The following is a 72,089-nucleotide window of genomic DNA, read 5'->3' as shown; positions in this document are numbered from 1 at the left end:
CTTTGATTAAGCCAATGGACATTGTAGCACTACCCTTGTCCACCAAGAGTGGGCGTAAACCTTATCACTCTTTGATGACTTACTTTGAATTCTTTGACCATTCCGTTCAATGCGGAATCAGGTCTTTGTATAATCAACTTATCTCAAAATGAATGAATGTTTATTTTTAATTTTATTTTTATTTTCATTGTATATTTTTACTATAGGTTCAAGCATTTGGATCATTGCGTACAATTTCCAATGGTATAATATATAACAACTGTTTATTTAACATAACTCATGTTGCACAATCTGCAGGCCACGCTCGGCAATTCAGCTACAAGAGCTTCAATAGCTCCGTTCATACTCTTCTATCACTATAGCTTCCCCAGTAGCATTGTGTCACCATGGAGACATCCCCGCCCCAGGGTGGAGACCCGGGGGTGGGGCGCGAGGCGTATGTGCTCGGGCTTCCCATCTGGACCATGGCACCGTGCACCGTCTCCATGGCGACGCATAAAATAGGCTTCCAGCCTGCACGAGCATGCGTCCCGCGGCTCGCACAGCAGCAGCTGGATCACAACACAGACAAGAGGTGAGAGCTGGTGCTCCTGCATAAGCTTCTGAAATGTATTAGATTTAGAGAGTGACATGAGCTGAGTATTTGTGTGTTTCCCGGCAGGGGCAGCATTGCTTCATGCGTTCTTACACATATTCGAATATGAGAATTATACGTAATCAGGTAGGACGAGCCCAAGTACCAGGTTTAAATACGCATATATCACAGACTCCAATGCATTTGAACTAAAACAGACCTTTTGTTTTGTCTCTTTTCTCCGTTTTGGGACAAATCGATTGTTATAACAATGAATGGTATGTGCTGCATTATAGTTTGAACATTATATTATCTGTTATCCATGCTTGTTTTGTATATATTGTACATCACATCTAAACAATGATAGCCTTATTGAGCAAGATATTGCCCTTGTACAGGCCTGATGAAGGTTTTTTTTCCGAAATGCATTGGCAAATGTACATTCAAGGCAGACTGAGATGATCGCTCAACTTTAAATATTGAAAATAAGCGCTACTTTGAGAATACATAACAGGAATGTGAATAAAACATTTCTTGTTATACCTACATCGATTCAATATTTATTTAGAAAAATGTATTGCTGTAGAACATTTGTTTTGAGGTTTGTTTGAAGCTTTCAGACCCTTGCATTGGGGGCTAACTGAGAAGCGCCAGTTTTAATAAGGCAAAGTCACCTTATTTGTTTTGTGTTATAGTTTTGTGGTTCATGTGCTATGGGACCAGTTTGGACTGGCAGTTCCAGGTTAAAACATTAGACTAACTGTTGAAAATTCTGAACACCAATCACTAATGGATTAACAGTGTGGTGCCTACCACTCCTCCCCTTTTATTCTACGTTTATGAAGAGTTACCATACCATTCATTATGGTCTGGCCAGTGGAACTCTGAAAACCTGGAAAGTATGCAGATTGCCTGAAAAGCCTTGTAGTTTGCTCAGTATCTGTTCCCCTAATGATGTGTATGGGTGGGGCCAGGAATAGTCCACATCAATAATCCTTTGCAAACAATATTGTAATGTTGCTCTCCCCTTTTAGGGTAATGTTAGCCATGCTAACTAAAGTATGATGTGATGAGTATAAAATGTGCCTACCCAAATACTTGGAGGGCAAATTAATATGTATTTAATTTAATATGTGTTTATTGGACTTTTGTAATGGGCTAACTCACAGGAGTGCACCTTCAGAGTACCAGGTAGAAACAAAACAGGACAGCAAGTATGATGCAGAGTTTTGATATAGGTACAAAGAATAGGAAGCATGTGATGCGGTTACATGCCCAAGTAGTCTGCTTAGTTACAGTCTACACCTGAGAAATGAGCCGACAGTTAGCCCATAGTGTGGTGGACATTTTTGCTGAGACACAATGTTTAATTGGAATATTCTGCTGCTTGCAGGTTATTTACATTACAACAAACAACTAGACACAGGTACAAGTCGGGTAACACTTCATAGGTTCAAAGTAGACTGATTTGATGGTTATCAGGTAACCACTGAGTGCGAAAGATCTAGTATTAGAAAGTAAGCATGGTAGAGTCAAGTATTGGAGTCATGGGTGGGAGGAAGGTAATATGTTTAATGCATACGGGCGAGAGTTGAGTTAGACCCTCTGTTCAAGGAGCCAGATTTCACCAAAGTCACCCTTACATAGTGGGAAGTGGGCTACACCAGAATTATGGGACCATTTAGTATAATTTCTCTTTTTTCATAGAGCCAGCAAGTGCCAATAACTGTGGTGGCTGAGGCCTTATGAATACTTGAGGAGGGGAATTGTCTGTGTGCACTGCTAACATTCTTCTGAACAGCACCCATATGGAAGCTGGGAAAGCACACATGTGTACAGCTTAAAGGGAGTGTAGATGTGCAGTATTTGTTTTATGGACATTTAGGGGTACTGTAGTCATTTTAATATGTGGGTGTGGGTAAAAGAGAGGTAAGGGGTAAGATAAGCCATTTGAGGAAGATGTTTGAGGGTTGAAGGTAGGGTAACACCAAATGTACTAGGTATTTTCATTGCTCGTCAGGTATCATGCTTAGCTGCAACAAATAGCAGATTTATACCTGCCCATCCATTCTAAACAAATGTTTGTGTTTGGGAAGAGTCGGTATTGAAACATCAAGTGGCATGCTGTACATCATAACCCTGTACCTTGCAAATTCCCAATACTGCAGCCGCTCTCTGTGACAAAAGCTCACCTTAATGCAGATTCTAGATCTGGTGTGAGTAAGGGGTCCAGGCACTGAAGAATCAATATCTCTCTCTCTCTCTCTCTCTCTCTCTCTCTCTCTCTCTCTCCCCCACTCTCTCTATTGCTCTGTCTCTCTCTCTCTCTCTGCTTCTCTCTCTCTTTCTCTCTTCCTCTCTCTCTTCCTCTCTCTCCTCCCTCACCCTAATGTAGAGGAGCAGGTAGATTATTTCTCACTAGTTCTCGCCCCCTCACCACTGTCATACTGGAAAAGCAGGAGGAGAGCAAGAAATAGGACCCACTTTATTGTTCCTATACTACATTGAGTGTATGAGAGATGTTATGCACTCAGACAGCCATACAGAATGTACCCTTGCACTGAAAGTGTGGAAGGACGTTGCATGCAAGAATGTTAGAATGCACCTATGTATGTACATTAAGTAAAACCTGACAAGGGCAGAGTGATGTCATAAAGAAGATATATGAATCTATGCTGAAACTATATGAAACGATATGAAAATACTTAAGAGTACCATTGTAACTAAAGCACTAAGAGAAACATGTAGCTAAAGTGGAAATAAAGAAGATGAAGTAACTTACTGAACAATAACTGTAAATATGCAGTAACGCAACGTAGACAGGAAACATATAGAGGCTTGCTATAGAGGAATATTTAACAAGGCAAGGATAGCCATGACAGGAAAATGGACGCTGGTTCAAGTCGAATTCAACCGAGCTACCTCAGAGACAAAGCAAAGCTGCAGAATCAGGAGACATGGGAGAAAAGATCTGTGTGCAAAGCCAACGATGAGTCAAGGTTGGCCCAGAATTAAGGATGCTATTTTGAGGGATAAGTACAGAGAATAAACAGAGTTACATGGATAAGCTCTGAATGTTGGACATTCTTCATAAGAAGAAAATATCTGCAAGAGCCAAGCTGCTGGTCATTTAAAAGTATACAACATTAATCTGAGATAGAGTGTTAGGGAGAATTCCCCAGAATGGCTAATTTCCCTTACCTACTGAGTCCCTCAGCAGCTTTGCTGGATTTCTAGGATTTATTTTTTCACCTGGTAAGAGTGTGAGCCTTTTTTCCCACTCTTACATGTGTTTTGCACTGTGTGCTTAACATTTTCTTGTGTTCATAGACTGTGGAGCCTCACCTACTCCAAAGGCACCATCTTTTTACTGTGTGTTACACAGCACCTTCAGTGCAGTAACACAGGGTTGTCTTTTTGACTTCCCAACTCCGACTCCAATTTCTGGGACTGACTACTGTCTCCCAGAACATGTAAAGTTGCCATTGACTTTATAAGTCTCCCTTAAAACTCACAGACCCAGTATATACTATCTTATATAGAGTGCCTGAAAGGGTTAATACTTATCCCTTTTTGTCTGTTTCTTTTGGAGCATTGTTTTGCTCCCTTTTCATTAAGACTTGGCTGTTGGTAGTGGTAACTACCCTATTTTTTTCTACCGCGGTTATCTTAAAGAGCCTTGGTATTGTTTTAGGCTATTTTGGTAGTCTCAAACTTAAACCTGCTAGATCATATATGTTTTTATACAGTTCCGGCCGGGTTTATTCGCCATTTCTTTTTGTAAAAGTCTTTCTCGTGTTTTACTCTGCGCACCAAACCAGGATTCGTTCCTTTGTTCACCGTATTTTGCGGGCTTCTGCACAGAAGCCCTCGTTAGGCGCCTGTATGTCTGGAGGGACAGGATGTGAGAGAGGGGTTTAGGACTCTCTGCACAGGGTCTCCTTGGAGACCCATGTTGCACTCTGATCTGATTGGTCGTGGTGACTGTCCCGGCGGGAAAAACCCTGTTTTTCTATTATGAGGGGGGTTCCCCTCCAGACCCCCCTTACTATTGTAATCATACCCCAACCCCTACAAAACACCCCCCAAAATAAAAAATTGAAAAAACTGGGTTTTTGGAGATGAAAATTCTGACGATGAAAAGTCCCACGTTGAAAAATAGGTTGGCGAAATGCGTGTATACCAACGAGAGAACCGAAGAGGAGCTGACAGAAGAGGATCCCTACCATGACTGATCCTTCCGGTGAAGCCCTGCTGCAGGTCTGAATCTTCATACTCCAATGACAGGTAAGATCTGCAAGGAATCTTCTAACCTTGAGCTGGTGGGAACAACCAGTTTACCAAACTGCTCGTCAGGCCTCCCTTCTCTGGTCGAATTTACTGTAAAGAGCTACAGTGAACCTGATAGCCATGAGCAATGGACCCTGCTTGCGTTTTAAGGAATGCTCCTTTTATTTGATGCTTTGCTCTGCTGCTGGTTTCTTCCCTGGGCCGTGCAGGACCCTCCAGTCTTCCTACTTTGTGTCAGTCTGACAGTTGCTTCAGGAACTGTGAGCCTACAGGACCTGACAGGAACGTCCGCCTCAGCTACAGCCTTCTTCTCCATTTAAGGTACTGTTCAAATCCAGTTGTTCATTTCATCCAGCTGCGGTGAAGGTGTGTGAAACCTTTCACCAATACGAGGGCTTGCCCTTCTCCATTCTTTAAGCTAACCTTTCTGCCGACCAACTTAGTCCTGATCTCTCGGCAAAGACTTAACCGCGAACTACCCTGAACTGTGTGATCTTGAGCAAAGACTTTGGTCCATTGACTTTGGGCCAGGCCCCTTTAATTTGATTTCCTCATTGTAGTTCCTTGTTCTAGATTGCCCTGCTTACTCGCTTGTTGGTGCTGCTCAATTATTGTCTAACTTTGTCTTTCCCTCCCTTTTTAAATTGCTGGAGTGCCATTTTGCTCACACTTCATTTTGAGCCTAACTTGTCCAGAAACTATTGGGGGTGGTGCAGGGTATTAAGAGTGTGATTTTTCGACTGCTTTACTTTAGTGAAACGTTTTACAACTGATGTGTAAATAAATGTATTTGTATTTGTATTCATTTTATTTGTATAGCGCAACCAGGCCCCGAGGCAACCGGGCGCTTATCTTCAAAATGTAGTTACAGCAAGGGAAGTCATTACAGTAGCATTAAGTACAAGAACATTAAAGTACAGGAGCAGTGCAAGTAAGTCAGGCATACATAAAAGTCATGATATTTGACTGTTCAGGAAGACAATTGGTCATCTGAGGTGGCTAGCCAAAGTTTAGCTTTGTGTTTGAATAGGTTCAGAGATGATAGATTTCTAATGGTGAGAGGCAAAGTGTTCCAGAGTTTGGCCACCAGGACTGGGAAGCTAACCCCTCCGGCTGTTTGAAGCTTGTATCTTGGGATTGTGAGGCTCTGGCTATGTATATTCTTTTACTCAGAAACCTTGAGTCAGTGTTTGTTTGAATCATAGTATTTGCTGTCCTTTGTGTAACTATTGATACTGCTCACGTGCTCTTGAGATAAGTCTGGCTGCTCAGCCATTGCTACCACTTTATTGTGTAGTATAGGCTTGTACCAAAGGTGAATGTGTACTGTCACTTGTAGTCCTAATTGTGTGTGGTGTTCCCAAAGGGTACTGCATATAATTCTACCTAACATAGAGTGAGCAAGTCTCGAGAGGCCAAGAGGAGCAACAGCACTCTGCATAATTAAATCAAATAGCAGTAAATAGAAGGCTGAAATTGACACGTTTGTGGTCTCTTGACGCGTGATTCAGAAGTCAAAAACACGGGCTATTCTTCAGAGCCTAAGACTTAAGATAGTGCTGTGCTCAAAATCCCTTAAATGTTCCAGGACAGTGAGCAGGCAACAAGGTCAACTACAAACAGAAGACTTTGGGGTTTATTTGGAGTTGGGTGGTAAGGGATACCGGGCACCGGTAAGGAGACCGGTGCGGATAATCCCTTACCGCCCAATTCCGAGGTCCCTTAGCGGGAACCGGAAAGGACGTGTGGTCTGACCACACGTCCTTTACGGGTCCCGCTAAGGGACCAGGGTGCTAATAACAGGCCTGCTATTCGCAGGCTCGTTATTAGCGCCTTCCCCATTCCCATTGAGCCCTTTGGGGGCTCAAATGGGAATTGGGAATGGCTGGTTGAATGGGGATTTACCGGGTCCTCCAGGGTCGGAATGACCCAGTAAGTCCCCATTCAAGCAGACCGGACCCGGACCCAGTATGGGAGTCAGCCATGGTGCTAATAGCACCATGGCTACCGCCCAACTCGGAATGACCCCATTTGTCTTATGGCCTACCAATGAGATATGATGGACTAATTGGGAAACCAGGGAGTAGTCTGAAGGTATTCAAACACCTATGTTTCATTTCACGCACATGCTGTAAAAGAGCCAAAAGACCAAGGTTGGGATAGTATGCCAACCAATCAGTGGGGTTGGGGGACAACCTAACTTAACATATTGCATGACCAATCCACTGTTTTGTCCGCTATAATGAGTACTATATGTATTTAGAGGTAGTTCAAGGGTGTTCCCTACAAGAGAAGTGTAGCCAATGATGCACTAATCCTTACATGTTCTATAGGCAGGTATGTCCCCTTAACCAATCCCTTGCCTCATTAGGTATTGTGAGTGTGCATGCATCAGTCCAATGCCTGTGCGTTTTCCCTTCTGTATTATATGAGAATAAAGTAGTACTTTGTCATATTCCTTTCATCTGTCCAATTATTTGGTCTGAGATCATAATTCCGTCTAGCACAAAAGACACTTCAAGGTGCTAGAGCACAGTGTGATATCATAAGCAGCTTGTCATAAGAAAAAGAACTAGGTTATAGCAACGTTTCCACACCATATATGGTGGAGGCAATTGCTCACACCAGAAAACAGTGCTTTACATATTGCATTCATCAAACGCAAACTAAATATGCCTGCAGGAGCACAGTTCGTATTTTCAGCAAACCTATAGGGGTTGCTGGATATTTTAACTAAAAATACTTACGGAAACATCCGCAGGAGAACAGGGACTATTGTTTCAACTAGTACCAACATATCATGAAACCCGTGGAACCCCACTGACTGTCTTTCCACTGCTACCCGGGCAATTCAGTCCCATTTGCAACCCTGGAATATTTACTCTATGTTGTGGACATGGCTCTGCACCAAGGCAGATGTGCACGATCTTTTCGGTGGGTTCCAGAACATCCTTTCAGGTATATTCACCCAGGGGCCTGATTCATGACATGTTTACACCGGTGCAAAGTGGCGTTGCACTGCCAACAAGCACCCTGATTCACAGAGCGGTGCAAAGTGTATGTTTGGCACTGCAAAAATACTCTTTGCACCGTGAATCATGAGCATTTAGCACAGTGTTAAAGAGTACTTTGCACCGCTCTCTGAATCTAGGTGTGTGTTGGCAATTCCTAAGTCACTTTGCACCATTCTAAAAAGTAAATGATGCCCATCCCACGGTCCTTAGCTTGACGCACACGCCCTCCCAGCGAGATACCCATGTTAACATATGATGTGATGGTTCTCTTGGTGTCACATGAGGTGCTGGGATTACTGTTCATCTCGTGTGCATGGAGCATGTGTTGCCATTTGCATTCCCTGCACTGGGCTCTTCCTAACTTTAGAGCACCACTGAACTCATATGCAATTTAACTAAATTGAAATGAGGCAAAATGTTTTTGTATCCTCCTGTGACCTCCTAGATTGAGGGCACACTGAGTGTGCAATAATTTAATGGTGACATCGAGGTTCCATTTAGGAAGAATTGCACGGCCTTGCGTTCCAGTGCAATCCTGAATGCACATGACCTAGCTGCAGAGTAGTTGCTAGAGGAGGGTACAGGGGGCTATAGCCCTGCGTCTTTTGGTTGTATCCCTGGATAGAAGCTCAGGGGCTACAGCCAAAAGGCTACCTGGTCCCGAGTCCAGCCCGTCCCAACATTAGCTTAGCCCCTGATCTTTTCCAGACCTAGCAACACCCCTGCCTAGCTGCAAACAGCAGTACGGCTTGCCCGGGTGGTGGGGGAGGTGGTTCCTTACACAGTAATTATGGCTTTGCCGCTTTTCTGATGTGAGTTGTAGAATTGTTGTCTGTGCATATGGAATGATTGCGAGGAGTAAAACGTAGAGCTTTCATCCCTGCTGCATGCGTATGGCTGCTCTTCAAATCGGCAGTAACATCCTAGTTAATAGTCACTGGGCATCTCTGCGGCAGAAACTACAGAGGAATCGAAATGCAGCCCTTGAATAAGGGTGTATATTTTCACAGAGCAGCCGTTCCCTCCCTCGCTGCTTGCTGAACGGAGAACGCAATGATCCACGGCCAGTCAGCCTCTCCAGCGGGAACATTTATTTCGGGTGCACCTGGGATTAGAGATCATCTCTTCTGATGTATAGATTTTTGGGGCAGATGAAAGAAAGGCTCGGACGCAGTTTGGGATTTTCCACATTCTGTCGAACACAATAAAAGATAACATTTTCTGAAATGCGAGCACAACACAGTGCTTGGGGTAACTGAGAGTAGTAAGGCAATCCGCTCTCAAACGTGCTGATCCGCGAGCAAAGGCTCGGAGAAGAAACGGAAGATCCGGCCTGGCCGAGCCAGATGTTATCAGGAGAGGAGCGGGACGCCAGGCCAGCCTGCCGCCTCCCAGGCGCTGTAATAAGTGCTACTCCAACCGACCGTACAGTACTGTAGCATTGTTGAAGTCCCCCGGCCACAATGCCAGTGAAAAGGCCATTGTTGCACATTCATGCTATACATGCCGTGGCTTTATCACTAATAGGACTGGAATTAGGAGGGTTCCTTTGAGCCCAGACGGCGTGTGGAATTGTGACTCTGTGCCAGAGCGAGGAACGGCAAACATGATGCAATATTGTGATGTACAGATTAGAGGCTTCTGTAGATCAGTGGTCTGCAACCTTTCGCTCTCCAGATGTTTTGGACTACAACTCCCATCAACCATGGCCAGCATAGTGAATGGCGAGGGGTCATGGTAATCGTAGTTCAAAACATCTGTAGAGCCACAGGTTGGAGACCTCTGCTGTAGATGATAGCTTTGCTACAGGGCAGGTGCATTGTACATGACCAAAACCATGGGCATGATGATAAAAAGATGACTGCACTCTTTTTCTCACTGCACAGCGTAGATGAGGGGTCGACTGGTATACAATAAGATTGCCTGTGCTTAAAACATGTCTGGGGTAACTTGTATTCTGCAGAAGGGGTGTGACCTGGCCTTCGGGTTTGAATATTCCTTTTGGGGTGGGATGCATTTATCACTCTTGAATTCTTATAAGTTACCTCTCTGGTGTCCTGTTCACCACCCCCCCTCTAATGTTCACCCATCTGCCTGCTCACCAGTGCGGCTGACCCCCTCAACCCCCCTCTTTCTCTATGCACCCTCTATGGTGCTCTCTGTCTCACCTATGTTCTCTAAGTGCTTTTCTATTGACTAGCCTATCCTTCTCAGTAAGTTTGGTAGGAAAAAGTTCAAAAGGGACATCCTGGTCTCCAACCCAAGCCTCCATATCACTAATACATACACCAGCGCTTCCTCCAGACAGACCCTCACCAACATCCTCTTTGTCATTCCCTCTCCAGGCCTATGGACTCCCGATAGTCACTTTTCTCTCTCCTTTTTCCTCTTCTCCCATTAATGGTGGCACCTGGTGGGAGACCCTCCTGACCCCTTTCCACTCTTCCAAGACCATCATTCATGTCTACCTAAACAGCACCGTCTTGGTCCAAGACCCTCAGGCCAACCTCCCCCTTTTGATAGACGTTTCCGTGCCTTATCTTCCTTTCCTCTCCTGCTATCCCTTCTCTCCCCCCTCTGGCTCCTCTGCCACCTCCATCCTCTGCCATCCCCTCTGCTGCTTCTCTGGCCACACTGTTGCCTCTGCCACCCCTCTGGCACCCTCTTCCTCCTACCAGGCAACCTTTCCTTCTCCTGCTTCCTCCTCCTCACTTCCGTCCCTTGTGTCACAAGCTTTAACACTCTCCTTCCGGATAGCTACAAGATCCTTTCTGTACCCAGAACCAGCCGTCCCAGTGGGGGTGTAGCCTTGATCTTTCCGGAGTTGATCCCTGCTTCTATCATTCCTATGCAGGACAGCTCCTCCTTTGAATGCCTGGTCTGCAGGCTCTCCATCTCTCTTGGCCTCTCTCTCACTGTGTCCACTATCTACAGGCCCCCTGGCCAGGCCACCCTCTTCCTCTCTGAGTGGGCTGACCTCTCCTTCTCCCTTCTCGCCTCTACCCCTCAACTTCTCCTCCTCGGAGACCTGAACATCCACCTTGATGCTACTTGCCCTCCTTTGGCACTCTTCTGCAACCTTTGCGACTCTCTCTCTCTCTTTCTCTCTCTCTCTCTCTCTCTCTCTCTATTCTTCCCTCTGGCCCGACTTAGGGCACACACTGGATTTTCTGCTCTCCTTAGACCTCTCACTCTTTAACCCTCTCACCACTCCTCTGTGCTGGACTGATCAATTCCTCCTTTCCTCCCACCTCTCTGTCTCAAACCCCTCAGGCCAAGCCGACCCCAGCGCTGCCACCTACCTTCTCGGTCATCCGACCCATGAACCGTGTGTCAGTTGAGGCTTCCAGCACTACTTTCTCTCCTCTTTCTGGCTGGCTCACACCCTGACACAGCCATAGCTAACCTTCATCTTTTTATCTCTAACACTCTTGATGTTCTTGTCCCTGTCATGAGGAACCGCTTGAAGCCCAAATCCAAGTGCAACTCTTGGTATGACTCTGACCTTGTCACCCTTAAACGCAAGTGCAGGGTGGCTGAGAGGAATTGGAGGGCATCAGGTGCACCCTCTGACAAACATGACCAGGCGCCTTCTCCAAAGGCAATACAGACTCTCTGTCCTCACCAAGAAGAGTGCCCAAATCCAAGCCCACGTCTCTACAGAATCTAATAACTGGGCCAAACACTTTAAAATCTGCAAGGAGCTGGCCAACTCTGCTGAAGTCTCTACCTCTCCTGTTCCCTCCCAGGCCCTCTGCACAACCTTGGCTTCTCATTTCATCAGTAAAACTCAGCACAGCCTGTCATCTCTCACCCTCCCTTCTCTTCCTTTCCCTTGTTCACCCCTGATGATGTTTCTGGACAATTCCGATCTATGAAAGTCTTGTCAAAGCAGTTTCTCCCCTACTCATCCAGAACCATCAAGGACCACATTGACACCCTTGCTCCAGCCTTGGCCAATTTCTGAAATCACTGCTTTACTACTGGAACCTTCCCCACCTCTCTTAAGCACTCCCTTGTGCACCTCCTTTTTAAGAAGTCCTCTGCCGATCCTTCCTCTCCAGCTAACTATCACAAAATCTCCATCATTCCTTTCCCTGGCAAACTCCTGGAAAAGCTGGCCATCTCTGAGCCTAACTTTCACACTGAATCTGTTGGTTGTCTCCACGACCACCAGTCTGGCGTCAGAGCTGCCAGAAGCATGTATACTGCTATCCTGAACATGTGTGAAGACCTGCTCTCGAACCTTAACATGAACCTTCTATCTGTCCTCATTCTTCTTGATTTCTCATCTGCTCTTGACATGATCAACCATGCATTCTGCTCACTCGCCTCCGTGATAACCTGGGTATCACTGATCACGCCCTGGCCTGGCTGACATCCTTTCTCACTGATTGACCCTCTCAGGTACAACTGGGGTTTTTCCTCTCTTCTATCTCTCTCTCTCTAGTTGCGGTGTCCCTCAGGGGTTTGAACCTTTCTCCCTGGTTCTTCAACCAATACTTGGCTTCTCTTGCCCTCTGCATCACCACTTTCTGCTCCAACTTTCAGTGTCATGCGGATGACACCCAGCTCTCTTTCAGGCTCCGCTCAGCTGCTTCTTCTCCTTCCCTCATGCCAGACTGTCTGGCCGCAATTCAGGAATGGTGCACCACCAATGATCTCTGCCTTAATGCCAGTAAGGCTGAGGTCCTCCTCATTGGAATAGCAGCTTCCTCCTTTCCTCTTTCTCTCTGGCCGTCCTCTTTCTGCTCCTCTCTGTGAGGCTACGAGCATTGGGTTATTTTGAATCCACCCCCTCCTTCTCTAAGAAGTCAAACTATCAGCTGCACCCCCTCAGAGGTATTCTTTTTTTCCTCGCTTTCCCGCAGAAGCTCACTGTCTCCATAGCTCTGGTCCTCTTTAGGCTGGACTACTGCAACAGCCTCTTTCTAAATCTTCCTGCTTCTATTCTCCGACCTCTACAACTTATCCAGAACAGGACAGCAAGACTTGTCCTTGGCCTCAAGCCCAGTGATTGTATCTCTCAAGCTCTAGAATCTCTTCACTGGCTCCCTGTGGTGGCAGGCATCAAGTTCAAGACCATTTGCATCATCTACAAGGCTTTCTGGGGCCTGAGACTGCTATAACAACAACTCTCACTTCCTAAACATCTCCCTTCTTGAGCCCTTCACTCATCCACCTCCAACTCTCTGAGGGTCGGTCGCTTTTCCAAACAGGGAGTTGGGGGCAGATCTCTCTCTTCGGCTGGGGCTTCCCTCTGAAACAGCTTCCCTGCCTCTCTCAAACTTGAGCAGAACTACCTCCAGTTCCAGAAGCAATTCAAAACCTTTTTTTCGCTTCCGCTTTCTCTCTTCTTCTCCTCTGCTGATGCCTTGACTGTCCAACGCACTTGTCACCTGGCTACCCTCTGAAATTGGGTGGGCCCAGGCTCCTCTATGTCCAGTTGCCCTGCACACTGCCTCCTGTATCCTGCAGTACTTGTGGCCTATATCTGCAACCATACAGTCTGCTACGCACTTATAAGTCACCTGTTAGCTGCACTTACTGAGTTACCTGCACTTAGCCACTCAGTGGCTGCACTTGAACACCTGAATCCCCCCGTCTCGGCCCTTCTCCCCTTCCTCTTCCCTGTATTTGCGCAATCTGAATGACACAAGGCCTAGTAATATAATTGTTTATCCTCCCTCTGTTTTCCCCTCCTTGTCTTGTCGCGTCTAGAAACACTTGTGTACAGGTGCATTATAAATGCCATATAATATCATATCATAACCCTATTGGGATTGGTGTGCACAGTCTGAGCTTGCTGTGCCGAGATACACAAGCCATACTTCCCTCATGATATCCAAACAGGCTGATTCTTCTATGCGGTTGCTCATCTTTTGTGGAAGGGATATGACATATCTGTTTGAACTGGGCTGTCCATTTTGTGGCGACAGTCTGATGTTCATATGTTTTTCCCCCTGTTGTAATGGCATGACATGCTTTTGGTGGTGTAGAAATATGTCTTTTAGTAAAAAAATAAGTTCATAAATGTACAGGAGAAACAATGAAGGGGAATTTCTTTGCAGAAGGTATGGGGTTAACACTCATTTGAAGAGCAGACATATCTGCCCGTCTTAATGATATTCTGTAACGCTTATGTCCTTAGTTTACTTTTCTTGCAGCTGTTTATTAGGCTGCCCCTTCCCAGGTTTTATTGAAATCAATGCTTGTTCTGCCACTTACCGCAGGACGCATGCACAGAGGACGGAGACTGCAGGATTCACCCCCTCTGGGGTTACTGGAGCAAGGACACAGGCCTAAATGTAGTGGAACAAATTGGCATGAAATGGACTAAACAATGGACTGTTCAAGTAAGCATATTTTGTTATGGGGGTGAAGCATATATGCCTCTCAGCTGAGGAGGGGTGATTGGAAGTTCTCTTGTTGATAGAGGGATCCACCTCGCTCCACGTTACAATTGACCTAAGTACATCTTCATAAGTCGGTTCTATGTGATTACAGAGAATACATAACATAGAATGCTAAACCAATAATGTGCTTAAACCAACCTCATCCCCATTATCACCCATTTTACCCCTTTAACAACCCCCATATCTATTTGTTTAAATGTTCAATGTTTATTTCTCTGTTTTTGTTTCTCTGTTACATTATTCTCTGTAATTGGGCCTCATTACGAGTCCGGCGGTAACCGAGGTGGTAAAACCGCCTGGTTACCGCCGGACTTGTATTACCATTCCACCTCCGTGACTCCCGTAAATACCTAGGCATTACCACCCTGGTGTCCGGGAATTCCAGAGGCGGAATTTGGTAAATCCCCATTCCCATTGAGTCCCCTAGGACTCAATGGGAATGGGGAAGTTGAAACACCGGCACCATCTCGTGATGGTGCTGGTGTTTCCACGTCCGCCTGCAGGCGGGCGGTGTTAAACCCGCCAGGTCAGACCTGGCGGGAACATCACCTCCCGCCTGCAGGACTCGGGATCGGGCGGTCTGGAATTAACAGTGGCGGCTGGTTTACCGCCACTGTTAATTCCAGACCGCACGACCTGTAATAAGGCCCATTGTATTCGCTATAATAACTGGATACCCATAAGTCACTTCCATTCTTGAACATTGCAGATGGACACAAACTCTGAATGAATGGAGTAATTTCTTGGCAGGAGAGGAGATAAACATCCAGGAAGGCCTAGTAAGAGGTTCCTCAAACCTTACGTGGTCAGGTAACAAGTGTGTCGGCATCACAATCTAGTTCTATAGTAAGACGCTGCTTGGTAGGAGATGTGACTGTGAATGCCTCAGGTAATAGAATTTCCTGGATGTCCAAGAATTTGGTCGAGCTTGCAGCATACTTTGCCCGACTGGGGGAAATTGAATTTTGGCATATATGTAACATGACGTGTAGAGAGATAGGAATGGATAACTCGTCTCACGCTCAGATTTAACCCCCAGAAGACAATGTATGCAATCACTGACACGGCTAAAGTGTGTAAGCTTTTTGATTGCAAAATCACGGAAGAGAAAATAAATATTCGAAGAAAGGTCAGAAAAGTAATGTTCATTGGTGTGGAGGCTAGATTGAAATGGATTATAGTGAAGTAGATCAAGAACAAATATAATTGCATGAGAAGGTGAAGGTTTTTCCAAAAGAATGTAATCTGGCAAATCATGATAGGCACACTGCCCAAGGGAGATTCCAGGTCCATTTGGAGACGGTCAGCAACAGCAAAAAGTCCTAGAGCGAATAAGATTATCAATTCCAATGGTGAGATTATCTGGAATTATTTAATCTCAAGACAATTTAATGAAGTTATGGTAACTGACTAGGAGATCAGGTGTAGAGAGAACAATTTTTAAACTATTATGATTGCATATAATAAGGATAATATTCTCTCCCTCATAAAAAACTTAAAGGCATATAAAGCACCCGGGCCAAATGGGCTGGCAAATGTTACATTAAAATCAAATCCTGAAGGTTGGTCAACTCTTATTGAACTGCTTTAAAAAAATGTTTGCACAATATAAATCATTCCTGCATCCTGGAGAACCTCCATTTGTATTCCAGTGTCAAAGAGGGGTGACCGCTTATGTCCATCCAACAATATGCTGTTTTCTATGTTGGACGTGAATGGGAAATTATTTGCTGCAATTCTACTGAGAGAACCTGGGCCGTGGGTGGTAGAGAATTAGGTATTGGATGACTCACATATTGGTTTTAGGAGGGGTTAGTCAACAACCCGTTATGTGTTGGCGATTGAACATCTAGTTGGTAGAGCCAAGGTAAGAGGTAATCCTGTGCTATATGTTGCCTGTATTGAATTTCCGGAAGCCTTCGCCTTAGTGAATAGAGGGTGATTATGGCAACAAATGCAGAAATTGGGTTGCCCGATAGGTCTACTAGATCTGATACGTTTGCACCACTTAGACACTAGTGTACGGGTTAGATTGGACAGATGGGGGACCTGTACTGCTCCAATCAGCACCCGACATGGGGTTAAACAGGGGTGCATGATGGCCCCCTGCTCTTTAATTTGTATCTTACAGATCTGGGGGCCATTTTGAGAAAAGTGGTAAATTGCCCATCCCGTCTTAACCGGAAGCATATAGTTTATATATCTTATACCAATGATATTGTGATCTTTTATCATATGTGTGGTGGATTGGCACACTCCCTTGAAGCATTGGCAGCGTATGCTCAGGCCCTTGGTCTCAGTATTAACCCTAACAAATCTTAGGTGATGCAGTTTAGCAGGAAAATATTCCCACACCCCACTCTATTCTCCAACAAAAAGCCACAATACTATTAGCCTTAATTGGTCAATTTGCTAGCCAAATGGCTGGCTAGTCTCTGGAGGGAATCATTCATTTGTGTAAGCAAGTTATCTGTCCAGCTGTTCTCTATGGTCTCGAAGCAGTGGCTTAGGGTCTTGGAGGGCAAGTTTTGGCGTAGGATCCTTGGACTCACAACTAGTGTACCTATTGAGATATCATGCCTCGAATTGGGATTACAGTGAATGGAGGGGATGGCGATGCTGAAAAAGGGCACATGTTTTATTAAAGCTAGCCAAGAGCCAGTCTGTCCCGTATCACGTTTTCTGGGATCTCTTATTGTGAAGCCTGTGTATAGGAGAAGTGCCTTATCATTGTCCTCTGTGTGCTAGACTGTTCAATCTGGTGGGTTGGTCTCTGCCTCGAGACCTTGACCTAGGAGACGCCCTACAGATAAGGGATGTATCAGTCACTTTTACTCCTTACAAAAAGGCTAATACTGCCAAAAAATTAAAATAGGGAATAAACATACTCACAACAAAAAATAGAAAACAGATACGTAGGACCTTGGGGCCCTTCTTTCATTCACACAGCTCCATGGGTGTGCTCCGAACAGTAGTGCATGTCATACCACAGGAAGAAACTATTATTATTAGTGCTGGTCAATTTCAGTATATAATAATCAATTTTCCAGTTAAAACATATTTTACTCGCTTATAAAATGCTCCCATTGAGAATTGGACTTCATTTCTCCACTGGACATAACAAGGTGGACTACAATGTGTTTCAACATGAAGATTGTTTGTCTATACTCAAGCAAGCCTATAAATGGATTTTAATTCATGTAGACATAATTGTCTATATATCAACTGTGGAAAACTGGCTTGCTGTTGTCCTGATAAAGATTATTATCAGCTCCTCCCAGTCCCTGCTTTTGCGTTTGGGCTTGAGCGGAACTAGATATGACTATTCGTTGAAACTACTGAATAATTAGATATTGTGGTTATTATGTTTAATATATGCAAGATACTTGTAGTTGACAATGAGTACTGTACAATTAGTACTTCTTCCTATTTTGAGAGCAATCTCTCTGTTTTATAGGTGATATTTTGTACCTCCTCTTATGAAATTTATATAATTGCAATGTTATCTAATGAACACAAATATAATGACTAGCCCTAATGCATTTCAGATGATATAAATTAGAATCCGAGACTAGCTCACCATTTCTGCACCTTAGCACCTTAGCACTTATTTCTATATGGTGATGTTTAAGGCTATTTGTGTTTGTCAATAGATGATATATTGCTGTCTTAGATAGGACTCGATTTGGATATTTTATATGCATTTTCAGATTTTTTTATACATTTTATGTGTAATAGTGCTTATTATATTAATAAAATATGACTAGATACATTTTCCTGACCAAGCTTATCCCCTCTTTTCATACATGTGAGTCTATTGAATTGAGTTTAAATTTAAAAAAATGTTTCTCGTGTGACCACTTTGTCTGGTTGTTGACCTTTAATGCTGCCCAGCTCCACGATGAAGGGGATACCCATCCTTTTCTTTCAACATGTTGGTCGTATTGCATGAACACTTCATGCAGAGCATTGCACATTGTACTTTTTAGAGTTTGGAAATATGTGAGCATGAAACTAGGAGTAATTATTTCCGACCTATACATTTTGATTGTCTGAATTGATGATTTTGTAAGTGTTGGATTTAATTTCTAGTGATGTTTTCAGTATGGATGTTAATGCTATTTTCTTCTTTCTCTATTTTCTGTGTATTTATTGTATCATTGTTATGATGTTATTAGGGATGTGTTTAAAGTGTGAAGGAACTACAGCATAATAAATATAAATACATTTATGAAACCACTTGTGTTTGTTTTTTTTTCCTTTCTCCTTCCATTCCCTTTCCTCCATTCCGTCTCAAAAGAAAAAAAAGAAACCCGCTGTGAAAACCCCCGTGATTGTTTTTTTTAAAAATCCCACTACCTTAACGTTGTTACCGCCACCCCTCAAAAAATGAAACCTATTGTGATGTTTATTTTTTTTAATTCCTATCACTTAAACCTTCCTCCTTCCACCCCAGAAATAGAAACAAAAAATGCTGTAAAACTCCTTCCAGAAATCATTATGAAAACCTTTCTTATACTGCCCCCATCCCCACAATTTGTAAGACAAAAGGAAAAGGAACAAGTAGGTTTCTTTGTCATCATTTAATCTTCACAAGGGGAAGAGGTGCTGGACTTTGGGGGATGTCACTCTGCTATGTGATGTGTACTTTAGAGCTTTAGTGTGTGCTTCTCGCTCAGATTTCTATCTGCTGCGTGGCCCCTTTCACTGCTGCCCTGGACTGAAGAACCATCGATCAGCACTTTCCATCACTCCTTTTCTTGGCCCGCCCCCCCTGGACATGCAGGAGCAGTCATGTGAGGGTCATTTGACCCCTATTTCAGTTGTTATTTTTATTATTATTATGTTGTTCATTATGTTGTTCATTGAGCGCCAATCTATCTTCGAGAAGCAACGTAGCACTTTACAGAGGTATACACCAATACAGGTACATAACAGAGTGCTTTACAGAGGGGTACAGTATTACAGATGCATAACAGAGCACTTTTCAGTGGTAAAAACAGAACAGATCTACAGCAGGGGTAGGATACAGAGGGGGACAGAGGAAGGGTACAGCTGTACTGGGGAAGAGAGGGGCGGGTGGCATCTAGCGAGTCAGGTGGTTCGATGGTTGACGTAATGGCCTAGGTGTTGAGGCGGAGATACTCCTTGAAGAGGTGGGTCTTGAGTTCTTTTCTGAGTTGTAGGAACATGGGTCCAGCCTGATGCTGACGAAGAAGAGGTTCCATAGTCTTGGGTCATAGGCAATGAAGGCTTATTTTCTGGTCCTTTCCTTTTTGCAGTTGCTGATTTTAAGTTTGCACATGTCCTAGCTTCCGGTGGTGCGCTGTCTGCCAGATATGAGTTTTCTTGGCGAGGTAGCTGGGTGACTTGTGGGCGACTGCTTCTAGATGATGTAGCAAGACTTGAAGGTGATTTGTGCGTGCAGTGAAAGCCAGTGAAGGTCGATGAGGGCAGGGCTGCATAGACCCTTGATGAGGCATGCGTCTGTGTGTAGGACACTTCTACGGGACAAAAGAGAGGACAATGAGAGGCCTTCGAGGAGTACATTGCCTCCATCCGGTGGGATAGGACCAGCACTTGAACAATGGATCTATAGATGTTTGCAGGGAGGAAGGGCTTGACTTTCTGCAGGAGAGCTCATGCCAAGCTGTCTGAGTTTTCGTAGCTATGTGTGTCTTGAAGGAGAGCTGTTTCTCAATGTGGAACCCGAGTGACATGGGCACAAGAAGTGAGCTCCGGTGTGAAGCCCTCAGAGTTCATGGTTGATAGACAGGTCTATATGTCTGGGTGTTTGGTGTTGTTGGTGAGGAGCAAAAATTTGGTCTTGGAGGCAATGAGCCTCAAGTATGCACTGATCATCCAACACTGGATCAGCGAGAGGCAGGTTTTGAGCCTATGGATTTCCTTGATGGCACAGATCTTGAGGTACAGATGTGTTTTATCTGCGTATTAGTGGATGTGGATGTTGTGCGTGGCTAGGAGGTATCCCAGAGTCTCCAAGTATAGATTGAAGATTACTGGGGAGACTTCACAGGTGACAGATAGCATTGACAGTTTGGAGGAGTCCATCAAACAGCCTGCAGTTGGGGAGGTAGGAGTTTAACCAGCGTAGCACACATCTGATCCCCATGCACCGATGTAGGGTGTCACAAAGCACTTGGTGGTCTATTGTGTCAAAAGCAGCAGAGAGGTAGAGTAGAACCAGAAGGCAGGGATGGCCATCATCACAGATGTTGAGGGCGTCGTCGACCACCTGTATGGTTGCTATCGCCATGCTACATCTGAGTCTGAATCCGGATTGGCCGATTTGGAGGAGATTGTTGGTGTTGATGTGTTGCTGCAGTTGTAAGGCTACAGTTTTTTTCAATGATCTTACTGAGCATGGAAGATGAGTGATGGGGCAATAGTTACGTAGGTTGTCTAGTAAAGGGAGTATCTGTCTTGTTTAAGTGTCAATGGGAAGGGGCCTTGAGTTAGGGAGCTGTTGATTATTTCCGGGAAAGGAAGGAGAACTTCTGCATGGAGGGTCTTGAGAATGGATGCTGGGAGGATGTCATCTGTATAAAATGTAGCTTTGAGGGTGGCCTGGGTTCGAACCAGGTCCTCTGTCGAGAGTGTCTTGAATGGGTTCCATGGTGTGGAGATTTTGAGAAGAGGGACGTGAGGTGGGTCTGTGGATGAGGAACTGGTGTCTATGTGCTGGTGAATCTTGCTGATTTTGTCAATGAAGAAGGTGTTGATGGCAGTGGATTTTTGATGGACTGTGTTATGGCAGGTTTGGGTATCGGGTTGATGCACTGCTTGACCACTTTGAAGAGTGCTCTGCTTTTATTGTCAGCTTCTGCTATGGTATTCTGATAGTAGGAGGCCATGGCTGTGCTGATTCGGTGTCGGTGGGTTGCTCAGAGCTCCTTGAGGAGCGCAAGGTCAGATTCAGTCCTGGAGCGGTGCCAGGATTTTTTTTGTTTCCTGATAACTCTTTTGCTGAGGTTGAGTTCTTGCGTATGCCATGGTGCTGACAGTTTTGAGTTGTAGTGTTGTTTTAGAGGCACGTGTCGGTGGATGGAGGCTGAAAGGGGGGAGGTGTTGAGTGCTTCCAGTATAGATTAACAGTTCGGTTGGGGGTGTTCAGTCCATGTAAGGTGTCGGTTGGCAAGCTCTTCTGTGAGGGCTTCCACTGGGAAGTTTTTGAAGGACCTGAAGGTTTGTCTGCTGGGTTTCTGCTGGGAGTGCTTGACTGGGTTGTTGTGCAGAATGTTGAAAGGCTAGGTGGTGAGACCAGTCATGCAGGAGAGGAGAGCTGTAGTGGAGAGATGACAGTGCATTGATGATAAGGTTGAGGAATGTTACCATTCTCTGTTGTTTGGTTTTTCATGTGTTGTGTGAGGCATCCTAAAACCTGGACATCGCAATCAAAGGGCATCTTTCTAAAGGCTTTGTTCATTCTTGTTTTCCCTGTTCGCCTATGCGAGTCTTGGATGTTTCCACTGACTCTGTGGCTTCTTGATCTTAGACATTGGTCATGGCTTGATCCTTGCCTGTGCTTGGCATATTCTTCATTTGTTTTCTCCAAACTGATATGCCCCGAAGCATACCCGTTCATTACTCTGCTCATTCTACTATTTCCCACTCTTCGGGCATTCGTGATCCCACTAATTTTCCCTATCGTTCCCTATCTTTTAGCAATTCTTTTTTCCTCTCTATTGGACTTTGGAACGTTCACTTTGCTTGCCAAAAGTCATGCTCTATGCTCAATATTTTCTTCGCTCTAATTACCAATTTGTATGTCTTACTGAGACATGGATTACCATGGTCAACACTGTTACTCCTGCTTCCTTCCATACTTCCTCTACTAAGATTTGTCACTCCACCCTTATTCATGGCAAGGGAGATGGTAACAGCATTCTTTTTCACTCTTCTTGGTCCCTTGCTTCACCAATTATACTCCCATCATTTCTTTGTTTGAGTATCACTCACTCAATTTCATTGCTTATTCTCTATCGTCCTCTCAGTCCTCTACCCTTGTCCCACTTTCCTCTCCATGTATACTTCTTGGCGACTTTAATCTTCATCTTCCTTCTACTCATGCATCTTTGCCCTTGCTTCCTCTTCTTACCTCATTCCATCTAACTCCTCCTTCCCATTTTTCCAGCTTTTCACTCTATTTAATCTTTACCTCTCTCTCACCGGACAATGTTGTGGCCGACCAGCCTACTCAATCATCTGATCACATTTTGCTCTCATTTTACCCTTTTTTGCCTGACACTACACTTATTCTAATTCTCCTCCTTCTATATCCCTCTCATGTAGTGACCTTCGTTCTTTTAACTCATCTATTTGATCCTCCTCCATTTCTTCTAAGCTCTCTTCTCTTGATCAATTTTCTTCTCTCTTTGCTGATTCTGCTACTACTTATTTTAGCTTTATCCTCAATTCTTGATCTTTTACGTCAATATTTTCTCTGTTCACTCCTTCTAAAAGATCTTGTAGTTTGAGTGTCTACTCTCCAGTATACCACCAAGGTCACAGATGGCACTCAGTGAAGCAGCCCTACTGACCATAACCGGATGACATCACTGAAGTAGTCATGGCTGAACACACACACACAAAGCTACACAGACACTAAGCCCAAAGTGCTCTTCGAGACAAAGAACATGCTCACAATCACTGAGATAGAGATCACATTCACCCTATCTCTCTTATGCGTAAGTGCCCACCACCCAAAGAATATATATAACTGCTTGCTGCCGCTTAAACGCAACTAATATGAACAGTGATGAAAACAAAGATGGAAACCACAACCGCATTGGAATAATACGCTGGAGGGGATCGAGAACACAGAGAGAGACCTGGCATGCTGACTTTGCAGAGATGCACAGAGCAGGCTGTCATTGCAGCTATTGGGCACAGTCTTGCCAAGGACACTGAGAGAGGGAACATTTCAAGTTAACAGAAGAGATAGGACACCTGCCTGTGTAAAAGTTGAACATTCTCATACATGGGAGTAGGAAAATGATGTCTGTTGTCCCTGCACATGTGATCTGAACCTGAAAGACAAAGCCCATTAATTTGAGCCAGGCAGAGATCGTTGTTCCCACCAAACTAAAGACATGATACAAAAGTAATACAGCATGAAATTGAGAGCTAGAATGTCCTTACTTGCGGCCAGGGGAGTAGGAGGGTGGACAAATTATTGGGACAAGCTGCAACCTTGGGGTCCTTCTCCCTACCCCCATTGTACTCATGTGCTGATTGCTTTTCTACGCTGTAAAGGCCTACAACAGCCAATCCCTACCCACCATCCATGCCGTTTCACACTTTTTTGCAAGAGCCAATAGAAATGTGCCAGCCTGGCATGCCTGTAACATTTAAGAGGTGGTCGCAGGTGGAGCCACCAGGTAAAGTATATCCAATTAGACCAATGCCCCTGTATGGATGCTGTATGTAGTTTGCCCCACTAACCAATCCAATCCCATCTTAGGTTTGGGAAATGTATCAATTGTTTGTGACCTCACTGTGCCTTAAAAACTCCATGACATGCCTGTTACCAGTGAGAGAGCATTGTAAACCCTGTGATATCCACTTCTTGATCCCTGTATTGAAAAGCTTTTTAATAAACAGAGAGAGATTTGTCACATTTTTGGACTCTTCCATCTTTCAGTGGGTGGGATTACCACTGGACAATTTCCTCTTGCTTGCATCTGGAGAAATGAATAGACCTCGTGTTTTACTTAAATTCAACCTTCTCAACCTTAGTTTTCCTCTGCTCTTCTTTCCCTTTGCTCAACCCTGAGTAAGGCTGAACGTTGGTGGAAGAAATATTGTACTCCTGCTGACCTTCTCACTTTAATGTTACTCACTAGGGCAACCGTACCTCCCATATCCCAGACAGGTACACCAAGACATAGAGACCATTTTGGCTGAAGATGGCAAACACAGTCAAACTAACATTGTAGAAGTAAACAAGTGCATGCAATAGAGATGAAGCACATGCACTCCACATGAAGAGCATGCACAATAGGTATTATATGCATTTATGCATGACGAACATTAACATAACATCCACAGACATAAAGAACTTGTACATAACTAATGCATACGTTGAATACAACATGAACAATACGTGAATATAGCTCACTAATATAAAGACAAAGTATAGATAGGCAGCCATTTTCTTAAAAATGGAACCTGCAGCGTGTGTTTAAATAAACAAATGCCTCAAGACTTTGAGAGAACTCAAAAGGTTGTATCCACAAGAAATACAAATCTGTGCAGAGCTCAGACAGTAGCTGGTAATTTGTTCCAATGTTAGAATGAAATAGAGCATACAGACACAGCGGAACAAAGGCATGATATAGCAGTTCCCAAGATGCAGCAGGATACTCCCAAATGAATTAAAGTTTCTAAAAATACAACCAACCGTTGACCTAAAATCTCAATAAATATGATGTAATACCATTTCATACATGGTCTTGCAGCATGTGACCCATAATTGGAGAAAACGGATAATTCATTAGAATCCAACATAGATAATCCACCTGCAGCAGTCCCTACACGCACACATAGAGATGAGGAACCACACAAGGGCAAATACAAAGAGATTGCCCGGTCCCATGGCCTGAGAACGAGGGATGATAACTTCTTTAATTGAACAAAGGACTGTCCACGGGCCTCTCTCTCCCTACTACTTCACATCTCCAACGTCGCTAAGAAGTCACACTACCAGCTGCACCTCCTCAGAGGTATTCTTCCTTTCCTCTCCTTCCACCAGAACCTCTCTGTCTCCAGAGCACTGGTTCTCTCTAGGCTTGAGTTTTGCAACAGCCTCTTTCTAAATCTGCCTGCTTCTACTCTCAGCCCTCTGCAATTCATCCAGAACTAGACTGCAAGACTTGTCCTTGGTCTCAAGCCCAGGGATCGTATCTCTCCAGGGCTGAAATCTCTGCAATGGGTCCACAAGGCCTCCTGGGACCTGCGGACTCAATACCTTCAACTCTCGCTTCCTAAATATCTTCCTTCTCAAGCTCTTCGCTCATCCGCCTCCAACTCCCTCAGGGTCAGTCGCTTCTCCAAACAACAAGTTGGTGGTAGATCTCTTTCTTCGGCTGAGGCCTCCCTCTGGAACAGCCTCCCTGCCCCCCTGAAACTTGAGGAAAATCATCCATGGTTCCAGAAGCACCTCAAAACCTTTCTCTTTGCTTCTGCTTTTGCTCCTCCTCTCCTCTGCTGACTCCCCTGGCTGAAACTGAAACTGCACTGGTTACCTGGCCACCCTCTGATCTCGGGCCCAGGTCCCCTCACCCGCCAGTCGCACACCTGCACTGCCTTCCTGGCAACCCCCGCACTTGTGGATTGGTTTCTGTATCCCTACAGTTCCACTACCAGCACTTGTCACCTGACACCTGCACTTACCCTTTACCCTTGCACTTGCCACCTGCTGGCCGTACTATGCTTATTGTTACTTATTGTTATTTATTATTTTATCCCATGAACTGCACTGTCCCCTTCCCCCCGCACTTTCCCACTTCCACCCTTCCGTTGCACTTGAGTGATCTGAATGACACCTGGCCTAGTAAGATTGTTGTCTGTCTTCCCTCTGTTCCCCCTCCCTTGCCTCATCGTGCCTTGAAACACTTGTTTACAGGCACATTATAAATGCCATATCATATCATATCATACCTGTCTGGCTCATATCTTGACAACCTGTCAAGTGTCCAAGGTTGGCAAGCAATGTGCCAACCTATCAGAAACCTTAATGTAATACCACCCATCAAGTAATATCCAATTGGTGCCAACCAATCCCTTGTCGTGAAGATAATGTAGTTTAACCTTTATTTATATAGGGGTGGTTATTTGGGACCATAACTATTGTGAAAGGTGCCATACAAACGACAAAAATGAATGACAAATGAATGCATTTTCCAGGTGGAGCCATCAGATATGTCTAACCCAATCAAATGTTCAACTCCTATAGCAGCAATGTGTATCCAAGCTCACTAACCTATCCCCAGTCACTGTAGGATTTTGTAAACTGAGATTATGCTATGATGTCATTGATGACGAGTTTTCAGTACTTAAATAATTGTTTTTGATAAGTATGTTGAGAGTCAAATGATTTGAATGCTTCTATGTTGGCCTTACTTTATTTGGATGATAATAGCGCTGGGGTTCACCGCACACTTTGCCTACTTCTTCATTTGATGATGGTTTGGATTGGCTTCAGTTCCTCTGGGCTGGTTTGGGACTTGTTGGGCTGTCTTAACAGTTTCTCTGTCACTCTCTTCTTTTACCATTATGTCTGATTCTGACACTGGCTTATTCTTGGTGATGGCTCATCCTACTGTATGTCCACTGGATCCTATTCCTTCTGCCATGATTTATTCTATTTACCCTCATTTAATTCTCTATTTTACTGTATTGATTGACTTGTCACTTGTCTCTGCAACCTTTCCATCTTCCTATAAGCATGATGTTATTATTCCTATTCTTAAAAACAACCACAATTAATTCTTCGCTTTCTTCCAATTTCAGTCCTATTTCCTTGCTTCCTTTCCTATCTAAACATCTTGAATTTGTGATATATGCTCAAGTATATTCCTTTTTACATCTACATTCTCTTCTCCTTCCATTACAATCTGGTTTTTGTCCTGCCCAATCCACTGCATCTGCTCAATTACCTGTTTCTAACACTTTAGTTTCTGGTAGTCATAACAAATTGTTTTCAATGCTGATTATGCTTGGCCTAGCTGATGTGTTGGATACTGTTGATCACACAATCCTATTATCTTCTCTATCCACACAGGACTTATCTGTCTCTGTGTTTAAAAGATTTAAATCTTATCTTTCTGACTGTAACTATTCTATGTCCTGGGCTGGTCAGTCTTCTTCTTCCTATCCACTTGTTCATGGGGTTCCCCATGGTTCGGTTCAAGGTTCTCTCTTATTTTCTTTTCACACTATTTTGTTTTCTGATCTCATTTCCTCTTTTGGTCTGTCCTGCCACTTCTATGCTGACAATTCTCAAAGTGTCTTCCCTTTTCCTACATTTTCTTCCTCTTTACATGATACTGTTTCTTCCTCTCTACTTGTCTTAGATGGCTTCCTGATTTCTTCACTTGAATCCCTCTAAAACAGAGGTACTGTTTTTCCCCTCTTCCTCTGCTTCTCCTGTTCCTCCTCCACCTGGTCTTCTTTTTACTCCTTCTTGTCTGTCTTTTTTTCCTCTACACATAATCTTGGAGTTGTCTTCAACAATTTCTCTCTTTCTCCTTGTATATTTTGAACACTGCTCAGATTCAGCATTTTCACCTCTGTAATCTTCAGCATGCTTGGTCATTTCTTGTGTTTCAGGCTTCTAAAGTGCAATTCTTTTTCTTGTCTTTTTCCCTATTTTGATTATTGTTCCATTCTCTTTTTTGGTCTTCCTATGTCTCACCTTACTCAGCTATGCTCACCATTCAATTCTGCAATTAGTCTTTGTTTTTATTACCTTCTCGGTCTCCTTTGACTCTGTCTCTTCACTCTGCCTCTATGTTTCTTTTGATCTCTATCTTATGTTTAATTTTCTTTGTTTTGTCTATAAAGCCTTGCACGGTCTGGCTCCTTCATATCTTTGCTCTCTTTTGTCCTTTTATCCTCCATCCTGTTCTCTCTGTTCTGAATAAGTTTTTCTTCTCTCTTTCCAAAGCCACTGTCTTATCCCATTTCTGTTCTTTTTCATTTCTCGCATCTGAATTACTAGAATACAGTTTCTCTATTTGTATCTCCTCTACTTATAATATCTTCCATTCTTAACTCAAAGCTCACCTTTTTCTCTTTTTATCGTCCGCATAGTTGACTGCAAACCTTTACCATTACGTATTTTATTGTAATGTGTGGTACTCCCTTTGTAAAGTGCTTTGGCGAAGGTGCTCAGTAAATAAAATAATGTATACATACAAATACATATGGTTTTTGATCCACAGCCTTTTGTGAAGGAGGCTGCTGCTTCATTCAAGGACATAGATGTGGAAGCCTTGGATAATAATAAATATGGGAACGAGCCAAAGCAAGACAGTAACAGTAGAAGGAATATGCAGAATGTAGCGGCACAGAACAGAAACATGAAATCTTTGGCAGTGGTCCATCAAGTGAAGTGGGAAGTTGAGTAGACAAGTAAGCCTGCAGGACAAGAAAAGGGGGAGTTAGTGGGCAGGAAGTGGAACACAATGTGACAGTGATGGAGGGTGAGCAGGAGGTTAAACTTGATGATAGAGAGATGGATGGGTAAGATGAGGCAGAATAAGAGTAGGTGAATGTGGGCAGGAAGCAGAGGAATCAAAGGAGACAGATGCATTGCAAGAGGAGAAACATGAGGAGGCTGGTTAGATGCAGAAATATAAGTGGGAATGGGGGATGCAACATACAGTGGATGCAGGGCAGGATATGGATGTGGGTATAGAGCAGGGGGAAGAGCAGTAGGAGTGGCTGCCCAAAAGAGGGAGTTGAGGAGGAGAAGAGGAACACGTCAGTTTCTAGTGACCTCTGCGTGGTGCAGTTGAAAATTGGGCTGAAGGTCAAGACAAATTAAAAAGTACTGCCCTAACACTTTTTTTTTTTATAACAGGACCCCCTTCGATGGTGGTAGTACTTTCGTCAAACTGAGGCAAGGAGTGGAATGTTCAGTTATATGCAAGCTCTGTAAAAAGAACATTTGCTGGGCAAGACATGTGAGTATTATACATGACTGCAATTTGTAAGCACTTTTGTCAGTTGCATAAAGTAATCTGTTACACACGTGTGCCCTCTTCCATTTGTGTGGATGAAGCATATGCAAAAACCTCTTTGATGCAGGTCATTCCCCAGGAACACATAGAGCAAGGGCAACATTTGAATGTGGCTGAAACACAAGAAGTGGTACAGGCTGCAGATATCAGGCTTGTTGTGATCAGTTGGCTCTACTTCCCTGTTATGAAAAGCATGAGAGTGCATCTAAATGGGAACATCTGCTAAGATTGTCAGGCACAATTTCCAGCATTTATGGTGGTCATCAGCCACTGAGAGGTGGAGCAAAAAGCAGTGGAAGATGTCCTGAAATCTCACTTGAGTGCAAACCAACATTCCACTCTAAATTCATCAAGGAGGGGAAAGGGTGACAATGGTTTTATGATTAAATGTGCAGGAATATGCTGTCATGTAGTCATATATTTGTGAAGTGTTCTATTTTTGCACCATGGATTAGCCCCCTTTCACCTAGCTTCCCCCATCACGTTTCTACTTGAACCCTCTCTCTGAAATCATTCTATCCCTCACCCAGCCTATGTTTCCTCTTGCTTTTGTTATTTCCCCTTCCTTCCCCAAACACTAGATCTCCTTGTATCCTAACATTAGAGACACCACCAACATTTATGAATTAATCTCCCATTCTTGAAAGTGGTTACCCCACTTTCCGAACACAATCTTGCCCCCATCACCCTCATCCACCCGACTGTCCTATAAGTATGACATTTTTTATACAATGTTTGTCTTCGATTTGTCATTTGATCATGTCAAACACTTCACCAACGAACACCAGGGATGCACTGGGGAAAATACTTTGTCTGCATCCCTCCTGTCTAGCTGGACAAATTCCTGTGTTGGAAGCTCTCAGCTAGAATTCAAAACCTGAAACCTTTTCATGTATGTTGTAGCAGTGAGAAACCAAAAATGATCATGTAGCATCTCTTAGGTAGCAAGGAGAACCCAAACAATGTTCATGTTGGTGGGTCTCAGGTAGTGTGGAAAACTAAAATAATTTGGTGCTCATGCGCGTTGTGTATGGCTATGTGTCATACAATATGCTTTCTTAATTTGTACTGATACATTTTGATAAATGTTAATTGTTAAATCTCGGGCACTGAAAATCTTCTCCTTCAGCCAGATAAAAGAGGCCTAGAAGCACTGAAGAATGTACCCTAGCAATGGGGTAGGAGCTGAAAAGACTGACTGCTTAGTGAACCAGTACCGTGGTGATCCGATCCCCAACTATGTGAGATGAATCAAGTAAATACATTCCACTTATAGGAATAAGAAGTGAACAAAGGTCTAGTGGGATCTGGATAGAAGCACATTACTGGTTATGGTCAGGCCACATGTCTTCTAAGACTATGCTGAGATGCTCCTTGATTGGATTCAATGCAGGCCTTCAAAGCTTGTAAACAGTATAGATTTACTTCAGGCGTTCAGTCATGTCACCAGGCCTTGCCTTTAAAGAATCTACTTCAAATAAACCCATAAACTCTCTTTATGTATCTGACCCACAGTGCTATGGCCCTCAAACTCCCCCACAGTCCACCTGCCACTGGTAGCGGCCCTCTGCACAGTGCCTGGGCACTCCCGGGGACCGGTATCAACACTAGGCACAGCTGGAATTGCCATTTTGTGTCTCTGTTCTGTGGACCCTGTGGAAAACTGATGGGTTCTTAGAAGTGCAAATCTATCATGATATCAGCAGCACAGTTGTTAAACGGGGTGCATAATTGGACCACTTCCGTATTTGTGCAGCATAAATGAGGGCAGGAGGATTAAAAGCAAAACGATTTCCACCATATGTGTCAAACTAGCTCCCTGGTGATTCCCTCTTGGGCTGACTTTTACTTTTTCTTTTTTTGGCTTGCTCTTTCTTTTTGTTTTCTAGCCTTTGGCACATGGGGGAGGACAGCATATGGTGGTGACCCAAAGTACATGCTGTAGCATTCCCAAAGAATGACGTGCGCTGCCAACATCTTGTCAAAAGACCAGGGACCCATGACAGATGGCACAATTGGGCGCTCTGCCGAAAAGGCACACCACTGACCAACAGGAGCTCTGGCCCAGGAGCACAACCTGGGAGTCCACCAAAAGTCTGGGGGTTGATCCTAATAAGGGAGGAAGTGAGAAATAAAATGTATTTGTTCCTCAATGAGTAGAGAGGAGAAATACCTGATGTGTTTATGGTTTTGGGTGCACCCATTGAAGGGTCTATCCATATATGGGATGGCACTACTATGGGCAGGTACATTATCACAGAAATAAAAAGATAGACCACCAAAGAGTGTGTGCGGCTAGTGGCTATGCTTGTACGGGACTATGATCATCCAGCCAGAAGAGCTTATTCACATTAGAATCTGTACATTAAGGAAATTGGGATTAAGGCCTGAAAAGTCCAGTAGGACACTGTCTGCTCCCGTGTTTTGGCATCTGTCTGCTGGTAGGCTGCCTGGTGAGTTTGTTGTGCTTACTGCAGTTCTCTGTCTCTCGCCACTCTTTCCATCTTTTCCTCTCTCCCTTCATCCATGGTGCTCTCCATCTCACATATTTACTGAAACTGCTACTCTATCACCTATCCTACCTCCCTCTTGAAACCTGGAAGGAACATGTTCCAAAAAGATTTCCTGGTCTCCAATCCAGGCCTGCCCATGGCCGACACCTACATCAATGCTTCATACAGGCAGACTGTCACTGACATCCTCTTTGTCACTCGCGTCCCGGACCTATGGACTCCACCTATGGTGTCTGACCTCTCTCCTTTCTCCTCGTCTCCCATTAATGGAGGCACCAGATGGGAAGTACTCTTGGCAGGATTCTCATCCTCTAGGTGCATCATTAACGCCTATCATAATGGAATTGTCATAGCCAAGGGCTCTTGGCCCAACCTTCTTCTTGATGGGCGTCTTCCATCTCTCATCAACTTCCTCCATTCTTCTGCCACTCCGCCAGTGGCCAAACTCATTGCCCCTTCTCCACCACTGATGGGCATACCACATCCCTGTACCCCTCCTTGGAAGACCTTCAAAGGTGGTAACCAGGTCCACCTTGCTACACTCAACTCTCGCTATGCAATCAAACATGCTCCAGAAATCTGTCTCCTTCTTGTAGACTTTGACCTTGATGTTCTTGCCCTCACTGAGACGTGGTTCACTGCCAGTTCTGCCACTGCCTTTGATACACTCCTGCCTGAGGGTTACAAGATCCTCTTCAAGTTCAGGCCTAACTGGTTTGGAGGCAAAGTGGCCTTGCTCTTTCCTGAATGGACCCCTGCGTCTATCATTCCCATTGAATCCTACTCCTCCTTTGATTGCCTCGTCTGCAGGCTTAACATCTCCCCAACCCTTTCGCTGACTCTTGTCACCATCTAGAGGACCCATGGTCTGGTTGCCCGCTTCCTCTCTTAATGATGCTGTCATGAGGATCGGATGAAGCCTGCCTCCAAGTGCAATACCATGCATGACTCTGACCTAGCCTCTCTGAAACACAAGTGGAGAGTAGCTATGCAGAAGTGGCAGGCATCAGACACATCCTCTGACAAACTAGCCTGTTGCCTGCTACAAATGCAATACAGACTTTTAATTTTCTCGAAGTAGAGAGCTCACATCCAAGCCTGCATTTCTGGGGCCACTAACAACTCTGGAGAACTGCTTACAATCTGTAAGGAACTCATCAATCCTTCTGAGTCTCTACATCTGCCCTGCCATCCCTGACCATCTGTACCTCTCTTGCCTCCCACATTTCCAAAACCCAGGACATTCTGTACTCCCTCTCTTCTTCCTGCCTCTTCCCCCCTCCCGAGCTGTCATTCCTCCCTTGACTCCCCTCTGCCCTTCCCTAATTCTCTCCTCCTTCTCTCCCATAGCATAGGATGAGGTGCTCCTCCAGAACTTCCAAGTACAAGATTGCCTTCCTTGTTTTGCTGGCTGAATTTTTTCCTTTGCCATCAGCTCCTTCCTGCTTCCCCTCAAGAACTCCCTTATGTACCCCCTCCTTAAAATACCCTCTTCTGACCCCTCCTGCCCTGCTAACCATCATTCTATGCCCATCACCCCCATTCCTGGGCAAACTCCAGGAGAAGCTGGCCATCTAACAACTGACCCAACACTCAGAACCTTTCGGCTGCCTCCAAGACCACTAGTCTGGCTTCAGAGAGCTGCCAGAGGCACATAAACTGCTCTACTGAACACCCATGATGATGTGCTCTCTAATCCTGACTCTAGCTCTCTAGCCTGATATTGGACTGGTTGATCTCCTTCCTCTCCAAATGATCTTCCCAGGTTCAACTTGGCCCTTTTCTCTCCCCTATCACTCTCTCCATATGTGGTATCCATCAAGGCTCTATCCACTCACAGTGGCTTTTCAACATCTATCTTTCCCCTTTGGCCCACTTGATCTCTTCCGTCTCTCCTCACTTCCAGTGCAGATGACACGGAGCTCTCCTTCAAGCTTCCCATGTCTTATCCCGGACTATCTGAATGCTATTCAGTCATGGTGTGCTGTCAATAATCTATGTCTTAATGCCAGTAAGACTGAGATCCTTTTCATTGGGACCCCAGCTCCCACTTTCCCTCCCTCTGACCGCCCTCTATGGGTCGCCTCACCTCACCCTCTTGTGATGCAAAAAAACCTAGGTGTCATCTTTGATTCCTCTCTCTCCTTCTCTCCTCACATTGTGGACCTTGCCAAGAAGGCCCACTATCAGCTGCACTCCTGAGTGTTATTTTCCCTTTCCTCACCTTCCCCAGAAACTAAATGTCTCCAGAGCTCTGCTCCTCTCTAGGCTTGACTACGATAACAGTCTCCTCCTCAATCTTCCTTCTTCCTCGTTTTGTCCCCTTTAACTAATCCATAATAAGACTGCAAGAATTATTCCTGTCCTCAAGCGAAGGGACTGCATATCTCCAACCCTAATTTCTCTCCATTGTGTTGTGGTTGCTGCTAGGATCAAATTCAAGACCACCTGCATCACCCACAAGTCTTTCTGGGGCCTGGGACCCTGCTACATCCAACTCTCTCTCCCTAGATACCTCCCTCCTAGAGCTCTTTAGTCTACTAGTTCTAACTCTCTGCGAATCAGGGGCTTCTCTAAGCAAAGAGTGGGGGTAAATGTGTCTCCTCCGCATGAGTCTCCCTCTGGAATGGTCTCCCTGCCCCTTTCAGGCTTGAGCAGGATCTCCTAAAGTTCCAGAAGCTCCTCAAGACCCTCCTTTTCCCCTCTTCCTTCACTCTCCCCCTCCCCTACTAACACATTCTTCTGTCTCATTACTGGCTTCCTGGTGCCCTCTGAGTACCAGATGGATCTAGGCCCCCCACCCAACCCCCCCCTTCCATGCACTTACCTGCATTCCCAGGTGGCCTCCCCTTAGCACTTCCACCTCCCCTCTTCACCCTTGTTCCTTCCCATCTTAGCACTTGGTTTTGCGCAGACCAGTACTCCTCCCTTACACTTCTTGTTCTGCACTTGCACGTTCCGAATGTCACATTACCTAGTAGGATCGTTATTGCATCTTTCACCCTTGGCTCCCATTTTTTTTTCTTGTGGCACCTTGAAACATTATGTGTTGTATAGGCACCTTATAAACATCCGATCAATAAATAAATACAGAAATAAACCAAAACCATTAGCCTATGAAAGATTAACAGGCAGGGTCACTGGCCTTTAGATGCACAGCACTAGTAATCATTGTTGGTGAGGTTAAAGGTCCTTGAAAGTATGCACAACTAAAGAAAAAATACTTTGGATAGGATAGAATGATGAGGGAATACTTAGGTGAGTATTGTCTCTGCTCTCTTGTGGGGAGCTGATAAAATTGCACATCAAAGAAATGCGAATGCATTTACATGAAAAAAATGGCACCATAAATGAAATACAAACACAACATTTAGCAGTGTATCCCAACAAAAGATCCAATTTGCCCCATATGTGGAAAGTTCATAGATAAAAGTACGCTCTCTAGGAATCCTGAAACAGAATTATATGTTGTCATTTTGGAAATGACCTAAAAATGGTGAAAACATGTAAAATCATCAATAATTGTCTGAATTTCATCCTAAAACTTATCAAAATGCTTGCCTCAGTATGCAGGAACTCAAAATATACATTTTGTCAGGATAACTTAGATAAATCAGAAATTAGTGCATGAAAGCAAAATTGGCGTCTCTTCAGAAACTGTAAACTCCCTCCCACCCTTTTAAAAAATAAACCACTCCTCTATCACAAACCAGGGGTGGGATTAAACGGAAATATGATGGGATGCCATGAGGGGAGAAGAATGTAATAGGGACTATGCGGTGCAGATGAGACAGGAGGGGAACCAACTGGAGTTTGCAGAGCAAGATAAACAACTCTTAGTAGATTAGATTTTGGACCAGTCCATGAGACCTGTCTATTGAGAGAAAGACAAAAGAAAAGTGTCTAACTCTAAAGACACTCCTGTCCCCTGCACACCATTCAAGCTGAAAAAATCAGTCAAAGGAATATAGATACATTCAACAGTATATATTTATAATTCTGCATAGAAAGATAATAACATCAAAAAGGTTTGACAATGAATAATAAACATTATGTTCAAAGAAAAAGAAAATGGCCACCCTGAAAAATAGCAAATTAAAGTATGATGAGGCAAAATTCCAAGCTCAACGCATTTCGGAGTGCCAACCTCTTCTTCAGGAGCAAAGTAATCTGCAATAACATATATACAGAGAAGTCCATCAACATATGTATTATGACGGAATCATTCTCAAATTACTCAAAAAGGACATGTGTATTCTACAACTCTCAAAGAATCACATGTTCTACAAAAACCCTGTTCTTCTATATTTACATTCGCTCCACCATATCCATATTCTAGAATATGTAAATTCTCATAGTGTGGCTCAGAAAATGAAAGTGCAAGTGTAACAAGGGTAACAGACAGAGTATACCTGTACTACAATACATCAAGTAAAGAGAACACATCGGCTGGAAATTGCCGAGGATCCACACTCATGTGTAAACCAGAGATTCTCACGGAGGAACACGGATCAAACTGTCGAATAGTAATTGCAGAAGATGTTGGTGGCATTCAACTAATTCAGTGCATAGTATACAAATATAGCGATGAAGGGTAAGATAGCTGTTTCCAAAGACATCCTCATTAACATGCGGATTCATGGAATTTGTGCGCCGAAAAACGGGGATTTGTACGCCATTCTGCCCGCAAATCCCTGTTTAACAAATGGGGATTTGCGGGCAGAATGGCACACAAATCCCTGTTTTTCGGCACACAAATTCCATGAATCAGCCCTTAAATGTCAGAAAATTAAGTGGATTGTGCTTACCTAATGCCCATTGTGGCAAGAGATAGTCCAGACCACGAGTGTAATGCCTATTCAGTGAAGTAATACAACACTTCCACATCCATAGGAAGGCAAATATTAAGTTGTAACCATTCGTGTGTATTGTAGTCAGGGAAAAGGAACGACTCAATGTCAACATTCAATAACTGAGGTACAAGGATTCAAAACCTGCAAATATGTATGCACGCCTCTTATGTGCAAAGTATTGTCAGTACAGAGCACAGACCATGGGGTGCTGAAAGAGTAAGAAGAGTTTACATTTAAGTTTAAATTGAAGTAGGTGGCGACTGCAAAGCATAGTTATATGATATGTGGAACAACATGAAAGGCGAGTGTTATCTTGTCTTGATGCACGAGTCATAACAATTTCAATTAAAGCGAGAATCATCCAAAGTCAGTTCCCAGAGCCAAAAGGTAAGCGTGGTAGAAAGAAGATCTATCAAGGCTCTCTCTATCGAGAAATCTGGTCACGTGATACAGTCATGTGCTACCAACGTTAAGTATAGCGTGTCCAGTGAATAACATAGCGTATGCTTGTAGACCTCTACTCTGTGTTATTCACGTACACATATTGTGTCACAGGGGAGTGTGACTCATTACTAAGGCAACCAAATGCCGAAATCCTCTGTTTAAAAAAAGAGAGAACATTACGGACCAATAAACAGTAAATCTATGTATATGACGACAAATTTATCATGCAGCCAAGTGCCAAAATATTGATCTTCCGAAAATATGATATTGTGGAAACAAACTGAAAAAATATATAACTATATGCACCAAAAGTAAGTCATATATCCTTACTGTATGTGGCAACATGACTAAACAGAAAATACAGATAAAAAGGAATAGACGAAATTAATAGACGGGCACCAGAGAATAGAATCTGATAGTGTAAAAAAAATATGAATAATATTATTATTAGGTGACTAGTGAAGTGGACACGGACACCAAAAAATATCGACTCATAATCAGAAATAAAGTTAAGGAAATACCACACACAATGTATAAATGGGATGGAAACAAACTGAAACAGACAATGCGAGTGGTAACCAGAAGTGATGTATAAAGAAGTGTCAGAGAGATTACTGGTTCTACCACATATACTCTGGTATCAATTGTTGAAAGAAAAACAATCTTGTGCAGCACAGTAACCTAAAAACTAAAATAAACAATTAAGGGAGAAATCCTCATTCAGGCCTTTGGGATGGACCATGTCGAGACAATCTATCCAAAACATCTCTCTTTGTGAGAGTAACCTATTGTAGTTGCCCCATCTAGCGGGTCTCTTGATTACTTCCAAGATGTTGAATCTAATTTGTGCTATAGTATGTCGAGATACAACAAATTGGCCCTCATTACGAGCATGGCAGTCTGGGAAGTACGGTACCGGTAAGCCTGCCGGTACCGTACTTTCCGGACTGCCATACTACGGTCTCAGCTCGCGGGAACCATTTCACCCACCAGGTTTTTCCTGGCAGGTGTAATGGCACCTGCGAACAGAGCATGTCGGATGCACCAGCACATGCAGAGTTGTGTCGTAGCATCCGACGTCCCCATCCTCATTCAGCCCCATATGGAACAATGGAGATGAGGAGGCCCTTAATTCTGGCACCCGAAAATGGCCAAGTACCGGGTCCGCCTAACTCGGCATTACCCGCTTCTTGCCTATACACGGGTGCCGGAAAAAAAGCAACTCCAGTGGCAGCCGTGCTGTTTTTAACGGCACGGCTACCACCAGAGTTGTAATGAGGGCAATGTCTAGCAACAGGGGATTTCTCATTCTTGCAGTGAATATTTGATTTGTGTTTGGTCCACCTCTCACGTGCCGACTGAGCTGTTTGACCAATGTATAGGCCACAGGGGCATTTAATACTGTTAATGACACCAATGGACTGACAGTTACACAAAGTCTTTCAATTGAAATTTTTTACCTGTATGTGGGTGAACAATATAGTCACCTTTAACAATATTGTTACAGTGGCTTTAAGTTAGACAGTGGAATGTGCCCTTTATCTTGGTAGCTAGAATTGATTGTTCCTGTCTAGGTCCCCTTTCAGCTTTCACTAGCTTATCTCTGAGGTTAATGCCTCGCTTATAAACCATCATTGGAGGTTGTGGAAAAAGATCCTACAAAGTAGGGTCATGGTATAGGATAGACCAATGTTTTTGAAAAATCCTTTTAATGTGAAAGCTCTCTCTGGAGTATTTCGATATGTGCAAGAATTGTTTCTTTCTTAGATTTGTCAGTAGTTGTCTCGTGATTGGTGCAGCCCTAATGTGGGCTTCTTCAACAATTTCTTTGGATACCACCGGGTAGTGAACTTGTTAGATAATGCAGTACATTCAGTCACCAAGTCCTCTGCATCTGTGATTATTCTTTTCAGACGTAAAATCTGACTGTATGGTAAAATAGCTATCATGGGTTTAGGATGGAAGCTAGAAAATGTAGTAGGTTGTTAACGTCATTTGGTTTGTGGTACAAAGCTGTTTTGATCTGATTATTGATAATCTTCAATTGTAAATCAAGAAAATGCAATGTAGGTTCGCCAATGTCCAGAGTAAACTTGATACGTGGATGAACACTATTTAGACATACATTTTCTCAAACCAATACATAAAGATTTTAGCATAGGCAGGGGCCATCACTGACCCCATGGATGTTCCGGAAACTTGTGCATAGAATTTCTGCTGATGCCTAAAAAAGGTATTGAACAGAATAATCGTGATGAATTCTATAATCATATATATATACTGCTTTCCTGGTCTGAGGAGCTGCAGCGACTTTTCTGAGAAATTCGGTCCTGCCCCTTTAACTTCTTTACAAAACCCAAAACTCTTGTGCGGAGCGTGGCGCGGAATCAAGGTGAAGAGTCTTAGTCTGCCCCAGTTGCTTTCCTGCTTTCCTGGTGTGAGGAGCTGCAGCAAATTGTCTGAGAAATTCAGTACTGCCCCTTTAACGTCTCTACAAAACCCAAACACTCACGTGGAGCGCTGCGCGGAGTCAAGGTTCAGAGTCTCAGTCTGCCTCAGTCTACCACGGGATGCTCCAGGAGAATGACAGACAATGCCGGTCCCAGCCCAGTGACTAGGCGGAAAACACTGCAACAACGTCGGATGTTGAATCCATGGACTGCTGCAAAGGTTGCAAACGTGGGCCACGGTAAGGTAGGCAAACATTTGGTCTCCCCGCTGCTACACGCAAAAGTTCTTGATCTAACAACCGACCCAACAATTGTCCAAACTCCACCCCCATGCGTTGTGTAAACTGTGGGAACTGTGGAAACCGCATGTGTATATGGGATCATGGATGGGGGGTTGGGAGCGGTCATTCCGGCTAAAACTAACGCTTTGCTATCACTGCTTACCTTAGAGCCAGTAGTCTTAGCAAGCGTCAGATTAGAGTCATTAGCCAGCGCTGAAGTATCAGATGTCTATTTTTCGCCTTTTGATGTCACTGATACAGAACGTATGGGAGTATCAAACGGCAAAGTCTCTATCCGTGCCCTTAACGCCAGCGTAATAATTCCCATTGAACTCAATGGTCTGCCAGTACTAGCAGGCGTGTCAGCAGGTGAGTCAACACCAGCATGTGACGATGAAGGAGACCGAGACGACGGTGCCTTAAAAAGCACAGGTTGTTTGTCGGTCAAACCCTTGGTATTCAATTGTGATACTGACGAAAATGCAATCATCACTGATATAGACGATGAAAATCAAATAATTCACACGTCATTGATTCACAAAGCCCCAACATGTTAAAAACAATCAATGACGAAAGCAATGAAAAAAACAACCATGAAGCAAATTGACTTAAGTCATGACTTTATTGTTCTAGACCAAATTCAAACAAAAAGTGATCAAAATATGTCTCTAGTCCTTGCAGCTGGTGACACTCGCTTAATGCAGCGATTAAAGGCAGATTTTTTGTGGACCGACCAGAAGCTGAGGGCAAGCTATTTGACAATGTCGGCCAATATGGAACGAGACAAACATGATATTTGTGCCGAAATTATAGAGCTCAATGAAAGTAACAAGGAAGGATCACTTCACGATGCTTTAATGTCAAAAAGCATGGTTGAAGAGTCCAGACTGTCTACCCATTCCAAATTTGAGGTTCTAAAGAAAAAATTGGCAAAGAAGGACCTTAGTACAACTCATGCCCCGAACTCATCCCCCCTTAAATGCTTGGAGTTCTTGAAGGAAAATGCCAGCACCCCACGCTGGAAGGCTAAAAAATCACCAGCTGACAGGAACACAAATGAATGGAGTACAGGTCACGCCAGGGAACCAAAACGTCGACACAACAAATGGACTGTTGGTTGGGTCTGAACGCCCAACTGTCGTGATGTCAAAATCCAGTCTTTCTGCAGCAGCATTAACCCAAATACACAACAACGTGCCGGGTGCCTCATCTTTGGCTCTGATTTCCTTTGTAAAGTTATATGAATCTCTTCACAAAGCAATCAGAGATCAGGCGGCCATTTTGAAGAATTGAATGCAGAAAATGGACAAAATTGATTCTTTCAATGACTTTCTTCAAAAGCAGATTGAAAGAGAAGCAGACCTGACAGTTTGCTGGCAGGATCATCTCAGCGATTTGACTGCTAGACACCATTGTCAAAATGACATCTTTCTGAAGGTCTGCTCGACGCTGTGAAATGGATGAGGAACAATGTCAGATCTTCAGTCATTCCTAATATGTGTTCCCACGAGGCACATAAAGTGAATATCGATTGCAATGATGGGCCACATCAAGTACAATCAAGTCAAACAGCTCAAAATCTTCCTGAATAAAAATGTGACGCAATTACTGCAACTAAAATAACAAATTAAAAGAATGTTGTAGTTCAAGTGGGAAACTAACAACATCTGCTCGAATAACCGCTGTTCCAAAGGATGTGGCCTTATGTGGGAAAGCGCCCTCTCCTGGAGTCACCCATAATCAAGCAGAGGGTGAAAGTGGCCCAGTCCTTGGGTCGACGACAGGACGAGAAAAGACTACAAAGCAAAATTGCAATAAGGACATCCCACAATGTGGCAGTGCACCACATGCCTCGTTTGGCATATTTACAGGCACTGCAAAAGTGGGTTTGGTAAATCTGAAGGATACTTTCATAGAAATCGGCATTGAATCAGCAGCTAAAGACTCGCATTCTCTGAAGTTGACGAAAACAAACAAGAAGTACCAAGGGTGACCAAATTTAAAGAGATTCATTAGAAACTTGTCCTCTCCCCCAAAATTTGGTCTGTTTAATCACCTTGGTGTACAGACTACTTTGAACCCAAATTCGGCTCTCAAAAAGGATTCAACCATCTCTGATCAGGTGGTAACAAGGAAACCACCTAATAAACAGATGAGAATGGCTTCTGATGTATTTTGTCCTCAGCTTCTTCTGCCACAATCAACCTGTGCGATCTTTCCCCCTATTCGCTTAAAGAGGACTTGCATGGTGACGACATGGTATGTAGTGACGACATGCAACAACCAGAAGTCTCGCAAAATCTGCCAACACAGCTGTTGAGCCATCTCTGGCCTCATGTTAAAATGGTTAGTGGTGGCATTGTCCCTGCCACTTCAGGAGAGTTGGATGTCAGAGATCAACAGCAAATACAACCAATAAATGTAATCAGCGTGTTCATTACATCTCCAAGCTCCACCTAAAAAACAGCTTTGAATCGACAAGCCGAATCTGGAAATTAAGACTTCAAAACATTCAGACAGATGAGATTGAAGTAAACTTAAATTGCATGAACGTGTTGAAGTTATTTAAATGCGTTCACTCACTGTAAACCATTCATTCTGATGATATCAGGAACGTGGAATACCCTACTGAGAAGACGTCTGACCAAGTTCTATTGCATATTGCATCTGTTGCTGTACACAATATGATCCTGAAAGCAATCGACGAACTAGTCGCCTTTGGCTTTGATTTGATGCTTGAACCTGATCAAGACTCTAGAAGGGCCTCGGCACAAAAATCAAAATCAGTCGATAATAGGACCTCTGAAGTTAGAGTCACAGTGTTGCGAAAATCCCTGACTTGCTCACACCCCATGAAACAAAAAGGAGCGCCTCTGGATGAAAAACAAGGCAGTCAGCCCGCAAATCATGGGCAACGACAATATTATCGCAAGCCATGATTGGAGGCACATGAGCGCACGTGGTAATCCTGTCCTGGAACACACAAGGTTTTGTCCATCTATTTAATGACTTTGATGCGTCTCTGGCTAATGTACTTGTAATTTGTTTACAAGAAACATGGCTGCGTGAGATACCAATGAGAAACGGCTTTAGTATCTTTTTAAATCCGGCTGAGAAAAATGTAAAAGGTTGTCCGTATTCAGGACTAATAACTTTGATAAAAATAAATCATTGGTGGTCCATCTCAGAGTCCCTCAACCTAAATCCATTTGTGCAAGACACAATCATCCTGACAAAAGATCTGGAAAAGTCGAATCGCAAATATCTTTTGCTAATAAATGGATACTGGAATCTGGCAAAGATAAGTACTAAGAACTTTGTAAACTTGATTATTCATTTTATGGACAATGCAATCCTAGTATATAATAATCTGTCAATTATATGCTGTGGTGAACTAAATTGTACCTGGTTTGAATGGGGTATGGGAACCCAAACAAACGAGCGACTCCCAGACTCTAGCAGTATCCACTAGAGGACAATTTGGCTAGCAACAATGACAAACAGAAATTGTACCATGTTGAATGGCAACGTGAAAGGGGATCAGCCCCCCAAATTCACCTGGCAATGTGCCCAGAGACAAGAAATACGGGATTACATATGGGCATCACGTAACGTGGTCGAAAAAGTTATCGACATGCAAGTTATTCCAATGAAAAACAGTGACCACGACCTTCTGTTTCTCCGTTGTTTAATGAAATGGGTGCAGTTTCCCCAAAGTCATGAAGCGCAAGTCACTGTAAATACCAGCGGCAATTGATTATGCATCAATGGATCTCAAATACAGAAATACACAGAGTGATACATTTTCCAATGCTCAATACTAGCAGGTCGTGGATTACACCCCATTGTTGACAGATTTCACAACTTCCTTGGTAGCCTCAAGGTCATTTGGGCATACCCATAAGCGCTTGTTTAGCAATGCTATTCAAAGTGCAAAGAAACCTCTAAGGCATGATCTGAGACAGCTGAAAAAAACTCTGCCCACTGAAGATGTGATTGCTGCTGTCAAATGTAGACGACAACAGTATAGAAATTGGACAAAATCGAATGCCACAATAACTGACCAAAACCGAGCAGAATTAATGAAGGAGTTATTGGTGAAGAAAAACACCAGAGCTATTTGGGCCATTCTTAATGCAGGTCACTCAAGATGCCCTTCCATCATTTCTAATGAAATTACGGGCGTCGTATGGGAAAACATTGGTCCTACTTTTGAAATGAAGATTGCATTGGATGACATCGAAACTGTAATTAACAGACTAAAAAACTCACATGCAGGTGTGCCTGATCTAATCACAAATGTGATACTGAAAAAGCATATAACACAGTGGGCACAATTTATTGAAGTACTGTTTACTCGACTAGCAACTTCTAAGCAGATTCCAGAATCATGGATAACAGCTGTCTTAGTTCCGATATATAAGAAGGGCAATCAGGACGATTCTGTGAATTATCGCCAGATTGCCCTTCTTGGCACCATTGGTAAAATCTTCATATCTTTTCTGCGGCAGAAATTGTCTGTCTGAGCACAAATTGCCAAGATCGAAGACATTCACTAAACTGGCTTTGCAGAGAGGGTTGGAGTGGATGTACATCTTAAAACTAGAAGTGCTCAAGGCAAGGAATAAATTATATTAGGCTTTTATTGACATGAGACAGGCGTTCGATAGTATCAATCGTGGAAAGCTATAGTTGAAATTATCGCATTGGAAGTGCCCTGCCGAATTGTTAGATCCAATAATGGCCTTACACACGAACACTTCCATATGAGTAAGGGCCTCATCACGACTTGGGCGGTAACGCCGGCACTATTAGCGCCGGCGCTATCTGCCCTACTGCCGAACTCCCTGGTGCTAATAGCGCCGGATCACGAGTTTGGCAGTAATTTTAATCCCCATTCCCCATTGAGCCCATTCGGGAATGCCCATTCCCCATTGGGCTCAATGGGGAAATTTTGCGCTAATACCATTTTCCGCGGGCGGTATGAGCGCAAATTTTCGGCAGATTTCCCCCGACTCAGAGCTGGGCCGAAATCCGCCTAAGTCCTGATTTGGCAGACCCTTAAATCCAGCAGTAATAGCGCTACCGCCAGATTTATGGGTTACCGCCAAAGTCGTGATGAGGCCTTAAGACTGAACAACTAGGGCGACCTGTCGGATACCATAAAAACCAAAAAAAAACGTAAAGCATTGCTGTTCACTAGCCGCAGAACTATCCAAGCTGTTCATATCAGATCTGCCAATTCAGCTTGCTCAGGTACAGTGCTTTGCTCCAAAGAAAAACAACGTCCCGATATCATGTATAACCTACGCAGATGACCTGGTCCTGGTGGATTGGACCCAGATTGGCTTACAACGCTTGCTAACCAAATTGTACAAGTACCTGGGAGTGAATGATTTAGAAATAAATACAACAAAAACAAAGATCATGACCATTGGCCCGCCAGGCAACATGAAAGATAAGCCGTTCCGATGGAAGATCGCCAGCGAAACGCTGAGTAAAGTGACCTCAATACGATATGTAGGAATTCTGTATACAACTGAATCTGTGAACATCCCTGGATCCAAGACTTAACAAATCGGATGATGACGTTTGGCTTACAAGGTGCCAAAATATAAGGACTTTGGAAAATTTACCATAGCTCCAGTATTGTCTTTTTATTGGCAAAAGGTCGTTCCAGCTATTGCTTTCGGCGCAGAATCCGGTTGGAATATCCCAAAAAACACCTGGCATGTGCTAGAATGCTGTTTTTGGTGTTGTGTCTTAAAATTGCCTCAATCCACCTCAATGACAGCAACAAGATATGAGCTGTCTTGTAACTCTCTGTTTACCAGGGTAATGTGGAAAACGATAGCCATAATGCGAAAAATGCATTTGGACCCACCAACTCCGGCATATCAGATATTTACAACTCAAAATGAAGATGCGCAGACCGGATTGTTAAAATCGTGGACATCTCAGTTGGATGAAATTTTGGCAGCTGCAGACATAAAGAAATCTGGCCTGCTAAAACGACAACAAATTGCAAAAAATAAATTTGAATCCTGGTGCTGGATAGTAAATTTAGAAAAACGAGCAAAACTCTACACAACCATGTATTTTGGACCATGGGGTTACAAATTAAATGTGCCACCTATATACCTGCTACATTATCCATCAAGACATCATTGCAAACAATATTTAGGACTCAGATTGAACGTCTTAAAAACAAAAGAAATGTTGTGGCTAAGACGCGATAAAGATGTGACAGGCAATCAATGACGCTTCTGCAGGTCCACAATTGGAGCTTTGAAACATCTACTAATTGCCTGCACCTAGGAAGATTTGCTCCCATTAATGGCGATATGGAAGCATGGTGGCTGCAGGCAATTTTGGGTAACAACATAAAACTGTCCTGTGCATTAGTCGACTACATGAATATGATCCTGGCAAATGAAAAACACGAAAATTGCTAAGAGCCAGAAAAAAAAAAAACAAGAACGTAAGATGGACACACGTCTGAATGACATTGTTGAGGCAAAGGTAATCTTTGGCTCGCATCTCTGTTTTTTTCCATTCTTCACTTTTGTCTGCTTCTGGATTTACTGTTTATGAGAGCTGGGCTCCAATGGAAGAACGTTTGTAACAAAAGTTTAATTTTTTTTGGTATTGAACTTTAGTTTTACAATAAAAAGAAAATAATAATACATATGTTGATGGACTTCTTTGTATATATGTTATTGCAGATTACTTTGCTCCTGAAGAAGGTGGTGGCACCCCAAAACGCGTTGAGCTTAGATTTTTGCCTCATCATACTTTAATTTGCTATTTTTCAGGATGGCTATTTTGTTTAAGATACTTTGTCTTTTTCTTTTAACATAATGTTTATTATTCATTGTCAAACCTTTTTGGTGGTATTATCTTCATATGCAGAATTATAAATATAATACTGTTGAATGTATCTATATTCCTTTGACTGATTTTTTCAGCTTGAATGGTGTGCAGGGGACGGGAGTGTCTTTAGAGTTAGACACTTTTCTTTTTTCATGTATCTTTCGGGCTCCATGTCAAGGCCTGTATTCCTCCACAGCACCCGAAGTGGTTGATTTACATAGATATTACCACTTAACTTTATTTAGCATGTATTAGGTGTGTTCCTAATTAGAGACATTCTATTGAGAGAAAGAAGCCAGAGCAGCCCATAGAGGGATGACCAGATGGCAGTTGGTGATTGATTCCAAAAAGGCCACCAGATTTGAGGGTTTTCTGACAGAATGATGTGTGGATAACTGATTTTTCCCAGATCTGAAGTTACTGCTAACAAGTGAAATCAACCCCAATACCCACTTTGAAAAATGGGTAAAATTTGGGAAGACAAAAGGACTTTGAATGCAAATAGGGTGCACTTTAAAAAGCAGAACACTGGAGTTGATAAATGTGTGCCCTTTGTTCATATATATGTGAAGACGGCAAAAAACCTATAGGCGTGGAAGAACTTCAACCTCAATCAAGGGATATTGTTACTACTTCAGAATCAGAAGATACCAACAGTGAAAGTGAGGAGCCTGCTATAAAATATTTTCTTTTAGAGGAGATGAGACTATTATGTCTAGATGGAAGAACCAAAAAAATAAACAAAGGAAGAAGATGAGGCAGGAGACTTAACATGGGAGAAGAAGAAAACAAGAAGACGACAAAGGTGCCACAAAGGCAACAACAAGCACATCTGAGAGATCAACATGCTCTGCGAAGTGGACTGGCACGAAATAAAAGTAAAAAGTGAAATGAATATCATTAACTTGTCTTCCTATTGACCAAAGAACAGGAAGGAATTCTAGATTTGAGCCTGCATTTATGCCTCGCTGCACATTATGACTATGTTCAGACACAAATCGACCTCGACAAAGTTCACCTGAAAAGGTTCTTCAATATCAATCCTCAAACGAAACCTCACACAACCCCTCTTGGAGGAAATACTGACAAAGCTAGACATGATATTGAAACACTAACTTATTTAGGGCATCTCGAGAAAGATTTGGACATTGGTGATACAGATCAAGACATAGGGCCTCATTAGAAGTGTAAAAACAAAAGTTTCCAGAAACACTGCGCCACAAAAAGTCCACAATTTGAAGTTGCATTCTTGCATTTAATTCAACAAAGGAAGGTCAGCCTGACACATGTTTCGAGCTATCCAGCTCTTCTTCCGAGGCTGCTATGTCAAAGTTTACAATCAGTTGACAGATCTGGACAGAAATAATCAAAATAACAAATCAAAAAGAGAGTTCCTCAAACCAGTGGGATACATTGGTGTGGTTATGTCACATAATGTATTACAATTCATCACAAAAGTCAGGTTTGCAAAATCACAAATTTGCATAAATGGCAAAAGAATACATACATGGTTTACAGAGATGACTGCAAACAAATGATGCATGGTGCAGGCAAAAATAACAAACAGGGAGGCAAAAGCGGACAGGTATCCACATATTTTCTCATTAGTGTTAGGCTCCAATTGAGTGCAGCACGACCAGACGGTCGAACCTATCAATTCAAGACATATTCAAAAAGTGTGTTGCACTGTACCTTATGCTGATAGCACGGGTCTCAATGTTACTCTTAAGCTTGAGGGAAATTGGCCAAACCAAAGTAGTAATTACTAAAAATGCAATCAGAAAATGAAATGCATTAAAGGTGTTACCATCATTAAATTTCTTGCCGCCAAACAATTAGTTGCTTAGCAGAAAATGCATGCCAAAATGCCAGATTGTCGAGCATTTTAATTGCAAGTAACTTACAAATGTACAGAATTCTACCTCTTACGCTTCGTATATGCAGATAATTCTAAATGTACAAAGAGAAAAATGTCCATTAGACTCCCAAAAGATAATGCCAATCAGGCAATACTCTTCATTATATACCAGTATACACCATTGAACTCCATATACATTCCAATTGGGAATCAAATTAGTTAATAAGACTCAGTAGCTTAATGCCTATACAACGCAATAATTGACGGTTGAACTTCTATCCAAGGATTAAAGCCAAAATATCAATACGGTACACCTAAGAGTTCGCTCTTCTGTGTATAAGCCTTGTCAGCGCTGAATTGATATTTTCGACCGTCTGGTCGTGCTGCACTCAATTGGAGCCTAACACTAATGAAAAAATATGTGGATACCTCGGAAGAAGAGCTGGATAGCTCGAAACACGTGTCAGGCTGACCTTCCTTTGTTGAATTAAATGCAAAATTGCAACTTCAAATTATGGATTTTTTGTGGTGCAGTGTTTCTGGAAACTTTTGTTTGTGGCCTTTCTATACTGTGGCGTATGTAAGCAGTATACCCACTTTTCCAGCTAACCTACAGCCTGTAGTCCCCCCTGAAAGTTTTGTGTGCAAGAGCTGGGTACCACTTCTGGCTTTTCTGCCGCTTGTCTCTTCTACTCATTACAAGTGTGGCGGTATGGTAACAAGAGAAATTCAACTGCATTATCAAGCCTTCAGACAAGGGAACCAACATAATCATAATGAACAGAACAGATTATATCTCAGAAGTCAAAAGTCAACTAATGGATCGAACATGTTATGAGAAGTTGCTAATTGACCCTACAGAAGCTAGGAATCTACGATAAAGGACTTCCTTCTCAAGTGGCAGCAAAAGGGGATCCTAGATGAGGAGGAATGTACATTTTTACAAACAAAAAATCCAATCAATCTGAAAAGGGCTGGTGGCAACAGCTTCCCTGTTCAGGCTGCCCAATACTGGAATGCCCTCCCCATTCGTCTGCGAACTGACCAAACCTTCCAAAGTTTCAGGATAAACACAAAAAAGTGGCTTGTTATGAATGACATCTAACCTTACTGTGCTTTATATCACCTTGATGCCATACTTGCTGCGTCCTTGCAATGCACTTGTTTCCACCTGGCCGGACATGTTCTTTTCATGCCTTGACTTTGTAATGTATTTGTAAACGTTTTACACACTGGACATGAGGACATTGCATCGTTCTTCACCTGCTATGCATAATCTTTATGTAACTTCAATCATCAAAGCTTCCTGTAATGCGCCCAGATACTCCTGAGTGAGGTGCACTCAATAAATCAATAAAACAAACAAACAAACCATTCCCACTAGTTACTTCCTCCCAAAAATTCACAAGAACACCAAATAATCTCCCTGGAGACCAATAGTTACACTAATGGGGACACTGCTGAAAACATGTCTAAATATGTGGACAAAGGGCCTCATTACGAGGCTGGCGGTAAGGGATTAACGGCACCAGTAAGGATGCCGGTGCTGTTAAACCCTTTACCACCGCATTCCGAGGTCCATTAGTGGGTCCCAATAAGGCCGGATGGTTTTACCAGCCGCCCTTAGCGGGAGCCGCTAAGGGACCAAGGAGCTAATAACCGGGCCGCTTTATTTTCAAATTTTTAAAAAAATATGCAATGAACTTTGGAGTCTCAACACAAGAGGTAGCTGATTCCAATGTTTTAGGGCTAAAAAGTGTAAAGCTCCTTTCTCAGCCTTTGATGTTCTACTCCTACGGATTTTAAGAAGATTCTGCCCCGAGGATCTCAGTTCTCTGCCCACAGTTTTTTCATTAATGACATTCTGCAGATAAGGTGGCATACTGCCCTGTCTGCATTTGAAGGTGATTGTTCGAATTCTATATTTGAAGCGTATTGGAGCCAATGTAGTGAGCGCCTTGCCTCTGTTACATGGTCTCTTCGAGACAGCCCCAAACCACTCTGACCACCCTGTTCTGCATTGTCTGTAGTCTTTGGATGTCTCCTTTTTTTATACCTAGTAACAGACTGCCATAGTAGTCAATTTTTGCCCCTATGATGGCTCTGGCAGTAGTTCCTGAGTTTGCCTGTGTGATGAGCGGTCTAAGGTGATGAAGCAGCTAGATGTAATATGCTGATGCTGAGATTACACTAGAGCCATGCAGGCCAATTCATGGAACAAACGTGCGCCAAAAATCCCAGCTCAAGCAGGCGCAAGGTGGCGCAAGCGTGAGAAAGCAAGCGCACGCGTCCGATTCAAGTAAGGCGCTGCACGTGTTTTCCACTGGTTGTGCGCCAAATCCGTGCATGGCGCATGCAGGCGCACATGTCATCAAACGGCTTGCGCTACGCGCACAGAGAAAGCGCACATGGCGCGGTGCACACAATAAAAGTGGGCGGAACAGTGGGCGTAACACGTGGAATGGGGAACAACGCGTGAAAAAGAAGGCGTAACTGGGGAAGTACTGCAGGGAACTACACGGAATGCCCACACGCACACGAACAACCCGTATTCATGGATTTGAATACGGGAAAGCCGTGCACGGCAAAAGACGTGCATAGGCGTCAACGCGTCCGCCACACAAAGGCAGGCGGAAGCGTCCCCGCGCACAGTATAAAAGTGCGTGCAAACAACAAACACGTATATACAGCTACGATGAATGCCCCATTTGTCACAGCACTGATCGTGGGACACCGCAGGAGGAGGAGAATAGCCAGGGCACGCATTTTTTTCACCCCAGACAAGCCTTTTTGGGATGCCTGACGACCAGGTATAGGTTTCCACCTCGTATTATCCTAGACCTGGTCAGGGAGTGGGAAGATGACCTTACATGCCCCACCCTCTGCTCCCAAGCATTGAGCCCCTTGGAGAAGGGGCTCAATGTCCTGCAATTTTTGGCCACTGGGTCATTTCAGCGGACTACTGCCATAGTGGGGGGGGTCTCAAAGGCCACTCAGTCATGCTGCCTACACCAGGTCTTGGCAATCATGACAGCGCGCCCCTCAGTCCGCAGGCACATATGCATGCCCAAAACACCCGCAAAAAGGCAGGCCGTTGTCCAGGACTTTTACAGGGTGGCACACTTCCCCAAAGTGCTCGGTGCCATAGATTGCACCCATGTGGCCCTGCATCCACCTAGGGACACTGAGCACATCTACCGAAACCGCAAGCACTGGCATTCCATCAACGTGCAGGTGGTATGCAATGCAAAGGGAATCATCACCTCTGTCTATGCAAACTACCCTGGCTCCACCTGTGACAGTTTCATATACAGAATGTTTGCACTGAGCCGGGCCCTGGATGCTGGGCAGCATGGTGATACATGGCTCCTAGGTGAGTACAAATGCCTGTGCACATGCATGCATGTCACACAGACACACAAATACACAAACCCCAATAATCACAACCATCATCACCTCTCCAGGGGACAGTGCCTACCCTCTGAGCAATCACATGATGACGCCAATCCGGAACCCCACCACACCACCCCAGGTAAGATACAACGCGGCCCATATTGCAACCAGGGCCATAGTGGAGCGCACATTCGGAGTGCTCAAGTCATGCTTCCGCTCCCTTGACCGCTCTGGCGGGCAGTTACTCTATGCACCCCCAGTAGTGTGCAGGATCATTGTGGCAGCATGTGTCCTGCCCAATGTTGCATCACGGCAGGGCGTACCGGTGGACATGGTGGTGCCCCCACATCCCCAACCACAGGCAAAGGCACTGCCCATGGGAGGGGACAGGGCACGTGGCGAGGAAGCCCGGACCCAGCTTGTGGCCACATTTTTCACCTAAACTCCCACCCCTGCGGAGTGCACACAGGCCTGGCACACACCAGGTGACAATCGATGATGACAAAGAGACAGTCAACTGTCACAACCTTACCACCCTGAGAATGTTGCCATGGAAGTGCCACATTGTGTGCATCCCTAGCTGCTTAAACATAAGCAATCCTGTGTGACCAAAAGTCACACATGCAAGGTGTGAATCACACAGACCTGCAAAACAGGCCATGACTATCACTGGTTTGTCACCCAAACCCTCCCAAACCACAACATGACATGGCAAGCAATAGCTATACACTAACACCGTACCAATAAGGTGACATGTGAAAAATGTAAAGTGGCATCAGACAATGATGCCTGCCATGAAATCAGATGAAATGACTGACCAACAACCTCCCACCCAAAAGAAGTCATACCCAAATGCATTCCAACAGTTGTAGTTGTAACATAACAATGAATGCCTGTCTACATGCACATTGTGCATTGCAAAATCAACACTGCAGCTTCTGTGTGCCGTGTGCACCTCCTGCAACACACTGCTCAGCGCACAGCATAGTGAACATTGACCATTGTGTGTGACGCACACCGTGAGCATCACATCTAAGCGACAAACTACATCAAAAAGCAAATTATGCATGTACACGATCCACAATTGGTCATAGATCATGTGCTGCAGGGACACAGTGGGCACCAGAAGGCAAACAGAGTGTACATGTGGACATGGAAGGGTGGTTCTACATGTAGTGGATCATAGTGCGAGTGTGTGGGTCAGTAGGGACATGCACTCAATATATGCATGTGCAATCAAGTGACCATCAGTTTCCTCTACACATCACATGTGAACATTCACCATGTGTACACCACAGCATGTCAAGCCACAACTGTTCCCTCACACCTGAAAGGTAAACACAACACATGAACAGGCATTGATCAGCAGAATACATCATGTACATAGGATACCGCAATTACAATGTCAGGGTGCGCATCACACTGTAGGGCAAGGCAACTGTCAACAACAAAACACCCCCCCTCCCTCACAAATCACCATGACCCACTGAACAACTGCACGTGGGTTATGTAGCCTTCATCCTTGAATTTCACCTGGCCACAGGATCACCCTTCCCCTTTGTCACCATCTCCCTCCTTGTGTAGAAAAAGCGTCCAGCACCCTCAGAGGCCACCTTGACTTCCAAAAACACCACATCAAAGAGAACTCAAAGCAGGCCAACACAGAAGCCAAGCAAAAAGCCTGCAGGCAGCAAAACAAACCAGAACAGCCTCCAGTAGATGACTTGAAGTAGCAGTACGTCACAAAGCCCAAGTACTACCACAATGACGTAACAACCAAGGTAGCACAGTAAAACAATGTCACAACAGGATGTGTATGATGTGTGGTACATAACACAGAATGATGCACCACAAACTGATGTGTACTGTCACAGCTCCCGTGTACAGGCGCAGGAATGGCACAAACCAACCACCCACACCGTGGACTGGGTGCCTGCAAGGTCAAACTCACACAGGCCTCTGAGACCCTGGTGGGGAAGGAGGGTCAGGGATATGCAGTCGGGACAGGCATTGCTATACTGGATAACCGGAATGCGGGGCAGGAGAGGGGAGTAGGATTGACACGGGAAAGTAGGAAATGCACAAAACTGTACAACTCACATTAACACATACATAAGTACACCAAACTTGATCATCATGCACATAGTAACAAATTGCTAAAATGGAAGACAAAGAGAAACTTATCTCTGGGGTGAGTACTGGCCTCTGTGCATGCCCATAACACGCAAACACACCACAATATATGCCCCAAACTAACAAACTACTCTACAACCAATCTGGTGTGGATGCTTCGTACCCATACGTAACATTACCCCTGTGATGGTTCATACACAGTCAATGCAGTAAGTCAGGCGCCGGTGGGTGGGTGGCAAATGGAAGACCAATGTGTCATGATCCCCTCAACATGCAATGTTCCCTGGGTAAGCAGCCAGACGCATACAGCAAGGTATGACTTCAGAACAAGTCGAGTTCCACCATGACCGAAATAAAGTAGGTAGTGCATGTGTCAAATTCTACATGGAAATGAAATGCACTGCACACAAGTCTGTCCCTTGCTGTCTGTCCCTGTGAGCTACTTCTTTCCATGTCTCGGAATGCTACATGGCTAATACAAGTGCCTCAATGGACCATGCTGGACGGGAGGGTATGTGCCACTGCCCCTGCAGGTGCCCCAGACAACTTTCCCATCAACTAGCCATTAGTCCACCAACACATCTCAGCTGTATTGTGCGCTTCAACACCAATATTTGTCCAAGCTCACCGTCAGTGCTGCTACTAAGCATGCATGTGCAACTGGCCTGGTGGAAGGTTTGCTGTGTTGTGGCCCTCCTGTGCTGCTCACCTTGCCTGGAGTCCCTTGAAACACGTCAGCTGTTTTCGGATGTCTAAGCGCAATCCCTGTGCCTCTGCTTGCGCACACATGCGCATGTTGGCACCACCAAATGTGTCCAGCTTCCAGACGTCCAATGGCCCATGTCTGCTTGCAAAGGTGGTCTGGAGGCTCATCCCCCTGCAGAAAGGGCATGAAACACATGATTAATGCTTTAAATTCATCTGTGTGTGTCTCTTCAGGTATTTCATGACTGGATCATGTCAGAGACGTACATCAGAAATCACACCATCTGTCCATCTTTCACAGGCAAAGTGTGGAACACACTATCTACAGCATGAATTGCAACAAGCACATGTACAGTAAAGATAAGAAACATACTACACAATGCATAGCAATGAATGTACACATGAATCATGAAACCCCCCATCTAGCGAAAGAAAAACAGTGGTCAATAACACCCCTATCATCACCGCTAGGGGTGTTAACACAAGTTGGCCAGCAGCAGACATGCCACAGATATAACAGGCAAAGCCCTTGTGTAATAGGCTGTTACATCGAACCATCCTTGCGAGCCCATGGATAAGGGAAGCAGGAGTGGCATATGTGAGTCAAGGACCCCAAGCTACAAACACATACACAAGACAAGCTTGAAGGGCCCAGCTGGAACAGACAGTGGTTGCTTTCAAAAGCCACAAAGCACCACACCGTCACATGAAAGCACAATAGACAAGCAATTTTAAACTATATTAACTAATTACACTAACTATGTAAAACCTACATTACCTAATTAAACTAACTATCAAATGGAAACTTAACTATCTAAACTAAAAGAAAAATCAAAAATGGCCACATACAACCCGGGGGGGGGCACCCAGGAGGGGGGAGGTACAGGGTGGTGCTCAACACCCACATGCGATGATGTTGAGGAAAAAAAAAACTCCATGGGGTCAACGCCTGCACAGCCCGACCTATGTGGGAGATCGATTGTCGTCTGAGTCTGGCTCTTCCTGGAAAGGAGGACGTGCCACAGGAGCCTGACCACGCCTAGCTGCAGCTTGCCCCTCATCGGCAGCAAGTCTGCGGGACGGGTGAGCTTGGTTCTGTGCGGTGATCACACGTATGTCTGCATGCAGGACCTCACGTGATATGCGTGCTTCCTCTTGCAAGGTAACACGTGTAACACAGAGTTCCTCCTGCAAGGCCTGGCTGGACATCTGTTGCACCTCCCAGCAAGCATGTAGCTCAGCCGAGATGGTACGCTCAAGCTGCGCAAACCTCCACTCTGCCCGCTCCCTCTGGCACATCATAAGGACACCCAGAGTGGATCTGAGGGAAGCATACTCCTCCCTCAGAGCCTCCATGTGTGCCTCTGCGTGAGCAGAAATTGCTCGACGCAAAAAGACACCATCTCAGCCTGGAGTGTCCTGTCTGAGGCCGCCATGCCCAGCCTGAGCGAGCAGGCCGTGGACCGTGCCGCCTGCTGCTGGAGAACCACCTGCCTAGCAGGGGGGAGCACAGATTGGGCCACACGCTCCATGCTCACAGCAATGTTCTCCATTGCTGCCCCCTGGCGTTCAGAATTGGCAGTCAGGTCTTGGTCCCACTCAGTATACAGCGGTTGCGCACGGTGACTGCGTTGCTGGGCTTAACCCCTGTGGGACCCAAGGACTGGGTGTCCTCGTTGTGTTGGCAACACCCGCGGCTGCACGACTACATGCCCCCGTCGACGTGATGGCCCAGGCACATCAGTGACTGGTGTGGAGGGTGACCCTGCGTCCCGATCCACCACAGACGGAGGTTCCAAGACTGTCTGACCCCTCGGTGCAGGTGTTGCAGACAGAGGAGTGCCCACATCAGAATCACTCACCCCTGACATATGGAACTGATGCTCATCCAACTCAACATGGACATCAGAGTGGTCATCAGGGCTGGACTCATTACCAGCCAGAGACAAGATGGACTGTAGCATATGTGGGTTTTCGTGGCCTACCACCCCACGACCCCCACTTGTGCTGGGTTGCTGTAGTGATAACAACCCTGTGCCTGGCATGACAACACCATCCTCTGGCTCCATTGCGCCATCATCTGAAAAGTAGAGAGAAAAAAGGTCACTACACATGTTAGAAGCACACAACCCACACACACACACATACATCTCACAGACACCAAACACATCAAGCAGACATGTCACACACAAAAGAGAACCTGCCATGCATGCTGGGTCAACTTGACACTGTTTCTGTGATTAGGCATGTAGAATGGTGTCATTTTGCACAGAAGTGGGTTGATGCAGTGCAGCAAATTTGTACATTACTACTGTCTACATGTACAAGTACTTCATGATGTGTATCTGAAAATGTGAAGGCAGTGCAAGGTCAACTTCAGCCATCACGTACAATGTGCATTCAATGGCTAGCATGGCTACAAGCAAAGCACAGCTCCCCCCAAGTGCAAATGCAGGGATGCCTAGCATGGTATCAAAAGGCTGACCATAGACCTGTGTATTGACAGGCAGTGTAGACTAGCATCAACTGCATCATGTGAGTCAAGTGACAACACAGCAAATGATGATGGGACAGTAAGCAGGACACATGATGAAACCTCCGGAGTACACCCATGTGTGATGAAGACACTACACCGCTTGGACAGAGGCATTTGCCATTAAACAGGCTGAGGCCTGTGACCCACACAGACTGTCACACCCTAAACATGTGTGTGATGCAGAACTGAGCCACAATGGACATGGGAAGGTTGATGAAATGCCATGCAATGTAGGTCCCCCTGGACTCGTAGTACAATGATCATCTAGTCAAGGACACATAGAGGCATGAGTGGAATACACATGGAGCATGAATGGGCACTTATGTCCCTGCTGGGCATCTGACCTCTGCACAGTCCAAGTGAGACACCCTTCATCAATACAAAGGATGTACCACACAGCATATGTCTGGCAGATTGGCTGCTGGAAGTTAGCATGTACACAGGACGCATGAACAGGCAAGTACACAACGGCAAAATTGAAGCATACCAGTGCTAAGTTGGAATTGGGGTGCAGAGGGGGGGGTGGAGGGGCAAGTGAGCATGCCTACATGGAGTACCCGCATGCAGGCAGAGGACACATGCACGTCAGTCATGCTATGACATAGTCCCTGGGCTGAGAGAAAGGTCACCCCACGCTACATGCAGAAGGGCCAGTGAGCTGGAACATGGACTGGAGGGGCATCCTGGTGACCAGCATATGAGTAGGGTGCAATAGTGGTGACGCGGGCAGTCCCCGTCCGCTCCACATGTCCACCATTCAGCAGAGCAGACATGCATCAGGGAAGCATTGCATTACTTGCACATCAGAACCATGTACACGTGACAGGTAGTGACAGTCATGCACAACACATCACACAAGTAAAACACACATGTCCTCAACAAACACGCAGTAACACTCACTGGACTGGGCATCAAAGTCCAGCATCTCTCCCACTCCTTCGACCGATTCAGATGGTATGAACACCGCAACAAGTGACTCATGCGGAATGAGGTTTTCCTCCTCAGGTGCAGGCCCACTGCCAGTCACCAGAGTCAAGTTGTAATTTGAGGTCATTCCAACGCTTTTTACACTCTTGCTCCGTGCGTACCTCATGGCCGAATGCACTCACGTGTTCCGCAACTTGCTTCCAGTGGGTATCACGGTGGGCAGCCGTAGTCTGACAATTAGGACCCACTAGCATGTCACCGCTGTGGTCCCGCACGTAGTCCACGAGGAAGTCCAGTTCCTGGTTGCAGAAAGGCTTCTTCTTCGACATGCAGGAGGTCGTGACTGTGTGTGGGGTCCCAGCCTATGCTGCAGGTGCAACCTTCCTCCTCTTGAATTGTAGCGCAGACCCTGGCTGGCAAATGCCACCCTGATCACTTTGGCCAGTAGCACCGGTGGATTGAGCCAAGGGAGTGGCAGGTGGAGGTACGACCAAAGGCCTGACTTGCGTCAGTGGCAGCTGGGTGCCCTCTAATGGACCCTGCACAGCAACATCCGCTGTGACAGGGTCATTGACCGCGACTGTCCTGGTTGGCAGACTCACAATTGGGGTGTTGTTGACTGCATCTGCCCCTGCACTTGCCAACAACCGGCTGTTCGGGGCAACAGATGACATTACTGCCCCAGGGACACGTGTCTTGGTCAGGGCAGCCCTGCGTGCACCTATGGTTTCCCTCCTGGCCGGTTGGAAATCTTCCAAGGGCTCTTCAAGTGCCAACGCAGCCTGCACTGGCAGACCCTGAGCCTGGGTGGTGGTGTCCACAGCTGTACCTGCAGCTACCAATACCCTTGGGCCAATGGCAGTCGATGAAACAGACTGCCGGGTCACACGGGCACCAGTGCCAGATGCAGAAGCTGCATCTCCTGGAACCACAGGGGGTAGTGGCATGACTGCACCAACACATGGCACAACATTGTGTTCAAGTGGCACACCCCTGCCTCTTCCCCCATTCCGACCACCCTGGACACCCTGGAGTCCCCCTACTCCCTCGGCACCCCAGCCACGTCCCTGACCACGCCTGCCATGAGGAGGATGCCCAGCTGAGGCGCCCCTCACCTTTGGTGGCCTCACAACCATGGCACAGATGGAGTAGTGCCGGCACAGTTGGAGGAGTGCCAATGGGAGGTGTACACCACAATTGTCCTGGGCAATTGGGGTAAAAGGGGTGGGATGCAAGATGTTAACAGCCCCCCTGCACCTGCAAGGCTGTGTGTGACTCCGGTGATGTAGTGACGGGTCACTCAATGCTCAGGCACCCCAAAACTGCAGTAAAACTGTGCACGCAACCCTGCAGCCCTGCAGCCTATGTGCGTGGAATCGACCTCCCACAGTACGCGGTGGCACCCAGTAACATGAAAAACACGTACACATGGGACATGCAGGCTAGTATGACCTACTATGACCTCGAAAACGGGTGCACGCCATCACGAACAGCAGCGTTGCGATGCGGCACTTTTGGGAGGGGACCTGGTTGGTGGGTTCCTACATGTGTCGCGCACTCTGGCGGACCTCTCCTCCTCTGTGGAGACTATGCGCCAGTCATTCTCCCTGCCGTATTCTGGACCAGATTCCACCAGGGCTCCCTATGGACCTGGCCTGACCAACACAGCCAGCTTGGTGGAGATCCCATCCATGCCACAGTCGGGAGTCGGTGGTCCAGCAGGGGTGGACACTCCAACAACAGGAGACCAGCTGATGGAGTATGTGCAGGCATCGGACAGGGCACATGGACAGCAGCAACAGCAGCAGGCTCTAGGTGGGAGCAATGATGGCTTGGGGCCATCAACATCAGAGGGGCAGGCATCAGCCAGAGGGCAGGAGGACCCTGGAATGGGTGTGTCTTCCGTGTGGCTGCGGTTGGGCCAGCGGATAGATGCGAAGCGGCGGCGGGCGAAAGAGGCATGGCTCACCATGGTCAGGGCTGAGTTCTCCATGCGTCGGGCGTTGAGGCGGGCAGAGTGCCTCGAGGAAACTCGCAGGGAGTTGTAACAGGCCATGAGTGCATCCCTGCGAGACCTCGGGCCAGGGCAGAGTCCTGCCTCTGGGACAACGACATGGAGTTCGATGATGCCCTGGCCCGGGGCATCACAGAGTGAGCCGCAGGACTTGCTTGCTGCCATTGTATATAGTAAGATAGTGTTAGGTTTCCTTTGTTTTTCTTTTAATTTGGAGTTAATGGACATTGCTCCACTTCGTGTGTATATAGTTGTTTCTTCATAGGACTTTTTTTGTAGGTTTCCTTTTGTTTGTGGATCATGGACCATTTGGACTAACTTTGGATATAATTGCACACTTGTATATAATTTCTTTTTCTATATTCCCATGGATCAATGGTTATTTATTTATTTGGATTATGTTTTTATTATGGACATTGGCAATGGACCACTTTTTTTATTGTACATGCTTTTTCTTTTTTTTTACTTCATTGGATTTACAATATTTTTTTTTCTAAATTTATCATTGTACATTGATTTTCATTGTACTATTCCTCCAAGTCAGTACATTATGTTTTAAATACAATTTTTATAACTTCTTAATTGGTGTTGTGTTCTGTCATTGGTGTTGTGCATGTCTCATTGAACATTTCCTCAGTCACGTGTTGCCACTGTGTGGCTACGTTGTGCATTCCTGCATGGGCATGGTGGTTCATTTAGACTATCACGGCATGGGTAATTTGGGAGTGGGTTCTGTGGATGATTGCATGCTTGGATTGGGGGGGAAAGGGGGATTAGGGTTGGCTTTAGGGACATGGGTCTGTTTTGTTAGGACATGTCGTTTGTTGGAACATGAGTCGGGGCCTGCTGGCAGGTGCCCGTCAATGCTGGGTGGGTGGGGGTGCTGAGGGACATGAGTTGGGGCCTGCTGGCAGGTGACCCTCACTGCTGGAGGGTGGGAGTGCTGGGGGTCTTGAGTCGGGGCCTGCTGGCAGGTGCCCCTCACTGCTGGGGGGTGGGGGTGCTGGGGGACATGAGTCGGGGCCTGTGAGCAGGTGCCCCTCACTGCTGGGGGGTGGGGGTGCTGGGGGACATTAGTCGGGCCTGCTGTCAGGTGCCTGTCAATGCTGGGGGGTGGGGGTGCTGGGGGACATGAGTCGGGGCCTGCTGGCAGGTGCCCCTCACTGCTGGGGGGTGGAGGTGCTGGGGGACATTAGTCGGGCCTGCTGTCAGGTGCCTGTCAATGCTGGGGGCTGGGGGTGCTGGGGGACATGAGTCAGTGCCTGCTGTCAGGTGCCCCTCACTGCTGGGGGGTGGGGGTGCTAGGGGACATGAGTTGGGACCTGCTGTCAGGTGCCCCTCACTGCTGGTGGGTGGGGGTGCTCGGGGACATGAGTCGGGGCCTGCTGGCAGGTGCCCCTCAATGCTGGGTCGGTGGGGGTACTGGGGGACATGAGTCGGGGCCTGCTGGCAGGTGCTCCTCACTGCTGGGGCGTGGGGGTGCTGGGGGACATGAGTCGGGGCCTGCTGGCAGGTGCCCGTCAATGCTGGGTGGGTGGGGGTGCTGAAGGACATGCGTTGGGGCCTGCTGGCAGGTGCCCGTCAATGCTGGGTGGGTGGGGGTGCTGGGGGACATGAGTCGGGGCCTGCTGGCAGGTGCACCTCACTGATAGGGGGTAGGAGTGCTGGGGGACATGAGTCGTGGCCTGCTGGCAGGTGCCCCTCACTGCTGGGGGGTGGGGGTGCTGGGGGACATTAGTCGGGCCTGCTGTCAGGTGCCTGTCAATGCTGGGGGGTGGGGGTGCTGGGGGACATGAGTCAGTGCCTGCTGGCAGGTGCCCCTCACTGCTGGGCGGTGGGGGTGCTGGGGGACATGAGTTGGGGCCTGCTGGCAGGTGCCCCTCACTGCTGGGGGATGGGGGTGCTGGGGGACATGAGTCGGGGCCTGCTGGCAGGTGCCCGTCAATGCTGGGTGGGTGGGGGTGCTGGGGGACATGAGTCGGGGCCTGCTGGCAGGTGCCCGTCAATGCTGGGTGGGTGGGGGTGCTAGGGCACATGAGTCGGGGCCTGCTGGCAGGTGCTCCTCACTGCTGGGGGGTGGGGGTGCTGGGGGACATGAGTTAGGGCCTGCTGGCAGGTGCCCCTCACTGCTGGGGGGTGGGGGTGCTGGTGGACATGAGTCGGGGCCTGCTGGCAGGTGCCCCTCACTGCTGGGGGGGGTGCTGGGGGACATGAGTCGGGGCCTGCTGGCAGGTGCCCGTCAATGCTGGGTGGGTGGGGGTGCTGGGGGACATGGGTCGGGGCCTGCTGGCAGGTGCCTGTCAATGCTGGGTGGGTGGGAGTGCTGGGGGACATGTGTCGGGGCTTGCTGGCAGGTGCACCTCACTGCTGGGGAGTAGGAGTGCTGGAGGACATGAGTCGTAGCCTGCTGGCAGGTGCCCCTCACTGCTGGGGGTGAGGGTGCTGGGGGATATGAGTCGGGGCCTGCTGGCAGGTGCCCGTCAATGCTGGGTGGGTGGGGGTGCTGGGGGACATGAGTCGGGGCCTGCTGGCAGTTGCCCCTCACTGCTGGGGGGTGGGGGTGCTGGGGGACATGAGTCAGGGCCTGCTGGCAGGTGCCCATCAATACTGGGTGGGTGGGGGTGCAGGGGGACATGAGTTGGTGATCACTAGTGGAAGGTGACATGTGGGCTGGCTGGGTGGGGGCATGCCCATGGTGGATGGGCTGCCTGGGGGACATGACCAGGGGTGCAGAGTAGTCCCCTGTGGTGTCAGTTGCCTGCAGGGGCCGTGGAGGGGGTAGAAGGCACACCTGGGAGAACCCACACTGCCAATTCACATGTGGGACTCCCCGTGCACCCCACTTGATACACGTACCCCGCTCTGACAGCAAGATCGCGTGTGAAACTTCCTGCTCGCACAGGCCCAATTGCGTGTGAATCTTCCTGCGCACCCCCGAAATCCACGTACCCTGCGCACCCCAGTGATACATGAATCTTCCCGCGCACCCCCGAAATCCACGTACCCCGCGCACCCCAGTGATACATGTACCCCGCTCACACAGGGCCAATCGCGTGTGGAACTCCCTGCGCACCGTACCCCAGTAATACATGTACCCTGCTCGCACAGGGCCAATCGCATGTGAAAATTCCCGCGTACCCCCGAAATACACGTACCCTGCTCGCACAGGGCCAATCGCGTGTGAAACTTCCCGCGCACCCCCAAAATACACGTACCCTGCTCGCACAGTGCCAATCGCGTGTGAAACTTCCCGCGCACCCCCGAAATACATGTACCCCGCTCGCATAGGCCCAATCGCGTGTGAAACTCCCTGCGCACATCAGTAATACACGTACCCCGCTCAAACAGGGCCAATCGCGTGTGGAACTCCCCGTGCTCCCCAGTAATACACGTACCCCGCTCGCACAGGGCCAATCGCGTATGGATCTTCCCGCGTACCCCCGAAATACACGTACCACGCTCGCACAGGGCCAATCGCATGTGAAACTTCCCGCGCACCCCAGTGATAAACGTACCCCCCTTGCACAGGTCCAATCGCGTGTGAATCTTCCCGCGCACCCCAGTAATACACGTACCCCACTCGCACACGGCCAATCGCATGTAAAACTCCCCACGCAGTGGGGTACGTGTATTCGGAGGGGTGTGCGTGGAGTTTTACAGGCGTTTTCGTGTTTGGGGGCCTGTGCGCCATGTATGGGATTTGTGCGCTGTACATGGCGCACAGGGAGGGGTTGGGGGTGTAACTGGCTCTGCTGCAGGGTTGCTGCGCCACTCTGCGCCATGGCGGGTAATGGATGTTAAAATCCATGAATACGTTGTGCGCAGAAATGGATTTTGGCGCTGGATTCTATGAATTACCCCTGTGGTGTCACATGGACAATGATTGATCTAAGGTAACTCCTAGAATCTTAAGTTTTGATACTGGCTTAATGTGGTCCAATCCAAACTTAAAGGATTGATATTTGCTTTCCAGCTTACTAATCGCAACTGGTCTTCCAATGACCATTAGTTCCATTTTGCTTTTGTTTAGCGCCAGGTCATTATTAAGCACCCAGGTTTCAATTAGATTGAAGAGTCTATTTAACTCGACTTCGTCTCGCGAGTGGCAGCCTGAGAGCGGGTCGACGCATTGAGTTTCGTCTGCATATTTAGAGAATAAGATCCCTTCTGCCTCTAATTCTGTGAAGAATGGTACCATAAAAAGATTGCATATGCTAGGAGATGTACTAGCCCCCTCTGTGACCCCAAACAGAACCGGTATGGAAGTGGCTTCTGCTATGTCAGAACAGACTCTACTATGTCTGTTTTCCAAGAATGACATTGTCCAAGCGAAAGCCAAAGGTGAAAAATTGGCTATTTCAGATCATCTAGATTGCAATATCTGGTGGTCAACCAAGTCAAAATCCGCAGATTGATCCAGGAATACTAGAAGAGAAAGAGAACTTTTATCCAAACGATCTAAGAGTTTTGACTTAAGGTCAAGGAGGGAGGTGTCTCTTCCAAACCTTCACCTAAAACCAGATTGGTGTGCATTCAGAATAGGATATTTAGTAAAATGTTCTGAAATCTGTGCACACGCCACCTTATCCAGAATGTTTAATAAAAAAGGTGTATTAGAGATGGGACGGTAGTTCAAAGGATTATCCATACCCAAACCTACTTTTTTAAGAATGCTTGTTACAATTGTATGCTCAGGTCATCAGGGACCTTACCTTCTCTTAGGGATGTGTTATCAAATGTGCAGATGGCAGCGAGGGCATGTTAATATGATTAATGAGGCACATGAGTCCCCTTTGCGACTAGATGGTTTTAGTTTTTCGATGATAAGTTGGAGTGATTTCTCTGAAATAGGATGAACGTTAATTTCAGCTACTGTGCTCACTATGTTCAAAGAACATTGTTGTGGCATTGGTGCTTTAGATATTAGCAATTTCTTTCTTTCGAGCATCTCTGTTCTTATTCCTAGCAATTTATCTTGCATCCCATCTTGAATGTGCTGTCACCAAGTGGAGTCTCTAATCACAAGGTGGTCATAGGTAAAGGAGTTACTTCCAGTTCTTTTAGGATTTTAAACATTTCCCTGGCGTCCAATGTGGCATTAACAATACGTGAGTTATGAAAATTGCTCTTAGCGGTCAGAACAGATGTTTTATATTTCTTTATCAAAGTCTTATAATACTGGAGGGAAGATAGTGCAGGGTCAGTTTTTGAAGAGTAGTATGCCTTAGTCGTCGCGGATTTGTACTTTCTCAACTCTTCTGTATACCATGCTTGACTTGTTTGGTCTTATTTTTTTTTGTGTCTTTGGTTTTAAAGGGGCTAGAATGTTAGAAAGGCTAGCCATACTACCAGCCAAGTCGGCAGACATATCATTGATAGAAATATCTGATGAGAATCCGATATATTTATCCAGTAGCGGTACTATATTATTGAGGGAAGACATTTTAAATGACGTGCCATTAGCTGGCCTTTGGAATGCTTTTTTTTGTTTCACTGACAGTGGAACTTTCAGTGGAAAATGTATAACATATGATGCGACTATGGGCACACAATTGTGGCAATTTCCTGACAGATGGTATTCAGAGTTGCTACCCAATCTACCATGTGTCCCAATACGTGGGTGGGCACTGTTACTTGCTGAGAGAATCCTAGATCAGACAGTGAGTGGTCTAGATTGGTTGCATTAGGATCTTCTGAGTCACCTAACCAATAGTTTATGTCTCCTAGAATTATGAATCGCGTGAAGGGTTATAACCGGGGGAGAACTAAGTCGAACAATGCCTCTGCCCAACCATCTTTCATAGAAGGAGGACGTAAGATCAACAGAAAGTTAATGGTTGACTTTGCGTTCAGAAAAGTGAATCAATTTCTTCCCTGATGTACCCTGGCACCTTTCTAAATAGATGGTTCCTTTTTCAAGATAAGTGACTCCCCCACCCCTCTGCCCTCCAGTTTATCCTTTCTTATCATTACATAGCCTGCCGTTATTGCTAGATTGTGGCTGGGACCTGAAGCATCTGAGCCCCAAGTCTCCGTTCTCGCGCATACATCTGAGTTGTTTTGGTCAATGTAATTGGCCATCTCTACGGCATGCTTCACTAGGGAGAGTGTGTTAATAAGTAACAGCTTAGTACTGTTGTTACTGTGATAGGAGATGGTTTAGAAATCCCTAGATTATCCTTAAGAGCACTCGTAGATTGAGTTAGATTACTCAATTGTAAAGGTTTCTCCAAGGTGCTAAGGGTGTCCTGCAACATATCGACTGGCGTGCTGGAGATAATCATAACCTCCGAGGATTATTCAGTTTGATTGAATGCTTCTCTATCGGTGCTGAGAGTGCACTCCATGGGTGTAATACTGCTCCGTGCATGGGGAGTTCTGTATTGTGTGGCTAGTTGAGCCGTGGGCACTTCATACATTGAAGCATAGTCAGATGAGCGTTTTAAGGATTTATTACGTTTTGTCTCTAAGATCACTAGGATCTCAGTTAAACTAATTGAAAGGAGCTAATTTAATTGCTGGTGCGTCCTTGCCGTGGACTGCTGCAGACTGCGCCTAACATCCGCGCCAGCTTGTTCCGCACCGGGTTTCAAGGTTAGTTCGCTTCTGGAAACTACAATCCTGCTGAACATCAATCAACTAAACTTAGGTTTACTGAAACCCATGGTCAACACTCAATTGTGTTTCTGGATGTAGTAGTTAAACAAGATTTATGACAAAATGAATGCCACAGGTCGAGAGAAGAGATGCAGTGTCCTCATGAGGTGCTCTTTGTGCGCCGTGAATTACTTGCTCCTATATATTGCTGGATTCTTAGGGTTCTAGCGCAGTCACAGTCCAGCCATCAAAGGAAGCGGCCACAGCTGCACAAGCTAGAACCCTAAGAATCCAGCATTTACATATAGGAGCAAGTATTTCACAGCGCACAGAGAGCACCGCATGGGAAGGACACTGCATCTCTTCTCTCGACCTGTGGCATTCAAGCAATTGGCTCAGATTCACCACCTATGGGGCAACCTAAGTGACACACCATAGCCCCCCTTTCCAGTCCTGAAGACGGCACTATAACATCCAATTGACCAGTTCTTGCTAGAAACACCAAAAGTGTCAACTAGATAGATGTTTGGTTACGGGAACCAAACTCTAAGTCACTACCAGTACTAACTTTTCCCTGTGCAAAGACTCAATTGCAAATTGTTATTATATGAATATCTAATATGATAAAATGTGTACAAATACCCATAATGTATGTGGTTAAACATGGCAACACATGTATAACAGCCTGAGTAGGTTTTTATGAAACACTTGAAAATAAATATGTTTTGAATGCAAATGCAATTTTGGTGATCTCTAACTCATGTACAGACCAAATCACATGATCTGTTACCTTGTGTTGTGAAAGACTACCGGCAAGTGCCCAACAGGTGGGGTAGCCTAAGTCCTTTTGGCATAAATACTGTCGCACACACTCATGACATAGGCCCCTCAGATCAAAAAAGAGGGTCCCACACCCCCTATATATTTAACACGTAGTTAAACAAGAGAAATTTGAGATCATTACTGAGCTACATAGAAAACCATAAATCAGTTATATATCCCTCCATGCTACTAGTTTTCATCCTACCAGTCCCAGGTCGATATTCTGTAGGTGGAATACATCAGAATTCATTGGAATTGCTCCACTATAGAGTCTTTTGACTGAGAAAGTAAAGTAACAGTCATGAATTTAAAGCATCAGCATAATCGGCTCATTCTGTCTGCACTGCATACTGGATTGGGGCATTATGGGATCATGGAAAGGAATGTCTGTGCCCCCAGGGACCCTGCTCTTACTGCCAGTGTGAGTGCATCTGGGTCGTGCTGCAGCTGACATCAGAGGGTGCCTGCCGGACTACGTGGGGCTAGACGGTGACTGTGCAATCCGACCCAGGTTCCCACCAATGTTGAGCTCCTGCATTGTGTTGCAGCTAGCTACAGCAATCGTGAACCTTATTGTACACACTACACTGCATGAATGTCAGCTCATGCTGCAGTCTCCAGCCCCATATGAATAAGCAATGTGGCCTACAGAGACCCTTGATGCTCTCCCCAGGAACAGCACAGGAGGGGTCCTGTGCCTATGCTGTAGCTGTGACCCATTAATGTGAGGGTGCTTCCCTGTGCTCATCAAATTTCACCCTGTTTGCCCCCACAAACTCTGTGTGCTACCTCCAGTGCACATCATATTGAGCTGATGACACCTGAACCATGGGAGGGCATGCCCCTGCTCCTCCATTGAAACATATGGTACCTCACAAGGCACTGCTGTGTTGCGTGCATGGGATTCTGCAGCTCTCCTTTCATTACATACAATGCCAGTAGCACTTTTCTGGAGGCCTCACAACCTTAGAGCCACCCAGTGCTTGCGATCCACTGATATTTCAATGGAGAAGGGACCAAAGACTGACTCCAGGCTACTATTGGGCACAATACAAACTCACTCTACTGGCTATATGTGACTCTGTGGTTGTCCTGGTCATTTGGGTACTGGTCCTGACTGATCACCTGAGGCACATAGCACTGCTCTGCTGTTGCTGGACTGTGCCCCGAGGGCCATCCCTTGTATACAAACAACTGTACCAGCGACTAATACATTGCTGGCGAGGACCTTTGCACATTACAAAAAAGCAATGCTTTATGAATCTGTATGCCAAGTCCACCCCAAAATGGCCTGAACCTACCGAGGCAAGTGTGGCCATGGACCCTGAAACCATAACCCTAGAACTTACCAAGACCCAGCGCATGATGGCATTCATGCAGAAGGGGTTTTCAATGGTGCACAGCAGGCTAGCCGATATTTCCACCACTGTCAAGTCCATTGAGGCATGCCTGGCGAAAACATATCAGCGCTTGATGGAAGCAAAGATGAGGCTGGTCACAGTAGAGGACAATGTCAGTATCCTGGAGGTGAAGACACTCACCAAGTAAGTGCAAATGGGGGCAAAGAAATATTATGAATTGGAGTTGCGGTCCTGCCACAGTAACATCAACATCTTCGGAGTGCCCAAGAGCAAAACTGAAACCACTCTGGAGTAGTTTATAGCGTCCTTCTTCCACTCCTGGGCAACCCTACCCTCTCACCAGAATTTGCAATTGAATGGGCCCATAGATCAGTGGCGCTCAATCCTAAACTAGGGGCACACTCAACTATCAAGTCTGCAATGTTATTCTTTGTGCTAACCATGAGCAAGGAGATCTTATGCTGGGGTCCAACAGGGTGCATATTTGCCCTGATTTTTCAGGGGCCGTGTAACAAGAGAGGAAGACATTCCTAGCAGTGAAGAAGCACCTGCGCATAGAGTGGAATGGCAAGACTTATTTTTTTTACATTACCTGAGTAAGCTGCGAGATTTCTGGACGATAATTTGCTGCCGTCATGAATCTTTGCGTTAATGGCTTGTCCAGAATTCATATTTTGCCTATCTGCTCTGTCCAATCCGCTCAATCTTCATTCTATCACAATGTGGAAAGAGGACACTAATGAGAAGTGATGTGGGCCGCTGTGACTCTGTGGCCCCCCAGATATGTGACAATTTCAGAAGTATGTGAATACTGGTTTCCATATGTTTAAGTTTGTTGATCAGTCTGGGTTTGTACCCAAGCATCAGTCTCCCCATGAAATGTTCTGTTGATTGTTGGGATTGATTTTGGTGGTATTGAATCCATGGATGGCCCTTTTAAATCAGTAACACCTTATACAAGGATGGGGATGCAGAATAACTCTTACACCAAATAATAAGACTGACTCAGGAAGTTGGCAAAAAGTGTCTGCCAACTGTTTTAGTTTCAATTGTCTAAAAGAGGGAGATACAATGGACATCAATGGACTTTCAATCATGCTCTCAATCATTTTGCATAAAAAACGCATTTATATAGCAATAATCCTTCATACGTGATGTCATACTATGTGGCAAACTAAGAAAATTATGGGGAGTTGTCATTGCCTTAACGGGAACATCTAAGTATACTTTCTTTAAGGGATCGGGTTGTGATTGGGTCTCTAAAGTGAGGTGGACAACTTATGCCGACCCCTAGTGCAAGTCATCTTCATCAGTTACAAGGTACACGGTACACCATTGGCTATCCAACTATAAGGCCTGTTGTTTTATGGCCTTCTACAACTGGTTTTTACGCTTGTACCTATCTTAAACTTTTGGCTCACTAGCAGCACGTAAGCTGGTACCCCAGGGGCCAGTGGGTTGACTTGACCGTGTCTCCCCACCCAATTAGCCCAACATGTCTCATCACTCATGCCATCTGCCATTCAGATTGTCTTTGAACTTGTCCTTGCAAAGTATCACTGCTCCTGAGAATAAAAGGTAGTATATGCACATTCGTAGTTCAGGTTTGTATGCCCAACTCCTATTTCCATCCTTGATGGGAGACCGTATTTTGGCCTGTTTAGCAGCATTTAGTTGTCTTGTATTAATATACTCGGCACTCATGATGTTCTTTCTTGCACCTTAACAAGGGCTGATTCAGCTTCTCACGTTCACTGTTCTTCAAGGATAGATAACCGGTTCTTGGCCGCTCCATCCTTTGACACCAGGCCAGACAGCTAGTCCAGGCCTTTCCTTGATCTTCAGCTGTCTCCTTACTGTGACACAGCTTTCCAATCCTTCTTTCATCACAGGTCTGAGCTTATTAAATATGTGACACTGATGTCCCGAATTCTATATAATGGTGGCACTGCCTGCAATCTATTCACTATGCATAGCTAGCCTTTATGATTACTTAGTCTACTTGCGTTGCTGCATCTGTACAGTTATACAATACAATGGCTTGCATTTTATGGAGTGTTCTTCACATGTGCAATCTTCATTCTGCATATGAAAGTTTACTCAATTCTTTACTTCGTCATCAGATTCTATAAGGTCTACCCATCTTCTTCTTGAACCATTCTTCTCAGTGCATCACACTCATTTCTTGTGACGTGACACACCTCTTTTTCTCTCATCTTCATATTCCTTCAGGGACCTCCTCCAAGAGATTGTCATCTCTGCGAGGATATACTATATAGGGTTTTCTCAATGGATACCTTTTCTCGAAGACTCTCCATGGAATAGGCACAATCACTGGTGTTGTGCATGTTGTGATTTCCGGTTTCCAACATATAGGCAGAATGGGGACGGGACTTCCTGCAGAGGCATTCAGCTGCTCCTCTATATTACCCCAGTTTTAAGGGGGATGTGGGAAGCAGATGGGTGGAGGGAATGGGGATTCATAAAACAGCACTAGACAAACACTCTGACAATAGGCGGGAGGATAATGAGCACTGAAGGCAGTCTTAGGATGGAATCGGAACATTATTATTATTATTATTATTAGTCAGATATGAGGGGTGACAATAGGATGCCGCTGTTACCAAAGTGGGAGATGTAACATGCCTTAGCTGGAATATACATGGCCTGGGAAGACAGATTGAGCAGCAGAAACTACTCCTTCATATAAAGAGACACAATGCCAGCATTCTCAAGGAGACTCATGCACTAGTAGCGGGCTGCGAGTGGTTTGCTAGAAATTGGGGCAGGAATCAATTCTACACTATATACTACACAAAGTCCAGGGGCATTAGGATCCTCATACACAGATGATTTCCATTCCAAAATAAAAAAGCTGATATCAACCATCTGGGAAGATACATCTTGGTTTATGCTTCCATCGCGGAAAGAGAAATACTTTTGCTAATTGTCTATGGCCCCAATCTTGATTATCCCTAATTTTGTGCCGATATCATAGACAAGCTCGCCCTGGACCTGTTAACCCCAATTCTCTGGGGAGGTGATTTAAACACTGTTCTCGACCTAAGACTGGACCGATTTACGCAGACCCACAAGCCCCTGTTGAAGGCAGCTCGCACTATTAAAGAGGTAATGGCCACCCTAGGCATGGTGGATGATTGGAGAGTGCTTAATGCCTGCGATCGCCCCAACTCCTTCTATTTGTCAGTCCATGATTCCTTCTCTCACATCGATATGTGGCTAGTCTTCGACACACTACTTGGGGCA

Source organism: Ambystoma mexicanum, chromosome 6q (genome assembly GCF_040938575.1).
Source record: "Ambystoma mexicanum isolate Mex_15411 chromosome 6q, UKY_AmexF1_1, whole genome shotgun sequence".
In the NCBI taxonomy this organism is placed as follows: domain Eukaryota; kingdom Metazoa; phylum Chordata; class Amphibia; order Caudata; family Ambystomatidae; genus Ambystoma; species Ambystoma mexicanum.
The sequence above is the reverse complement of the archived record's forward strand: the minus strand, read 5'-3'. Positions refer to the sequence as shown.